This window comes from Panicum virgatum, chromosome 5K (assembly GCF_016808335.1).
Source record: "Panicum virgatum strain AP13 chromosome 5K, P.virgatum_v5, whole genome shotgun sequence".
NCBI lineage: Eukaryota > Viridiplantae > Streptophyta > Magnoliopsida > Poales > Poaceae > Panicum > Panicum virgatum.
In genome coordinates this window covers 21,775,334-21,847,049 of record NC_053140.1, presented here as the reverse complement: position 1 = coordinate 21,847,049, position 71,716 = coordinate 21,775,334, and the positions used below count along the sequence as shown (strand labels likewise).

The 71,716-nt window shown below is 46.3% G+C and overlaps 3 protein-coding genes and 1 long non-coding RNA gene across 5 annotated transcripts; 1 reads left to right on the top strand and 3 right to left on the bottom strand.

Annotated features, from left to right (window-relative positions):
* Window positions 1-11,377: 11,377 nt before the first annotated feature.
* LOC120706934 (protein SODIUM POTASSIUM ROOT DEFECTIVE 1-like) lies at window positions 11,378-13,013 on the bottom strand. Its single transcript, XM_039991695.1, has 2 exons — window positions 12,029-13,013; window positions 11,378-11,902 (listed from the first exon to the last, which is right to left on the bottom strand). Exons 1-2 carry the CDS (start codon window positions 12,845-12,847, stop codon window positions 11,657-11,659), a joined length of 1,065 nt encoding a protein of 354 aa, XP_039847629.1. The 5' UTR covers window positions 12,848-13,013; the 3' UTR covers window positions 11,378-11,656.
* A 10,875-nt stretch (window positions 13,014-23,888) lies between these two features.
* Window positions 23,889-25,180, top strand: LOC120706932 (glutathione S-transferase 4-like). 2 transcript variants are annotated; one of them, XM_039991693.1, is made up of 4 exons: window positions 23,889-24,091; window positions 24,188-24,322; window positions 24,446-24,494; window positions 24,582-25,180. In XM_039991693.1, exons 2-4 carry the CDS (start codon window positions 24,215-24,217, stop codon window positions 25,049-25,051), a joined length of 627 nt encoding a protein of 208 aa, XP_039847627.1. In that variant the 5' UTR covers window positions 23,889-24,091; window positions 24,188-24,214; the 3' UTR covers window positions 25,052-25,180. The 2 variants fall into 2 exon arrangements, with proteins under 2 accessions (XP_039847627.1, XP_039847626.1); XM_039991692.1 differs by having other exon boundaries at window positions 23,889-24,322.
* Window positions 25,153-26,200, bottom strand: LOC120706933 (protein SRC2-like). The gene has a single exon (XM_039991694.1). The coding sequence runs from the start codon at window positions 26,122-26,124 to the stop codon at window positions 25,261-25,263; it is 864 nt and encodes a 287-aa protein (XP_039847628.1). The 5' UTR covers window positions 26,125-26,200; the 3' UTR covers window positions 25,153-25,260.
* A 3,731-nt stretch (window positions 26,201-29,931) lies between these two features.
* On the bottom strand, window positions 29,932-31,954 carry LOC120706931. Its single transcript, XR_005688541.1, has 2 exons — window positions 31,325-31,954; window positions 29,932-31,228 (listed from the first exon to the last, which is right to left on the bottom strand). It is a non-coding gene; the product is annotated as an uncharacterized LOC120706931 (long non-coding RNA).
* Window positions 31,955-71,716: the final 39,762 nt, after the last annotated feature.

Sequence of the window (71,716 nt, the reverse complement as noted above, 5' to 3'; positions counted from 1 at the left end):
CCAACCTTATTCAACTAGCAAAGTGGTACTAAACATATGCACGCAACACTCATGGGCCACAACTGGCCGGGCCATATCTAAATTGGACCGGATGTCAGTCGTTCCAAGTTCCAACTCCACAAAAGGATTCTGGATCATCCAAGTCCAAGTTATAACGTAGAAAAGAAAGTTTTTTTTCTTTCATTGCAGTCTCTAGGCTTCGTTTGATTCATCATGTAGCAGGCTCGCTACATAGTTGCATGATGTAGGAGGCTCGCTCGCTCCATTCTTACGCTCACTGGCTGGTGAGGCAGAGACAGAGTTGGTATGGCACTGGCGTACTGCTAATGGTATCTCAGGATCTACTATCCTCTTGACCAGCTTGTTTTAATTGTTTTGTTTCAAAAACACTTCTAAACAAACCATATCTCTCTTTCCACGGCAACAATAACCATAATAGTAGTGGGGCAGTGGCAGTGGCAGTGGCAGTGGGGAGCTGGCCAAAAACTTTAACATTCGCAGGATATAGATCAACTTTGAATGGTACAAATACTATTGAATAGTGCTTGCCCAAAATCCACCTTGTCTAGTTCCTACGATTATTGCGGCTTTATTTGCTCACTGGCCATAGCAGTCATGTTGTTGTAGCTTTGGTCAGAGAAACATAAATGAGATTATTTCATCTTTAATTTTACCAACTGTCCTACAAGGTAAACTAGTTCAGTGACCCATTTACATTCGTGATGAGCACCATCGATGCATCACAATTCACAAAGATCATGGAAACACATGAATATATAATCCAATAAGCATTAAAGCATGTACTATAGTTCCATTAATTTGCTAGGATATAAGACCCTGACCTGCTCCAGTGAATGCCCTTGTGCCATATCTGAATGCTACAAGCAAAGCATACACTTCTGCAATGCCTCATGCACAGCTACACACGCTCATAGCAGAGCTACTGAAGTGTCACCTTGGGCCACACTACCTACCTAATGTCTAAATGGGCTACTATCGACATATCCATCCCTGGCCCATATCTATTCATCATCCTCTTCAATCAACCACAACGACGCCTGACGTCTAGTTGTCCAAACACCTGCCGCAAGCTTTGATTCGAGCCACCAGATCGCACTGGTAAGAGTGGGGTGGGTGTATTCGCACCGCGGTGTAGCTCGCGCAGCTACTCCACCCTTCTGTATGAGGAGCTCCATCTATAGGTAGTGGTGGGGATGCACTTAATTGTGAAAATGTTACTTGTGGGAGCAGGCTTTAATAAAGTGCCACTCTAAAATTGGGCTTCACAGAAATGCCACCCGCAACTCGAGGGGTTCGCTATTTTACCATTTTGGCCTGATTTTGCATTTTCTAATTATTTTTTCTTTTTCCTCCATCCGACCGGACCATTGTGCCCCTGTCCTCTGGCTGACCCAAGTCGTCCTCAGTTCTCATCCCTCCTTCGAAATGAAGAGGAGTGAGAGCTCATTAAGTTGCCGCTGACCAGAGCCGCGTGCGCATGGCCTGCAGGCAAAAGCCTAGGCCACGGGCGTGCGGGGGCCGACGGCCATGCCCAGCGGGAGCAGCAGCCGCGCCGGCATGCAGGAGCAGAGGCCGCGGCGGTCGCGCGGGGTTGGCTGGCGCGCCCGGCGGGACCGCCGCCGGTCGTCATGGGTGATTTTTTCTGTTGTTGTTTCAACAGCTATCACTGCAGGTTTTGAACCCATTTGTGATGGACCGAAACCGGCGGACCGCGGTGATGGGGTTTTAGAACCTACGGTGATAGCCCCTATTGGAGTAGTGCTTGTCCGTTTATTGCACTTATTATAGTATTGGTTTTTTTTGGATATGCTCCATTATAATTTTCAATCTTCTGAGATATGTCATTACTATTCACCTATTTTGAAATTTGCCATTACAATTCTTCACCTCTTTGAACTGTGCTATTTTATACACGTCTTCGATGCTCTTGGATACACTCGCAGACCCGCGTATTTTTATATGGCCCAAAATACCTCTGCGGCTTCTCTCCCTTCAACTCACTGATGTGTAGGGCCCACACGTCAGCTTCTCGTTCAACCTCCGGCCTCCTCCAACCTCCTCTCCACCATGCGCTCCTCCCCTCCCCCTCCCCCCCGGCCGACTGCTTGCTCCCTACCGGGCCAAGATCTCCTGCTGGTGCGGCGCCTCATGCTGACGCACCCAAAGGTGGAGTGGGTCTGGTGGGTGGACAACGATGCCATCTTCACCGACATGGCCTTCGAGCTCCCGCTCTCGGGCTATGAGGGCCGCAACCTTGTCATCCACGGCTACTCGGAGCTCCTGGAAAAGCACTACAGGATCTCCCTCAGTGCCGGCATCGTCCTGCTTCGCAACTGCCAGTGGTCTGGGTGCCCATGAGCCCAATGGGCCCCTCACGCGTGGAGGCCGACAAGCTGCTAACAGCGAGCCTGACGGGGCGGCCACCGTTCAAGGCCGACGACCAGTCAGCGCTCATCCACCTGCTGCTCATTGGCGGGGAACAGGTCGGGGAGGGGGGGGGCGGAGGTGAGCAGCATGTGGTGGAGAAGAGGTTGGAGGAGGCTGGAGGAGGTTGAAGGAGAAGCTGACATGTTGGCCCGACATGTCAGTGAGTTCGAGGGAGAGAAGCAGCAGGGGTATTTTGGACCATATGAAAATACGCGGGTCGGCGAGTGGGTCCAAGCAAGAGCATCGAAGACGTATAAAGTGGCACGGTTTAAAGAAGTAAAAAATTATAATGGCAAGTTTCAAAATTGTGGTAGCGTTTAGATCCAAAAAAAATTTACCGTGAAACCCATCACATCGAATGTTTAGACCCATGCATGAAGTATTAAATAAAATCTATTTACAAAAATTTTTCAACAGATGAGTTGTAAATCGCGAGACGAATCTAATGAGTCTACTTACACTACCACACAACTCTTAATTGAGGCAGTAAAAAACTATTAACTGAGGCGGATAACCCCAACCGTCTCGGAGTAAGGGTCACAGTAAATGCACTTTTTTCGAGGCGGTTTTGTTTCCCGCCTCGGTTAATCAAATAAAAAAATCATGGATAAGCCCAGTGAGCCCACTAGTGGGCCCGCCGGGCCCATCCATGGGCTGCCGCCGCCCTGCGCCCGAATCCGGGCACACCACCCCACGCCGCCGTTGAATTCGGCCTCGCCACTACTTGATCTGGCCTCGCCCAGCCGCGCTGCGCGACCACGGAGCTTGAGCGGATCCGGCCTCCACCGCCGCCATAGCACCGGATCTGCGGGGGAGAGAGGTGAGGGACGGATCTGAGAGAGACGAGAGAGTGAGGAACGGATCTGAGAGAGGAGGGTGGGGCATACCATGGTGAGGGTGACCACCACCATGCAAAACCATGCTTCCATCGCCACGCGCCGGAGGGAGGGAGGTAGGGGCAACCTGGAGGGAGGGAGGGGGTTACCGGCCATGAGGAGCGGTCCCCGCGCCGCGCTAAGCCACCACCAGAGGGGCTGCTCCGCCCGCACAGCATGGTGCAGCTACCGGCCATGAGGAGCGTCGGAGCGAGTAGACCGCGCCGCATCAACGCCGCCACCGGCCGTGAGGAGCACCGAAGGGAGGGGGCCGCGCCACCAGTGCTACCACCGACTGTGAGGAGCGCCGGAGGGGATTGTGCCCGCCGCACGGCGCCAAGCAACAAGGAGCAAGTCCCTGCGACCTAGTAAGAAGAAAATAAAGAAGCATCAGCACACGCATGAATATTAGCCCAGTGTCAACCCACCACTCGGGTGAACAAAATACTGAAAGAACTATAGGTAATAAAATAATGTACCCCGATGTTCCTCCAGTCTCGCTAATTACCATGTTGGCTGATTTCTTGCCTTTGCGATTCGTTCACTTAGCAGCAATGTGACCCGGATTGTCACACACAAAGCAAGATCCCTTCTTCTTCTTCTTGAACGTGGTTGTCTTCTCGGTTTTTGTTCGATTCTGCGGTGTTTCTTCTTGTTCTTATGGGAATTATTTTTCTGAACAAAGTTGGCATTGGAAACTCCAACAATTCCTTTTCCACATGTATATTTGCTCTAGCCTTCTCTTCAACATCAAGAGTCCCAATGAGTCCATCGATGGTGAACTCCTATCTCTTATGTTTAGTTGAAGTAGCAAAATCTCCCCAAGAAAATGGCAACTTAGAGATAATACCATCGGCCACAAACTTGTTGGGTAACACACATAGAGTCTCTTTGCTACAATTTTTGAGATCTTTTGCTAGCGTATGTATTTTATGAGCTTGTTCTACCACAGAACAGTCTTCATCCATCCTATAATCAAGGAACTATTCGATGATATACAACTCGCTGCTAGCAACAGTAACTCCATATTGAACCTCAAGAGTATCCCACATATCCTTGCCAGTTGTAAGTCGGATATATGTGTCCACAAGATTTTCAGCGAGAGTACTTATGAGGCAGCCTCGAGACAGGTTATCAGAAGCATCGAATGCACTCCCTTCCTCTAGAGTGAACTGTTTGAGCTTCCCCTCTATTACATCGCCATCAACCACAATATAATCCGCTCACGCCAACGTTTGTAGTTGGAACCATAAAAAGGAGGTGGTTTGGTTGTTGCAGCAAAGCTAGCTACCGAAAGCCTATTAACACGATCAGGTTTTTGGATTGTTAGAAAAATAGGTACATTTAAGTATATTTTAATTCCAAATATTATTAGCCATTTCATGACATAACTTAGTGATCCAGTGATAACAAAATATGTGCTGGTGTTCATGTTAATCTCACTAAAAAACATGAACAAGATAATAAACCACAAATGGGACTAGTGCTGGAGGCACTAGTTGTGTCGTTACCAGCTCGAATAGTCATACTATTTGACTAGTTTTGTTCGATATAGCCGTACGAAATTGATGAAGGAAGTGGTTCGCAGTGTAGTCCCACGAACGGTCACCAGAAAATAGATGAAGTAGTCGTTCACGCCACCAGGATGTAGACGACGTAGTTGTTCAGGCCGCTAGAATGTAGACGACGTAGTCGCTCAAGGAGCGAGCAGTGGCGTCAAGACGCTCCCCAAAAATCTGATTGCCCGCTATCCCGAGCGGGAACTTCAGCGTGTAGAGGTTCCGGTGGCATGCTCTCGCCAGAACTGTGTGCGTAGTGCTAGCGATGGGAATGCAGAAAACAACAGTGGGAGAAGGGAGAGGTCTCCTTAGCAGGAGTACCTGAAAAAGTGCTTGAGGTGTGTAAGAATGAGAGGGGTCGAGACGAATCTAATGAGTCTACTTACACTACCACACATCTCTTAATTGAGGCAGTAAAAAACTATTAACTGAGGCGGATAACCCCAACCGTCTCAGAGTAAGGGTCACAGTAAATGCACTTTTTTCGAGGCTGTTTTGTTTCCCGCCTCGGTTAATCAAATAAAAAAAAATCATGGATAAGCCTAGACCTGGGCATGGGCTGCCCGACCCGACGGACCTGACCCAACCCGCCCGAAAATAGCCCGACCCGACCCGACCCGAAGAGTTTGATGGGCGGGCTCGGGTCAAAATATTTGACCCGATATGACTGACGGGCCGGGCAAGGGCTAAAAATTTTGACCCGAAACCCGAAAAACCCGAAGGAACCCGACATTTTACATAGGCCCGGCCCGACCCGACCCGAACCCGACCCGACCCGACTTGCTGTCGGGTCGGGTGCGGGCTCAATTTTACGGCCCGGCCACCGGGTCGGGTCGGGCACGGGCCGCTAGAAAAAACACCGGGCTTTTTTTTGCCCGACCCGAACCCGACCCGGCCCGGAGGATGCCCAGGTCTAGATAAGCCCAGTGAGCCCACTAGTGGGCCCGCCGAGCCCATCCACGGGCTACCGCCGCCCCGCGCCCGAATCCGGGCACGCCACCCCACGCCGCCGTTGAATTCGGCCTCGCCACTACTTGATTTGGCCTCGCCCCGTCGCGCTGCGCGACCACGGAGCTTGAGCGGTCCACGACGCTGAATCCGGTCGCTCTCCGCCGGATCCGGCCTCCACCGCCGCCATAGCACCGGATCTGCGGGGGAGAGAGGTGAGGGACGGATCTGAGAGAGACGAGAGAGTGAGGAACGGATCTGAGAGAGGAGGGTGGGGCATACCATGGTGAGGGTGACCACCACCATGCAAAACCATGCTTCCATCGCCACGCGCCGGAGGGAGGGAGGTAGGGGCAACCTGGAGGGAGGGAGGGGGTTACCGGCCATGAGGAGCGGTCCCCGCGCCGCGCTAAGCCACCACCAGAGGGGCTGCTCCGCCCGCACCGCATGGTGCAGCTACCGGCCATGAGGAGCGTCGGAGCGAGTAGACCGCGCCGCATCAACGCCGCCACCGGCCGTGAGGAGCACCGAAGGGAGGGGGCCGCGCCACCAGTGCTACCACCGACTGTGAGGAGCGCCGGAGGGGATTGTGCCCGCCGCACGGCGCCAAGCAACAAGGAGCAAGTCCCTGCGACCTAGTAAGAAGAAAATAAAGAAGCATCAGCACACGCATGAATATTAGCCCAGTGTCAACCCACCACTCGGGTGAACAAAATACTGAAAGAACTATAGGTAATAAAATAATGTACCCCGATGTTCCTCCAGTCTCGCTAATTACCATTTTGGCTTATTTCTTGCCTTTGCGATTCGTTCACTTAGCAGCAATGTGATCCGGATTGTCACACACAAAGCAAGATCCCTTCTTCTTCTTCTTGAACGTGGTTGTCTTCTCGGTTTTTGTTCGATTCTGCGGTGTTTCTTCTTGTTCTTATGGGAATTATTTTTCTGAACAAAGTTGGCATTGGAAACTCCAACAATTCCTTTTCAACATGTATATTTGCTCTAGCCTTCTCTTCAACATCAAGAGTCCCAATGAGTCCATCGATGGTGAACTCCTATCTCTTCTGTTTAGTTGAAGTAGCAAAATCTCCCCAAGAAAATGGCAACTTAGAGATAATACCATCGGCCACAAACTTGTTGGGTAACACACATAGAGTCTCTTTACTACAATTTTTGAGATCTTTTGCTAGCGTATGTATTTTATGAGCTTGTTCTACCACAGAACAGTCTTCATCCATCCTATAGTCAAGGAACTATTCGATGATATACAACTCGCTGCTAGCAACAGTAACTCCATATTGAACCTCAAGAGTATCCCACATATCCTTACCAGTTGTAAGTCGGATATATGTGTCCACAAGATTTTCAGCGAGAGTACTTATGAGGTAGCCTCGAGACAGGTTATCAGAAGCATCGAATGCACTCCCTTCCTCTAGAGTGAACTGTTTGAGCTTCCCCTCTATTACATCGCCATCAACCACAATATAATCCGCTCACGCCAACGTTTGTAGTTGGAACCATAAAAAGGAGGTGGTTTGGTTGTTGCAGCAAAGCTAGCTACCGAAAGCCTATTAACACGATCAGGTTTTTGGATTGTTAGAAAAATAGGTACATTTAAGTATATTTTAATTCCAAATATTATTAGCCATTTCATGACATAACTTAGTGATCCGGTGATAACAAAATATGTGCTGGTGTTCATGTTAATCTCACTAAAAAACATGAACAAGATAATAAACCACAAATGGGACTAGTGCTGGAGGCACTAGTTGTGTCGTTACAAGCTCGAATAGTCATACTATTTGACTAGTTTTGTTCGATATAGCCGTACGAAATTGATGCAGGAAGTGGTTCGCAGTGTAGTCCCACGAACGGTCACCAGAAAATAGATGAAGTAGTCGTTCACGCCACCAGGATGTAAACGACGTAGTTGTTCAGGCCGCTAGAACGTAGACGACGTAGTCGCTCAAGGAGCGAGCAGTGGCGTCAAGACGCTCCCCAAAAATCTAATTGCCCGCTATCCCGAGCAGGAACTTCAGCGTGTAGAGGTTCCGGTGGCATGCTCTCGCCAGAACTGTGTGCGCAGTGCTAGCGATGGGAATGCAGAAAACAACAGGGGAGAAGGGAGAGGTCTCCTTAGCAGGAGTACCTGAAAAAGTGCTTGAGGTGTGTAAGAATGAGAGGGGTCTAGTCTCTTTATATAGTTGATTCTAAAGGAAGTGAGGATGAACCTAGACACCTCTAGGTATAGCAATGGCCATCAATCTGCACCATTAACTAGTCATCAATCCTCTTTTAATCACTAATTACAACCCAGCCATCACTCTCCTCTATTACGAATATTTATTCCCTCATGACTCCATAGTATTAGTAGTGGGCTTCAATTCTTTTCTATTAAAATATCGATAAATTCCAACAGTTAATCAATGATTAGTGATTAGTAATAGTGATGCTACAGTAACAATTCAGTAACTATGGATTAATTAACTTATAGATTCATCTCGCGATTTACAACCCATCCGTATAAATTTTTTTGTAAATAGACTTTATTTATTACTCCGAAATAATAAGATTTTTTTTTCGAAAAAATTACGCCAAAGAAACTAAACACGGCCTTGCACGTATAAAATAAAACCTACAGTATTTGCTCTACTAGCCGAGACTAAAAGTTAACCCCGGTGGACACACCTGGTGAAGGCTGGTTCGGGGGGACGTCAACTGATGGGTTGGCCTATCCCGACTGGCTGGTGTGATATGTTTTCTTGGAATTCTGCATGCAAGGTTCCCCAAGGCCGCGTCCCATTCGTCAAATTTTTTATTCCATTGACCGGCCGGCACGGACGCAGAAGGCTAACGGAACGGAAGTCAACACTGACACTTGTTTTAGGTGTACTATATGTGCACTAGTACAAACGAAGCCGCAAAATAAGATATGGAGCTCCGCCAGCAGCTTGCCGGCGCCGACCCGCTAGCACCAATATGTATCACCGGCCGGCTGGTCCCTAGCTTCCCTTGAAGACGCATACTGGGAGAAAACACACAACACAAGCTGTCAAGCTCAAGCAGATATGCACAACACTAGCTGTCAACAAGCAGATATGGAGCCGACCCCTGCTGCTCCTCCTCCTCTCCTGACACCGTACAAGATGGGCGCCTACAACCTGGCGCACAGGATGGTGCTGGCGCCGATGACGAGGTGCCGGGCGTACAGCAACGTGCCGCAGCCGGCGCACATGTCGCTCTACTACTGCCAGCGCGCGACGCCGGGCGGCCTCATCTCCGAGGCCTGCGCCGTGTCGGACTCTGCCTCGGTAGAGTCCGCACCCGACACGGCAAGAAGAAGGCCCTGACGGGCGGGGCCCGCGTGGCAGTGAGCGTGAGAGAGGGGAGGGAGGGGGCGTCAGGCTGGGCCGGTGGAAAGGAGAAAACGGGCCGGAGGCAGAGATATGGGCCGAGTGGAAAGAGGGAAGGGAGAGGTGGAACGGGCTGGGCCAGGAGAAAGTCAAACGGGCCGGCGGTGGGTGTCTTCTGGGCCGAGAAAAAGGAAAGGAGAGGGAGAAAGAGATGGCCTGCTGGGCTGAAAGGGATAGGAGATAAAGGGAAAGGTTTTGCATTTTTTTGAGAAGAAACAAACACATTCAATTCAAATTCGAATACAAGAATTTAAATTCAAACTGAACAACAAACAATAAAATAATGTAAAAGCAACATGAATGCAACACAAAAAGAACAAACTTATTTAATTTAGAAAAACAACCAATATATATTTTCTTTTACACTCAATTCCCTGTGAAGGAAAATAAATGTTGGCAAAATTTAAAAATTATGAGAAAATTGTTGTTTTATTTTTAATTTTAATCACATCCTGAAATCCAAAAATTTCAGGGTGTGACAGCTCTGGTGCATGTAATATTGAATATTATGACCTAACGTATTTTATCACAAATATTTAATTATCATACATTACATCATACATGATTCAAAAAAGAGATGCCATTATTTTAAAGAAAAGTTCTGATACTTTGACCCAGTAGCGATTTGCGTGTCCTTGCACGTCGGGCCAAGATCGGTGAAGGATGACGATGACTTCATAAAAGCTATTTAAAATGCAAGTAAAAACAAAAGCAATGAAATAAATTTCACAACGAGACCATGAAGAGGACTACAGCCTATATATCGCTTATGATGCGACAATGACAAGACATGGATTGCATATTTGCGCTCTACCACAACCAGTAAGTCTAATTTCAATCGTTTGATATAAAAAATACTTGCTCGGATACATGCCTAAAAATTGCATAAAATATTTTTGCAGAAATCACTGGATTGCTTTCCAGGTAAGCCAAAGCGTGATAGAGTCCTCGTATTGAACTCCTAGAATTGACCAAAGAGCAAATACAAAGAATTCACAAAAATCCTAGGATTGTGTATGAATTTCTTATGTTCCATTTGTACATCATGCTAATTTCTCCACAGAAGTATACATGTATAAATTAACTTCCCATTCTTTCTTAAAGAAGGGCTTACCAGTATTACATTTCGAGAGGAGCTTATCCTGCCGATAGAACAGAGGAAATGAATATGTGCACACAATTCTCGTGCCACAAGCAACCTTTCGGTTCCATGTACTGTTGGTACTACATGTGCGAGCATATAAGAGTGCGAGGGAGATATATAAGTGATCGTTAATGTGTAAGGTCCATTCTTTATTAGGGAAATATACATATGTGTATATTGTTTTTTACTGTAACTAATAATTGCTTATTTTTCTGTGGATTCAATAATTGCAGATTCATTCAGAAAAGCATCATGGCCATCTCCATGAGAAACACTAAATGTAGCTTACAGTTTGTGTCGTTCCATTTTGTATGAAGTGGTCAACACAAGGGGCAAATATATTTACGATGCACAAGAATTAGCAATGGACCCTAAATACATTGGCCTTGAGTGGGACAATCAAGAGCACAGTGCCGTCTCTACTCTCTAGTAGTGTTGATAGGGAATAGGGGAAAATATATATTCAATATGTACCTTAATGATGTACTCTAATGATGCTCTATAATGATATTTTATTTCCATATGATTTATGTTTGCCTCCATAAATATTTATATTTATCGAACATATTGGTGGTAATCCAAAATTTATAAAATAGCAGAAAATAGAATAAAAAATTTTAAATTTAAATTGGTGAATGTTTTGGCAGACTAAGAACACATTTCTAAGGATGGGTCATCCCCTCATCCGCCCATAAAATGCCCATTCAAACGCGGGCATAACCCCCCATTCCTAAAAATCGATTTGTAGGGGCGAGTGGGGGTGACCTCCCACTACAAATCATCTTTCAGGGACGGGTGAGGTTGTGACCCACTCTTCCCGCCTCTCAAAACAACATTTTTACCTACGAAACCTACCTATCCCTAAAAATGCGTTTTGACCCACCCCTATATTTTTTTTGTAGCAGTGATAAGCAGATTCATGTCAAGTGTATAAATGTTTAGACTTACTGTCATATATATAGGAGTACTTAACAATTTTGCAAACCTGTATTTTAGTAATGCAACAAGATTAAAATCTCTTATGAATTCTTCTCTTCAAGATACGTAGGACTGCAAACAGAAAAGTTACATCAGGCTGACTGGTTCCAAAATGCATTTATCATACTACATATCATAAGTTGATTGGATTTTACAAAATACTTTCCAATTCACAATATATGGACAACAATCCAAAAGACCGTGTCCTTGTCCCAGCTATCGAGTTCGTCAACCTGTGCAGCGAGTATGTATAGCTTCTTCTTTTTTCTGAAGAGGGGGAGTATGTAAAGCTCAGAAGGAGGCGGAGGCACGCGGCGGCGTGGACAGCGAGGACAAGGAGTGGTCTGGCCAGAACTGGGCGCTCTTGACCTTGGAGATGCTGTTGAGCACGCCCAGCGGCGTCACGTCTCCCACCACCGTCACCTTCTTCGTCGCGATATCGATGTCGAAAGAACTAACGCCTTCCATCTTGGAGATGTGCTTCCTCACCTTGCCAGCGCACCCCTTGCAGTGCAGAGACACCCTCAGCACCACCACCTGCATGAATGATTGCTGGATCGATTACTACATATTCTTGCGACTCGATGATCGGACAACGAATAATGTAAGCTTGTAGCAAGTTCGTCATGCATCGATCATCGACGCAGGAAGCATCGATCTCACCTGGTGCTGGCCAGTTCTCGTGGAGCAAGATCTCGTCATGGCAGTCTTTTCGCCGGCGGCGGCACGACGTCCTGTCTCTGACGACGACGAGGAAGAGGAGGAGGACGCCGCCGCACCCGCAGACGGCTCTGGGAATAATTCCACGCGCCGCGCCTCGAGCTGTGGCCATGCCGGAACAGAAGGCCGCGACGTGCGATCGCCGCGGTTGGGGAACATGTCGTCGTCGATGAACGCCGGCCGAGGGGATGGGAGCGGCGGCAAGGAGTCAGCGCCGGTGATGTCATCGTCGTCGTCGATGAACGAGGGGCGCCGCGGGGACGACGGGATCGGCGGCAGGGAGTCGACGACGGTGATGTCGTCGTCAGACTGCATCATCAGCCTGGACGAGTTGAGTAGGAACCTGGAGGAGCTCGCGGGGCTCACCAGCTGCAGCTGCGCGACCGCCTGCTTCTTCTTGTTCTTCTTGTGCTCCGACGGCGTGGACGAGCTGCCGCCACCACCAGCGGCCGCTCCTTCTGCGCTCTTCTTCTTCCTTTTGTCTTTGCCGTCGTCATGGTGGTGGTGAAGCTGCTTCTGCTGCTTCAGGGAGGAGGAGGAGGAATCTTTGCTAGTACTGGCAGGACTACCGTAATAAGGAGAGCCGGGTGGCCTGGGCACCGACGGCGGGAGGCGCCGGTGAGGGTCCCGGAGGCGCGGGGAGTGGCGGTCGATGGCGCGGCCGGAGGCGACGACGACGGAGGTGGAGGCCGAGGAGGAGCAGGAGAGGCCCTGCAGCTTCTCCTTCACGTACTTATCCTTCCACCGCAGCAAGGAAGCCATGCAGCCGGAACCAAGATCGAGAGTGTATCAAGCTGGAGGAGGGTGACTAATTACAGAGCTTGCAACTTGCTGATCGAGTCGAGTTTCTGGCTCTGCTATGCTCTGTTTGGTTGGGTTGCTGCTGCTGCCTTTGTGGTGGACTGGTGGGTAGTGGCGCATCTGATTCTTCTCACTCATTGTGCCTCATCATCTTATACTACTGTGTCTGATGGGCTGACTGAAGGGTGAAGACGACAGCAGCAGCAGGAGCAGCCGCCTGTGTGTCATTGGACGATCCAGATCACGGCAGCTAGATCTTGGTTCTTGAATCTTATAGAAAGCTTAATTTATGCTAATCTTCAGATAAGTTCAATCAGGCTTTGTACGAAGTACGAACGTGGTATACGCTGAACACACGATCAAGATGCCATCTCAATGGCAGGGGACTATTCTAGTTGCAGTTTGCAGAAAATTAAACGCATCTGTGGTGACCAACCGAGCCAAGTCAATTGCACAAGTAAGCAAGCGATTTTCTTCAGCAACTGGCAGTCCTTAGCTGCTAGGAGATGTGAAGTAAGACAAATCAGGCCGCCACTTCAGCGACTAGCTAGCGGTGAGGGATTTGATTTGGATTTGCACACTGGAGCAGTGCACAGTGGGACCCGGAGTCGCCATCCATCAGAGACGATATGGTCCAGATGGAGGAACGAAGAACAAAATGGAAAAAGCAGGCATCTCGACGAACAACCACCACCCATGCTTTTCTTTCTTCCTTTCTCAATCGAATCGAATCAATTTGTGCGTGCCCGCCTTTTCGCCACCATGTTCCTCAGTTTCAAGGAGAGGCCGGCTGGGGAGGGTTTTAATACTAACAAAGTGCATACCATTAGGTGAGAACTTTGTTGACAAATTTAAGGACGTGTGAACATGCATGCATGCTTCCCTTCCCTGGCCACTGGTAAATCCTATATATCAATTGCTAGTCATCAGCCCATGCAATTCACACGGTTTTATACATACATCTTTTCAGAATTGACAATTATTGAAGTACTAAATATATTCTGTTGAAACTTACAGAAACTTAACGATGAGCTAACATAATCTCTACCTTGAGACGATACATAAAACTAAATCAACTTTTAAGAACACTACCGTAATAAATAATGATACTATTTCAAATGTTTAATTAGACTTATCGTCTGAGCCTATCCTTATTTGGACTGCGAAAATATATATTTCCGCAAACAAAACAAGAGATTTCTGCGAATATATATAAATAATTTATTATTTTGATTTTTTGAGATTATACAGTATAACTCAGACACTCACAACATACACACACCTCTCCTATAAAACGTACACAAATCCTACCCCTAGAAATAATTTATGTTCTTATTGAACGGCCGTTTAGTTCAATATAATAGCCTTTTAGCACATAGTTTCCAGGATTGTTTCCAATGTTCAAGCAATGATTTAAGTCTTTGTAACTTGGTCCCCCAGATGATCGCCGGGATATTTCCCTTTTTATTGATTAACAATGTGTGATTTGCTCGCAGTGGCTAAAGATGGATGCGTATTTGGTCCGACTACTTGATGATTTGTTTATGATTATCCTAGTTCCTAAGTGCATCATGATGATTACGGTATATGATGATCACGGCCACGTTTGGTACATTGGCTTGGCTTGGGTTGGTGCTCCGTTCTTGTCATCATAGCCTGCCGCTTGTTGAAATGTGAGCCTAAGGATGAAGGGATGGAAGGAGGCTTCCCTTTCCCTTCCCGTCCCCGTCCTAGCACCTACCTGCTGGTCAATTTGTTTGGTCAAAAACAAACTCCCCGATGCTTTGCAGAGCTTGCTTACAGACTGACACTAAAAAAAGAATTCTTGATCTTAAAAACCTACTCTTAGCTTGTAAAATGCCAAAATGGTTAGTGAACAGGACAGAACGTATACAACAAGAGAGTAAATATACACAATACACTACACTACTAGTGCACATATATTCTAATCTGCACAATAAGGTGGCGGTAAATCCCATAAAAATCTAGTAGCAGAAAACATGGCAAATTGCTAGGGCTGTGTCTGTTCCATGTTGCTTAAACTTTCATTAATACTCTAGCACTAAGCACTAAAGGCTACTGGATTGCAGGAACTGATCGAGGCAGGCAGCGGCGGAAGACGGCTCGATCGAATTGAATACTACTCCCTCCTTCCCCGTTTATAAGGCATGGTGGAACATGACACGGTCTTCTAAACAACACTTTGACCATTTATTTATCATATATTATATCACTTTTGATTATAAACTTATAATCATTGTAAAATATATTTGATTATGAATCCAATCATATGAAATTTGCATTATAAAAATAAAAATTTAATAGTCAAATTATTGGTCAAAGATGACAAGGTTTGAATCTTGATATACGTGTATGCCTTATAAACAGGGAAGGAGGGAGTACACTGGAGTTCAGTAATTCAGTGGAAAGGTGGGCGCAGTTGCTGCCGCCCCGCCATTGTTAGCAGTTCTCGATACAGTGGCAAAGCTCACATGCTCTGCACCATGCACATTATTTTTTTTATGAGAACCATGCACATTATTTTTTTTCTTTTGAGAAACATTGTCTGTTTGGAGTGACAAATGGCAGGAACATTGCATTACTAGAAAACACGCCAAAGATCCACCCCAAAAGTACTAATATAAAGATGAATGGTTCATCTTCATACCGGTACCTATTATAGACATCCCTGTTATGTGGTTGGTTGTTCAGTCTTTGCAGCTGCAAGAATGTGAACTGCCAGCAACAGGCTTAAACCCCTCCGGATCCGTCATGGGATGTTGGAAAAATAACCTGATTATATATGAAGGGACCATAGAATCGAACCTACATCCCCGGCCCTGTGTTAAAGATTTGTATGCACAAGCCAGTTTCAGTTACTGAAGGAAGCATCAGTGACAGTCAAAGCAAACCAGGATGATTGGAGTTATTATGAGAAGCATCTGTAGAAGATTTTGAAAAGCTTTTGCATCGAGTAACTAAAGTAGCCTTTGCATCTAGGATTTAATTATGCAACTTTTTTGTTCTGGTGTGGTGAAGTTCCATCGGTGCATGCATCTGATCTTTTAGATAAAATCAGCTCAACTTTTCAAACATACAGGTTATGAATATTTTGTGGAATACCTTGATCAACGACATGGAACGCACATGTAGTTTTTTCTGGAAATGTACGTACTTTTACAATACAACGAATTTAATACTTCCTCCGTCCCAAAAAGAATGTAAATCTCGCTTTCCGAGGAGTCAAACCATTTTAATTTTGACCAAATTTATTCAAAAATTTACTAACATTTGTGACTTCGAATAGATGTAGTATAGAAATATATTACATGATTAATCTAAAGATACATATGTTGTAATATAAATGGTTTGACTCCTCGAGAAGTGATATTTATATTTTTTTGGGATGGAGGGAGTAGATTTTATTATAAATACAACGTAACAACGATCAAAGGCATGCATCGGAGATTGTGCCATCTTTGTCTCATCCGTAAAATCCGCAATGAAACCACCGACGCCAGTTTATGGAGGCAAATGTCTTTATCTGGTACCCACTCGATCGTATGGTGATGACTTTCTAGTTTCAATCTCAGTTAATTTACTCCACCAAACGATCGAGCAGTTTCTCCAATCATCGGAGTGCTGTCGGATTCCCGTAGACTAGATAATCAACTCATTTTACAAAAAAAATACTAGGTAATTGTTAAAATGAGTGTAGTTTTTAGAAGAAAAAAAAAGAAAAGCCTCAAACCTATATCAAAATAAATACTTGCAGCTTCACCATTCTAGATTGACTGATGTGTGAGCCACCAGAAAAGCAGAGAGCACCTGAAACACGCTAATTGCTCATGTACTAGGAGTATTTCATAGTATGACCGGCCCGACACGCGTGCTTGTATTGTAGATTTGTAGCACAGGAATTCAACATATTTTTTCTAATGTTGAAAAGCTACTGTTTTCGCCCTGATTTCTTTGTGCTGCCTTGGTTTGATCTTCGTGATCGCTTCCTCTGAGTGGAGACGGATCAGCTCCTTTTTCGTTTCCTCTCTCTCTCTCTCTCTCTCTCTCTCTCTCTCTCTCTCTCTCTGCTTCTTTTTTTCTAGTCTTTGGCTCTGGTTGACAACGTGACATCTCAGACGCCAATTTCTCTGAACGCCTATATTTTTTTGTTTTTTATGTGGCCAGGCAGCAATTGATAAGGCAACAAAATTGGAAATGGCCGGGGGTCTATCTACCTTCTCACCGACGATAAGAATCGAATCTGATGCGCTTCTGCTCTGCGTGGGACTCTTGACTGTTCCGCGTGCGTGCATCTTTGTTTGGAAAATTGCAATTGTGGTGGTCCTCTGTTGTCTTGCCCAAAACATTTTGGCAGTGACAAGATTCCCAAGTAGGTACCTTTTCTTTGTTCCATCGAAAAACTGCTAAATGCTCAGCAACTAATTGCTGAATATCACTCAAAAAATTACGAAGCAATTGATCAGCCTCTGCCGTTACAAACACCCATGTACTACCAAGAGCTACCTTATTATAATCCCTATCTCTAAAACATAACATGGGTTTTCGGGTGACATCCCAGTCCAAAATGAATTAAAGCCCAAAATGATCCATATGTGAGGGGGTGTGGGTGATAGTTACATCTTATTAGTTTTAAGTGAGGTTTACTAATATATAAATACAAGTGCCAAATGCATTCTAACTCCGGATTAAACCATTTACGCAAAACCATAACCAAATCGTTAGTAGGATTGGTGCAAGTACGTATTTTACTCGACGTGCAAGTAGAAATAAACTATATTTATAATAGAAGTGTTACATTCTGCTTGTCTCCACTCCAACAAACTTCAAATGACCGGAAGATGGCATATATATAGGCCGCTAAGTCGATAGAGTCGTTGCTAGCCATTATGCCTTTTTCTGTGTAGGCATCAGTTAAACCGGTGGGTACCGTCGGTTTAACTAGTCACACATATGCCAAAACTAGCCGTTGAATCCTCTGACATGCTCCGCTGCTGACTCAGCTGTCATCGGTTAAATCAATACATTGCACCGACACCCTGTCAGTTCAACCGGTGATGAAGATTTAGCTCTTGGCCTCTTCACATGCTCTCTAAGTAATGGTACAGTGAATGCACCGATGCTCTTCTGTGCACCGTCGGTTTAACCGGAGCTGAAGACCTAGCTTCTCGCAGCTTGACATGCTCTCTGAGTAATAGTACGGTGAATGCACCAATGCCCTTCTGCGCGCCATCGGTTTAACCGGTGCTAATGTATTCTCCAGTTGATCTCCAAAGCGCGTTGTCCAATGTACCGATGCCCCATCGTCAGTTTACCTGGTGACCATCAGTTAGACTGATGCCTGTGCATCGGTTGAACCAGTGCAACTAATTCTGCTGACACTTCTCCAATGTGTCGCAGTGGTCAATTGGATCTCTGGTTTTTCACTATGACTTGGCATCTCTACGGCAAATTGGACATATCTCGACGGCGGATTGTAGACATCAAATTACATTCATGGAACCTAAAAATTTTACAAATATGATCTCACAAACTTGTTAGTTCCAATAATTATATTGTCACATAATTACTAAAATCACAAACAATAGTCTACTAAGATCATGTTCTTTACACGGTGGCGGTGGGCTGAAGTGAACGGCGGTTCAATTTGGAGCCACTGAAAAAAATTAACACCAAATTTTGGTTGTTGATTTGCTTGATTCCTGAAAGCCAAAACGAACCAACCCAAAAACCGAATGCTTGGTCCTAGATTTATCATGATTTTGACCTCGCATATGTTACCAAATGAGTCAATCTATAGCCCAACAAGGATAGCCACAAGTCTCCTCTCCATCATGATAAGATTTCGCATAGCCGGGAGCAACCCAAAAGGTTATGCTGGGGCTCTAAATTAAACCTGGTCATCAATACGCACCCAGTGGGCTGTATCGGACAGAACTGAATCACGGAGAAAGCAAGCAATGGCCTACTCTGAATATGTTATCTATATACCATAAAAGTTGAATTATTTGAAACTCATTCTTACCAAAATTAGAACTACCATACTTCTCATGGAGACTCCATTTGCATATCCAAAAATTTGACGAAAGAGGATGAAGACTATTTTTAATAGAAGAAAAATATTTCCACTAAAATTATAATTTACACCAACAAGCCACACCAGCCTTTGGATCTGGCATCGCCTCCCATGGGTAGGGGTGTCTGTGGGCACGCCGCCGCCAGCCTAGCAGTAGCTACCAGTACTAAAGGCCTATTTTCTGGCTATGATATAAACTTTTTTTTTTTTGGGTAATGGCTATGATATAAACTTATTCACTTCTATTACTCTGCATTGGAGGGAAATTAAAATGATAAACCTCAGTTCCTACCAGGACGTATGGATCGAGAGGATTAGTATGTATTCTAGCAAAGCCTATTGGCATCGGCCAAACACGCTCTAGAAAGAGTGATTAATAAACAATTATGTAGTGCACTATTCTTATTCATTCATGATCTTTGTTCTCCTTATCATCGTTACTCTTACAGTACTATTGATAATACAAATGGATTGATATCTCTCGAGATTGGAGTACCTGCAAAATACCCCATCCATAGTCACAAAGTTCCTGGGTCGACCGGGTCGAGGAACGGGGTCGAGGGTCGAGGGTCTCACTTTATAAAATTATGGTACGAAGGGGGTATACATCTATGGAACGATAAATTATTATGTGGGACGCAACCCTGATTCATCGGGGTCGATATCTTCTGATCGATAAAGACAAAAACTATATATATGCTACTAATGAAGAAACTAATCTGCACAAGCATATAAGAAACATATAAAAGAGTACATTTAGACCATGCTACACGTACTCAGCTTATTGTCTAACAAAAACCACACCAATCCACTGTACTTAACCTCCTTATCGCAATTAAATCTGCTAGCAATGGGGCTGCGACCCCTTTCAAACCGGGACACGATCCAACCTTAAATGGGACACTGACCCTCTTCGACCCCGACCCTCGAATCGGAACGACGTTCCTGGGTGGAGGGACGAGGCATCGACCCCGAATCCTGTGACTATGACCCCATCATGAACATATTAATTCAGCTCGGCTCCTAGCACTTCAGGGAGCTCCACCTCCGATACTTTTCCACTCCGTGCGGTTTCAGGTGCAGGCATGCCGTCCTGCTCGTTGATCCCATGCGCGGGCGACGGATTTCTCTGCAGGTGGTGGCGAGGCGGCGTCCTGGGCGGTGGCGGCATCGGATCCGTCGGAATAATGGGTGGAAGTGGAAAGAAGCGTGCCAGTCCGCCGCCGTTGCTCATCTTCCGAGTTAGCGAGGCTTCTGCGCCCCCGCTGATCATCATCACGGTGATCAGCACCATGGCCGCCGCCGCTACTGCGACGACAAATGGAGGCCGGCGGCCGAATCTCAGCTCGAACATCGTCGCCATCTTATGTTTTGTACCCTGGAGTATGGGTTAGCACTACTAGTATATATTGCACCACTGCTATAAATAATTGACAAATGGAACTGTAAAGTATTTGCTGCATCTTTTGGAGAGTAACTAATATTTGCCAACTATAGTATGTCATCGTGTAGCAAGAATTAATTTCAATGTTTAAATGGAGCGGGGGAGCAAATTAATTACTGCTTTGCTATAGATCCATACCACTTCGTTTAAGATAATTTGAGGACTTGCCACTTTGAAAAAGAATACTTGGATTTGTGTGGACAAAAGATATTTGCAGCCGCTCCTAACTATCAATGATTCAATACTCTAATATTACTACTAGAAAACAAGGCACCTCAAAAGTACTAGCATAAAGAATACCAGGTACCTATACATACTGATACTTCTGGGGTGGATGAAAGCCTATAGTTTTAATACCAATTGGTAACATCACCTGGTGCCTATGGATAGCCTTAGGTACCAGTTGTGTTCATTCATGGATTACTTTAAAAAGAAAATATCTCTCTTTCCATCACAAATGATGTGTAAGTGAAATGATAAGAAAGATACATACGAGGCAAAAGATCCCAATTTTGAATCCCAGCCACCGCATGCGCATGTATTTCGCGTGAAAAATCGTGCGCGGGCTCTCTCTCCCTCTCCGGATTTAATTTTTTTTTGGCCAAAACTGCAATGCTTCCAGTTGGAATCTTCACCGGGTAGACCTGCAGGAGGGTCCTATGATCCATGGCTCAAGCCTTTGGTCGTAGGATGCACCGACGTTAGGATTACTAGCTAGGATTACTTGGACTTGTGTTTGTCTGCATGTTAGTGAAGTTTGGTCATGAAATTCCATGGTGCCGGGCAGGGATTTCTTCGACATCGGCCAAAATTTGTACACGGAGTGCTTGAATTCGTACACTCAACAAAACTTGTGGAATTTATCCGTGTAAATAATTTAGCAAGATTATAACTTTAAAAGCATAAAATCCATATAAATCTTGGTGATAAAAATCATCGAAATCGATCGCCAACAGCGGGCGTGGAGGCGATGGCGCTGTCAGCAGCCCTCTGCTGGCTACACTGCGCAGGCGAGGATCGGAGGTGCCGGGGTGGGCCGGCGGACCCCTGCGGGCTCCGCCGCCTCGACATACTGCAGGGCTGGCTGCACCGACAGGATGAGGATGAAGAAGCGATGGTGACGAGAAAGACGTATTTTGGCCACGACGTAGCTGCACATACTATATTATTTATGTGAGACCATAGTACACCCTATTTAGAATTTTAGATGGACCGTACTCCCTCCATTCCAGTTTAAGTACACTTCCATGCTTTAAAATTTGTCCCAAAATGATAGGGACATATAGGTCTGACTGTTGCAGAGGCAGCGCATCACTGACTGGAATCTTGGACGTGGAGCAATGCACCACTATTTTTTTTTCATTTTGTTTCTCTGTTAACAGATGAGTCCAATCATGATATATGCTATATCAAAAATAATTGGAAACTTTTCTCACCCATATTGGATTAACCGTACCCCTCATGCCGGATCCACCTGTCAGGGCCGAGGAAGGTGGGAGGGGTGGAGACTCATAAAAACTGCGAGTTAGGAGATGTTTCTACCAAAAGCTCTTTACTTTTTTTTCACCGCGACCTGCTGCGTACCCGCGATCGTACCCATATCTCCTCTCCGAAACGCTTCCTTCTCCCATCCTTTTCCTTTTCTGTCGTGCCTCTCCCCTCCCGAGCGATTTGTTTTGATGCCGCGATGAGTGGCCCGTTGACACATCGGACTGTGGATGGAATCGGAGCAGCAGTGGCTAGCTGGCTACGCCGTGGCTGCGGCTGCCGACATCGACCTGCATGTCTCTCCATTGGGCGCCGCCATGATTGATAGCCCCAACTCTATGAGTTGCGGAGGGAAGTACCCTCCCATAATACCGTCATATTGTTTTTGTTCAATCGAAAGATTTGTGGTCGTTGTTTGCGAGCAAGATTGATACTCTGCGGTCCTGCTTGTGCTCTCTGTGGTGGAGGCTCCTGGAGGGGAGCTCGCTCCCCTCGCACCCTGCTGCGCCTGATATGATGGCTCTACTGCAACAGGGTGCTCACCTCATCGCTTTCCATGTTGTGTTTTTTAGTTATAGTATATAGAGATTATAAATGAACCGTTGCATTTGTTTGCTCCAAAGATGCTTAATGTAAAGCAGCTTTTGGATCCAATAAATTTCCCCTTTGTGGATTGACTATTTCCTGTCAGAATTATTTGATATTTCCTCAATGTACATAGTGGCACATTTTAGATGGACTTGACCGGTTGTTTCTCCTAGATGCAGATAGATATTTTAAGTAGATAGAAGTTGTTGTATTAATTGTACATGGAGAAACTTGTGTTACTTTTACATGGAGCCTTCGGAGTACAATCAGACAATTTATTTTAGTCGTCAAGTTGAGTGCTAAATTTTGAATTAAATTACTATCATGTAGAAGTTTAAGAGATTAAAAGTATCAGTGTCAAACTGTAGTTTCACACCGATAAACATGATAAAAAATGGCAAATGTTATGAGATAGTAGTGACGTTAATCATGATACACGTTTTTGGAATTCATTTTAAATATTAATTTAATATACTTTTGAATTAAAATCTAATTAGATTTTTTAAATCACATGCGTGTCGCACGTGCGTCTATGCTAGTATATTAAAAAAACCAACGAGGCTACCCCAAAGGCTCTCGTCCGTTTACCGCAAATGATAGAAGGGGCAGTATGGTAATTTTACAGGTATGTTAATTGCTCCCTTCTATCCCAGACGTGCAGTTAAATTGGAACGGAGGGAGTACATCATTATAAATGAAAACTCGAAGCCGGTTCAAATCTCGAGATATCCCCTCCATCAACATCGGACAACGTGCGCCGTTGGTATACCAGCGAACCCGACACCAGAGACTACTTTTAATTTCCAGCAGCGGACGGCCACAAAACCATAGTGGCATGACAAAGCGCTTATTACGGGTGGGGGTGCAATGTGCGCCTGCAGTGATCGTTGGACAGCGGATAATTGCTGTTTTGGAGGCTAGTGTTAGAGCAATGGCGGGTAGTCGGTAGATTGTGCATTTTAATCGCACGGCACACCAAATTAGTTTTTTTTATAGTAGAGAAGAAATAGAGATAGAAATATTCATAAAATATTGCAAAAAATTAGAGAAGGTAGGAAGGAATGTATTAAAATACGAATTACAAATCCTGTAAAGTGGCCAAATTGGCCCATCAGCGTCACCAAAACTTCTCTGACCTCATCAGTCAGTGGAGACATGGAGGCTGGAGCCCGGCCTGGAACCCGCATCATGTCCATCTCCCGTTCCTGCAGACGCTGACATCTCCTCTGCGAGCACAAGCAATGACGACGACACAGATGACACCTCCTCCACCTGGGGTTTGCCTGGTAAGCCGCCTTGCTTTGTCCTCTCCTAATAACAAACTGGTGGGAGCTAGGAAAGCCGCCTCCGTCACCTAACCCACTATTGGAATAATTTACAGCAAGTGGCGGAGCCAGGGGTTGCAGGGGTGCTCAAGCCCCCCTACCACTTTGGCTTCCATGGAAGCCCCCCTACAAATTTTGTGGAGGAAGAAGAAGGAAGGAGAAAATTTTGAGGAGAAAAAAGAAGGAATGAGGAGGAGGAAGAAGGAAAGGAGAGCCCCCTAGCTTTGGATCCTAGCTCCGCTGCTGTTTACAGCACTGGATAAAAGGTAAGACAGATCAATGACCTGTATAAATCCATATGCAGATGCGCACACAGAATTCATCACAAAGCTAAGAACACACCAATAATGGCGCCGATGAAGATCTACGGGTGGGCCGTGTCGCCGTGGATGGCGCGCGCTCTGGTGTGCCTGGAGGAGGCCGGCGCCGAGTACGAGATCGTCCCCATGAGCAGGTGCGGCGGCGACCACCGCCGCCCCGAGCACCTCGCCAGAAACGTACGCATCCCCCCCCACCCCCCCCCCCCCCCCCCCCCCCCCGCCATCGTTAGAATTTTGCACCTAGCTTGTCGACGACAAAGGAACAAAGTTTAGCAGCTTTCGGTGTTTCCCGTTCTGCAGCCGTTCGGTGAAATCCCAGTTCTGGAGGATGGTGATCTAACGCTCTACCGTAAGTCAGCTTCACTTGTTGCAAATTAAGTGTCGATCGCAGTCGCAGCAATTAATCGGAGCTGTTTAATTTTCTCGTTACTTCCAGAATCACGCGCCATCTCGAGGTACGTCCTCCGCAAGTACAGGCCCGAGCTTCTCAAGGAAGGGGACCTGGAGGGATCAGCAATGGTGGACGTGTGGCTGAAGGTGGAGGCCCACCACGAGGAGCCGACCCTGTGGCCCATCATCCGGAACTGCATCATCAGCCCCTACGTCGGCTTCGAGCGCGACCAGGCCGCCGTCGACGAGAGCCTCGGGAAGCTGAGGGCGCTGCTCCCGGTGTACGAGGCGCACCTGTCGGCGTGCAGGTACCTCGCCGGGGACGACGTCACCGCCGCCGACCTCTGCCACTTCGGATTCATGCGCTACTTCATGGCCACCGAGTACGCCGGCGTCGTGGACGCGTACCCGCACGTCAAGGCCTGGTGGGACGCGCTGCTGGCGAGGACGTCGGTCAAGAAGGTGATCGCCGGCATGCCGCCGGACTTCGGCTACGCCAGCGGCAACATACCGTAGTTCGGTAGTTGTATATTGATCAACTTCCATGTTTTACATTTCACAAATGAAGATAAATCGTCAGACATTTGGTGTTGGCAAATGCGAAGTCCGCTCCCGTTGCAAGGAAGAGGAGCGGAACTTGCAAAGTCATTCTATTTCTTCAATTTTCGATGTACGAATTAGGGATTTACAAAGGGCGACAAGAGCGATCTCCACGGCAACAAGATCTAAAATTCCAACGCGTCGTTGAACCCGGCGTCGTAGGCGGCGTCGGCCTCGTGGTCGCCGACCATCTCCCCGATCATCATCCCCCCGACGGCGCCGCCTAGGAGCCCGAGGCCGAGCCCCATCCCCATACCCCCACCATGCCTCGCCGGCGCCGGCGCGTAGCCGTACCCGTACATCGCCGGTTGATGGTGGGGAGCAGCACTGTACCCGTACGGTGCCGGAGCAGCAGCGTACGCGTAAGGCTGCTGCGCGTACGCCGCGTACGGAGAGCCATACCCGTACTGCGCCGGCGGGTACACGGACGGCATGGCCTGCGGCGGCGGGTACGCGGTGGGCGGCGGCGACATCGTCCTGTCCGCTGCTTTCTCGGAGTCCTGCACGTACTTGGCGTACTGGCCTTGTTTGGCTTCGGCCGGCTCCGGCTCCGGGAGGCCGGCGGCCGGGACGTCGGTGAACTTGTAGCAGAAGTAGAGCACGCCGTGGGCGCGGCCGGAGTACGGCCTGCGGACCTGGTAGCTCACGGGCCTCGGCACCCCGCCCTTGTCGGCGCCGGCCAGGAGGTCGTCGAGGGGCACGAACAGCTCGCCGACGTCGCGGTCGCCGAAGTAGGCACGCTCGGCGCGGAGCCTCACGTGGAGCGCGAGGCCGCGGGTGTCCGCGGCCGCCGGGATGGGGAAGTGGATCGTCGCGTTCCAGGCGGGGTTGCACCCGTTGGCGTGGTCGGTGAGGGTGCTGTGGGTGGGTATGCGGGGATCGCCACCGGAGATGGAGGCGACGGCATAGACGCGCAACCGGGAGAAGTGCGTCACCTTCTTGAGGTCGTTCGCGGAGACTAGGGTGACCTCCAGTACCCGGTACGCCATTGCCAAGCGCGCCGCGGGCGAGGTGTTTGCCAGCCGTGGGAAGAAAAGGTAGGCTGCCGGTGGTGGAGGGACAAAGGCTGTGTAGGACGTTCGAATCCCTCAACAATGGAAAGAGCCCCAACGCGCAAGTTAAAAGGCTTGTAGGCAACGGTTGTGTTCGGGTGATTGCCGTTCTAGTTTTGCGCCAAAAATAGCTTCAGTGGGCGTTTCTTGGATTTTGCGCAACTTTTTCTGTGGTCCGCATTTTCTTTCGGACTCATTTGTTAACCTCAAATGCTATGTATGGCATGGCTTTGCAGTGTAGCCGTGTAGGTAGGCTTGTCCGTGATTTATAGCCTTCCCAATGTAATCAAACTTTGGTACAAAATAATCAAATTTAATTTGCAGATTGTACATGCATCAAATATATAGCCAAAATATTGGTGGGTAATATGTAACTAATAGCTGTAAATTTAACTCTGCTGTCGCCTCAACCCCATCTTTAAATGTCGCCTTCTCAAATAAAGCAAATTCCCTCAATGCAATAAAAAATTTAACTCATCCCCTCAATGCCATTGGACCCATGTGTCATAGACACAGAAATCATCCCCTCGATGCCATCTTATGGCATTCAGGGGATGAGTTAAATTTTTCAATGGCATTCATTTATTCATAATACAATGATGGTCAATACTCAATGATGAACAAAATTGTGAACATTATCTTTACCATTAAATAAAGCATGTACACTGTAATATGCTTTGACATGATTTATAAAGGAGAGAGATTATTGTTAGCTTATCTATGAATGTTGATCGCTAGTACAATGCAAGTCAGTGCTCAAATAGCATCCACCACCACCAGCCCCTCTACGTATTTTTTTTAACGAAGTATGCATAATTGCATAAACCAGAATTTGAACCGCTTACCTCAAACCTTGTGCATACCTTTCTCTCCATCATACTACACAGTCACTTTGTGACTCATTGAGATATGATATTCTTTTATATTAACACTAAAATCAATTTATTGGGGCGGTTAAAGCCATCACCCGCCCCTAGAATCTATTTCATGGGGCGGGTGACACCACCTAAAACTATTTTTTTATTTTATTCTAAAAATTCATTTAAATCTTTAAATATAGAAGAACAAATAAAAAGGTGAAACTACTGCACAATGGTTATTGTGAACTATAGATACAAAAAATATATGCCAAATATATTTTAGTGTATATAAAGGTTAATATTATTGAAACTTGAAAATATAACTTGAGTTGTATGAGATACAATATGGTCATAGCCATATGTAGGCACAACTGGTATATGATCTTGTGATCCTAAACGGTCTTTATGAATAATATATAAACTTTAAAATTTGAGATCTTACCACTACAATACATCCGAAGTTGTTTTTGAAAACAAATCAAGACTTGTAGAACTTATAATAATTTTTTGTAGTACTAAATGACCTTAAATGATAAAGTTATAAACTACAAAATCAATCTCAGATCTGGTCAAGTTCTACAATTTTAGTATAAAGTAAATCTTCATCTAAGATTGTATGAAAAAATTATGAGGCCATCATTAAGGGACCCTTAATAGACCCAAAAATTTGATCATCAAAATCTAATAATTTAGAGTAAATATTTTGCAATTAAAAAACATCAAACCAAAAAGGTTTTAATTACAAAGTTTTGCATCATGGTGAGCTCTATAATTACAACTAAATTTGGCACCTAAAATAATATCAAATTAAAGGTTTTAAACTATACAATTCTAGATCATGGCGGCCTATAAATGTTGATATGGAGTTTATCTTCATCCCACTTCATATCTAAAAGATGTTATAAATTTACTTGAGAGATAACTATTTCTAGGGTCAGTCCTCTAAAAGCATCTCCAAGAGTTCCTAATACTTTCTCCTCAAAACTTGTTTGCCAACTCCTCAAATAAGTATTGGGGGGGGGGCAAAAAAAAGTCTATCTCCAATACTTCCCTATTTTTACTCCCCAAAAATGAGAAGTTGTGGCCCCACAAGGATAATTCCACGGGAAACTCCATGGCTGGCGGACATGGCTGGCAGATAGGTGCTTCTTGCAAGTCAGATTGCCGATGATTTAGGGCACGAGAGGGCTTAAAATTTGGGGAAAAAGAAAGAGGACGACGAGGGGGTTCCATTTTATCTCTTACTTGCGCTGGTGATGCATTGTGACGGCCGGAATCGGTGCGGGAAGAAGTGGCGGCGGGCACAGGCCATGCACAGTCCATGGCAAACTGGGCAACGACGGTGGAAGCAGCCGCAGAAACTAAACCCTAAATCCTAAAACGCAGAAAAAAAACAAAAGAATGGATTGGATCCATGGCGCGAAGGAGGGGCAGTGCGGGGAAGAAGCACGCACCAAAAAACTCCGCAGGGGACGAGGGGCGATCGGGAGCCTCGAAGGGATGCGTATTTTTACGCACAAAGGAGGTCAATTTCCCAATTGTTATGAGATGGTGAACTAAGAAAGAGAACTATTGGAGAGTTTTTTTTCTTTTTTAAAAAACAAGGATGTGGAAGAGAAATAGGAAACTTTTGGAGATGCTCTAAAGCGTCAGCCCTTGGAAATCAATTTGTATTTTCTGGAAGCGATTGCCATAAGAAACTAGCCCTCTAAGTGCCTCTATTATGCATACCACCTTGAATTAAAGGTCTACGGCCGTATGGACCATCCTTCAAATGCCAATTTCTTATGGCATTCTCTAATGCAAACCACCCTCGAAAACATTCCTAGGATTGGTTCTTTTATGTCGATCATTTGTGTAAATTCATTTATAGAGACTAGTTGCGGATATGAGTCCACCTTTACAACAACAGGAATCTCCAGAGTAAAACTACTTTAGGGGAAAATCTTCCACATCTAAAATTCATTTTGTAGTTACATAATCTGAAAATATGAATAGTTGCTTGTCATCTCTGTTGGTTCAGTAACCAGCAAAAACTATCAATATATACATTAGTCATGAAGAGTTAGAGACCGGCTGGTCGGCCTAGTCTTGGCTCCTCTCGTCCCTCCGTTGCACCGACTCGTTGATCAATAAGTACATGTAGTCTAGGAAAGCGATTTTGAGCCTGAAGATCAGGGTAGATGCTGCACGTGGGTCCATTGGTCCATGGCTTAGGCCTTTCGACCATAGGATGCACCACCGTGTGGATTGCGGGTCAGCATCATTTGGACTTGTGTTTGTCTGCATGTTTGTGAAAATTGGGCTTGAGAAGCCACCGTGCCATGGCTGGCCAGCCTGAATTTCTCCCAAATCAGTCAGTGAGTTCTTGAAATCAATAAGCATAAAAACTTGTGAAACTCATTAGTGTAAATAATGTCATGATTATGACCTTAAATGTATGAATTCCGGAGAAAGGTTGGCAGTAAAAATTATTGAAATTGACCACCAACATACCCCCACACCTAGACTTTGCTCGTCCCGAGCAAGGGGTAGATTTAGATCAAGAGGATCAAGCAAAGCCTAAGGTCATAAAATCGAAAATATGCATAAGAGATATTTCTCAGATTTCCCTCATACCTTGGATTCCAAGTGGCTAACACCTTCTCCTTCACTCATTGATCCCCAGAACAAATCAATGGAGAGCACGATTTCTCCCTTTTCTTAGTACTAGTAAGGATGCCCGTGCTAACGCTACGGCCTATGGGTGCATTTCAAAAGTACTAAAACAACACATGATCCATAGTCCAAAATAAAAAATATATGTTTCACACAAAGATGTAGAGTTACATGATTAACGCTACGGTAACAATTCATAATGCCAATCAAAACAAAAGATAATACATGTTTTAGTAACAACCCAATCAATGAATCAATCGAAACTTCAAAAAAATGAAGCAATCCAAACCAAAAGACATGTTATGGTATCTCCCAAATAAACTTCCAAGAACAGCATGACCACAATGATATCATCAAAACTTGAATTCTAGTAATGAGCCAGCAAATGACCACCCAAAAAACCTATCAAAGATGGACACCGAAAAAGTATTACAATGCATTTTTTGATTAAATTTTTGACATTGCTTCCGAGAATGCTCGACAGTGGCCCTATCTATCATCAAGGAAGACATCCCGAGGTGGCCTTGTCTCACAAGCTGATCCTGAATGAAGTGATGAAAACTGTATAGAAGACCACATTTATTCTTATGAGAAAAGAATAAAGTTCAAATCACCACAATTTTGGGTTATAATAAAAAAGAGTTAACAAATAATAAACTTTGAATAGTACAACGATTTTTGAAAGCTACTTGTAAATCCAAGCTTCCTAGCCCTGCAGTTCTACCATGGCATGGCATGCACTTCTACGGGTATTTCCAAAGAACCTGATAATTCACCGGTAATACACTCGGGAGTCGGGACACACGTGACAGCACCTGACACGCACAAGACATAACATCCAGCAACAGCAGGCAAAGGTACTAATAGTTCTACAAAATTACTCCAGGAAAATTCCAACTAAATCTCAGTCCTACAACAAACTTAATAGCCTAGAAACCAGCAATTTCCTTCAACTAATCTTAAATATTTACCATGATTAATTATGAGGCTCATTGTGGCAAGGGTAATCTGGAAAATCTTATCTATCAACATAATCCACTGATATACATTGGATGCAGAAAAGAAGATGTTAAGGTAGGCATATTCACCTATACTTTGCTAAGGTCATCAATGCCTCATCTGCATTAGTCAACCCAGCTCACAAACATAGTGGCAAGCAAACTTCAAAAACCAGAAAGATTAACGAACTATATTCAGATTCAAAATGCAATTATAGGTTGTTATTTTGCTACGCAAGGAGAAGGGCATCATTTCAGTTAAGCCTTAATATACACTATGAGAAATCATGCAGGCTTATGGACAAACTAATCAGATTCAAAAGTGCAACGAAAAGGATATTGTGTTGCTCTGCAATGAGCAAGAGGATCATTTTAGCAAAGCTTAAATATACTTTATGAGAAATCATGTAGGACCTCTCCTGCGGTTATTTGTGGGCAGATTGGAAGTTCCCCATTTACATTACACGACATGTTACACCTGAGCTCCAGGATGGAGGTGTCGTATCCACTATGGTTGGACTAACACTGCAACAACGGCAAGAGAACATTGCAAATGAAGAGTCAACAAACTACAAAACCGGACACACATGTCCACAACCACACAGGCAATACATCGAATACCTTGCGTACGGCGCGATTGCCACACCTGCAGCGCCACTGCGGACACACCGGCCGTGTGGACACGGCGGCGTTCGAGGACTTCCCACCAGATGATGCCATGAATGATGTCGCGCCGCTGTCGCTGCCGCCTAACGCGGAAGGGCCTCTGGCCTCGGGCACGAGGCACCCGCCTCCTGGCCATCTTGCTGCCGGCGGGTCGACGGGCCGTGGGTTGTGGGGGCGACGTCGACGGGGGCGGGTGTGGGCGTTCTTCGGCGGGCGGACGGGCCTTCTTCGGCAGCGTCTCCGGGCGGTCTCTGGCGGCGGCCAGTGCGAGCGGAGCGTGCGAAGCGGCCGAGCAGAGCCCGCTGAGCAGTCGGCGGATGAGGCTGCGCGCCGCGGCCGCGCGCCGCCTCGGACTCACGCATCCTCGCGTCGCGCTGTAGTTGCGGACCCGTGCCGCCGCACGCTGACCCGCCCGACTACCCGAGCGCTGCAGCTAGCTGTCGCCGGCAAGGAGGAGCCGCCGTATCTGGGGGAGGAAAAAGAGAGAAGAGAGGGGCTTAAAAAAGAGAGGAGAGGGATTCGAACCGTGGGTGACGGAGGGCGACGCAGCGCACGGCAGGGAGGCGAGGGAGCGGAGTGCGTGGAAGCCTGGAGTGGGGCACGTTGAAGACTTGCGCTGTGGATCGTCACATTTGACAGAGCTATAATCTGCATCGTTCGTTTTGATGTGTGGGATTTTATGGGTATTTTTTTGGTAGACATAGCTTGGTTCTCTCAGCGGGGGACAAATTGAAGGGTGACCATAAAAAAATTTGCATTGGTGCTTTAGTAGATGGACTTGGAGATTTTTTTTTCAAGATTTTCAAAATAGGAGGCATACTCTTATTTCCTCGAGCCACTCAATCTCTCAAAGTGTTTGATCCTCACATACACTACTACAAAAAATAATTGTAGCAATGCCACATTTTTTCCGGAGGCAATTCAAAAAGTAACCCACTCCTACAAAGGCAACAAAGTTACTGTAGCATTTGATCCACCGTATTTTCAGGGGCGGGTGACGCCATCACCGGTCCCTAAAAATGAACCATAAAAATCTAGGTGCCACCTTCTTTTTGAACTTTTTTATGTGTTTTGCTATTTTTTGAACTAAATAAACTACCAAAATAAAAAAAGATCATTTATAGGGGTGGGTGGAGGGCTCACCCGCCCCAACAAATATATTTTTAGGGGTAGGTGAGACCCCCACTCGCCTCTGAAAATGATTTTCAAATTTATCTTGGAAATTCATTTAAGTAAAAAAGAATAGCAAATCGCATTAGAAAAAAGTGAAATTTCTACCATAAGCCAGAATTAAAAAAATATTTTTTTTGACAAGTAATATGATTGATTAACAGCAAGAAGCTGTTAGGACCATTACAGAGTTAATGGTTACAAGTTGGAGTACCGTATGAAGGGGGCACTCATGCACGTGAGGCTCATAAGCACAAGCAACATTACAGTGATTATGATCATACTGCCTATCTATAAAAGCCTGTCTGGCTAAGAGATCCGCAATTTGATTCTGGCGACGCCCGAGTCTTCTCATCACTGTAGAGGATTCCTGTAAAGCATTGGCAGCCATATGGGTTAAAGGCTTAATCCTCCAATCAGGCGGATTGTCCAGATTTGGGCCGTTCATGAAATGAACCAATTGCTGATTATCTGAGAGGATGGTAGTGTGCTGCAAATGCAGGTGCTTGGAAATTTGTGCAGCAAGCGCCAGAGCTGCTGCCTCTGCCATTAGAACAGAGGAACATTGTTGCAAGGCCGCTCTGATGAAGATGCTGTGTGGAGGCTGAACCTGCATATTTACCAGGAAAATACCAAGACCAGCTCGACAAGGAACATAGTTTATATTGCCAGGTTGTGTGGAAGCATCTATGTAGCATCGGTATCCTTGTAAAATGGTAGGGGAAGGAATCAAGAACCTATCAGAAAGAACAACAATAGTGGCCTCTCTGTGTGCTTCTCCTCGTCTGGTACCTGTAGTAGAGTTGGACATACCTGAATTGTTGGTGGAGAGGGCTGTCAGGTTAACATCATCTCCAGGGAGGTGGATAACTGCCAGAGTTTCTTTTTCTTGAAGTGCTTCAAGATGTGTGTGCATATGTGCTTTTGCTGCTTGATGAATCTGGAGTGAGGTCCAAGTTCTTCTGTTGAATATGTTATCATTGCGAGCTTTCCAAATGTACCAGAGAATGAATAAGGTTTTGAACAAAAGATCATCAGGGGGATTAGGAATAATCATTAGTGAAAGAGACATCTGGATGCCATCAATTTCAGGAGGAAAGTTGTTAGGTTGTACAGGAGGATCAGCAGATGACCAAACCTCAATTGACAAGGCACATTTAAAGAAGAGATGTTGGTCATCTTCTATAGCCCCACAATAGGAATAGTGCTTGTCGATATGGTTAGAATATCTACCCGCTCTTTCACCCATGGCAATAGCACGTATAATGAGCCTCCAAGCGAAAGCTTTGAGGAGGGGAGGAATTGACTTACTTTTCCAGACCCTGTGAAGGATGTTGGCAGCATCCTGACTTAAGCTTCTGGAACCTTGGTCAGGAAGTTGATGTACCTGCTGATTAGCTAGATGAGTATAAACTAATTTAGTAGTGCATTGACCATTCTTGGCTGGTGTCCATCTGAGAATGTCATCACAATCAGAGGTTACCACTGGAGTAGTTTGAATAATATTCACAGCCTCTTCCGAGAAAGTGGTGGTGAGAAGTTGGTGATTCCAGTTGTGGGTACCCGGATTCCAGAGGTCACAAACCTTATCAGGGAGAGGGGAAGTAACTACTGGCATGAGAAGGTGGTCATGAATATGATCCCACACAGGGGTCCAAGGCACTGACCATATGGAGGAATTGCCCGCGTGAAGCTGATATTTGGAGTTAGCCGCAAGCTGATCCTTAACCTGCATAACAGAGGACCAGTAGACTGATCTGGAGCCATTTACAAGGGCTGTCCAGAAGGAATTATTAGGGTAATATTTGGCCTTAAGAATAGCAGTCATAAAAGGGTTTTTATTAGTTGCCACATTCCAAGCAGAGTGAATAATAAGGCTTTTGTTCACCATTTCCATATCTCTTATTCCGAGACCACCTTGCTCTTTGGATTTGCAGATGTCATCCCAATAATGATAGGCAATGAGACTGGTGTCCTGTTCTTCCTGAACTCCTGCCCACCAAAACCTCTTAAGAATTGTGTTAATTTTTTCAATGAAAGTTTTGGAAAAAAGAATAGTAGACATGTAATAAATAGGAATGGAAGCAAACACAGATTTGATATACTGCAACCTGCCAGCATGGTTAAGTTTATTAGCCTTGAGAGTACCAAATTTAGCAAGGAATTTGTTATGAATGAAGTTTTAAGATTTGTTTTTGTCTCTATGACTGAAGATCATTGAGTGACCTAAGTGCATGGTGTTGGGCTGAAGATTGGGAACAAGAAAGATGCGTTTGATTTTATTTTTGATGTGGTTAGGAGCATTCCTGCTAAAATAAATGGAGGATTTTTGAAGGTTAGGCGTCTGCCCAGATTGTTGACAGAACTTATAGAGAATAATCTTGATGGCCTGAGCTTCATCCAAGGTGTCCTTGCCGCATAGAATGAGATCATCTGCAAATAAAAGTGAGTGAACAGGAGGAGCACACATTCCCAGCGAGATGCCAGAGAGGTTGTTGTTGTGAAGGGCTTCTTGCAATCTGATAGAGAGCTCAATAATAGCAATTACAAAGAGGTAAGGAGTGAGGGGGCAACCCTGTCTCAATCCTCTTTGTGGGTTAAAATGATCAGAAGGCTCATCATTAACCATAACAGCTAAGGCAGGAGTAGAGATGCAAGCATGTATGAGATTGATAAAATTGGTATTAAGACCAAGTCTATGAAGGGCATGCAAAATGAAACTCCATTCAAGTCTATCAAATGCTTTAGCTATATCAATTTTAAGCATGAAAGCATTAGTATTCCAATTTTTAAGGTTAAAAGAATGGATGATCTCTTGAGTGATAATAATATTAGAAGAAATGTGCCTATGAGCAATGAAAACAGATTGTGCTTGGCTAACACAATTGGGGAGGTGATTTTTAATTCTGTTAGCCAAAGATTTAGCTATTATTTTATAGATGACATTAAACAAGCCAATAGGTCAATAATCTTGGGGAATAGTAGGGTTATTCTTTTTAGGAATGAGAGTGATAAAAGTTTGATTCAGATCAGCAGGTAAACGAGCATGAGTATAGAAATCTTTTACCACTTGATAAATGTCATCCTTTGCCCAATGCCAGGCAGATTTGTAGAAGGCTGCATTGAGGCCATCAGGACCTGGAGCTGCGTTGCTCCTCATAGTCCTGATAATATCATGGATTTCATTGAGGTCAGGAGTAGAATAAGTATACCTGAGCATGTCATTGTTTTGAACGGCCTCCTCTTCCTCAATGTTTCTGCTGACCCGGTTACCATCAGTACTAGGTTGAGTGGAAGAGTGACTATAGGAGGTGGAGCTTAGGTGAGTAGGGTTGCTTGTGGAGAAAATTTCTGTAAAGTAATTAATCAGTGTAGCAGCAAGCTAGTCTGGAGTGGTGGAATGGGTGCCATCTGGGTTGACTAGGTGGGAGATCCTGGTCTTCCTGCTCCTTTTGATAATTGCATGGTGGAAGAAAGATGAATTTCTGTCACCTTCAACTGCCCATCTCTTCTTGACACGCTGGATGTGGTAGGCCTCGTCTTTGGCCATCAGATTGTGGTGCTTGTCATGGAGTTGTTGCTGCAAGGTGTGGTTTTGAAGAGAAGGGTGTAGGCTTTGCTGATCAAGAATTTGGCTTTCGATCTGAGCAAGGAGATCATTGTTTTTTGGTTTCTTCCTTCTCCATTTTCTAAGATCTGCAGCAAGAAACTTGGTTTTTTGAGAGAAATCACGAGCAGAGGAGCGTAGCCAACTTTGTTTGGCAATTTCATGATATTCCTGTTCCATTAACCACCAATTTTCAAAACGAAAAGGTTTATTAGTACGAGGGCGATTAGAGTTCAGAACCGCAAGAATGGGAGCGTGATCGCTGTACATCATAGGGAGATGGTAGATGGTAGTGGAGGGAAATGCCAAGCACCAATCTGCATTTCCTAAACAGCGATCAAGTCTTTCATAAGTTGGAACAGAAGAAAATCTCTTATTAGTCCAAGTGTAAGCCAGACCATTATAGCCAAGATCAATAAAACCACATTGCTTAACATACACACAAAAAGCACTTATACGATTGACATCAGCACAACTGGGTCCAAGCTTTTCATTAGCATGCATAAGTTCATTAAGATCTCCCATACATAACATAGGAATACTGCTATTAAGAGTGACAAAGTTTAGAACTTGATCCCAGATTACATTAGTGGAATGATGATGAGGATCGCCATAGACACAAACTAAACCATACTGCTGCTGGTTTGATTTATTTGTACACAACACAAAGATGTAGTGCTGACTATGGTCAAAGATAGAAACCTCGACCTCATCAGTCCACATCAGCCAGAGGCCTCCTGATTGGCCTTGAGAGGGAATAACAAAAGCATCATTAAGTTTAAAGTGATTCTTAATAGAAGTTTTAGAAATAGTAGAATTACGAGTTTCTGAAATAAAACATACTTGTGCTCTAGTCGATGCGAGGAGGCGGGAAAGGTGCACTATTGTTGAATTGCGAAGGCTCCCGCCTAAGCCTCTGCAGTTCCAAGCTAGGTGTGTCATGGCTCCGGGGGCGCCATATCGGCCGGCGCCTGAGCCTAAACGTGAGTCCTTCCAAGTTGTCAAGGAGCAAAGACACCAGCAAGAAGCTGCCCTTGATGGCCATTACAACCTGGATTCTGATTAGCAGTATGGGCTTGGAGGTTAGGGAGCACAGCGTGTAACCCAGGATCCATGCCAATCTGGTCGATGTCGTGCTGAGCAGCACCATTTGCTTGAACAGGTGCCAGCATCTGGTGAGCAGTGAGGCCACCGGGTAGGAAGTACATGTTGGCGGCATTGTAAGGTGTCTGTTCAGGAACCATCTGCGACATACCTATGCCCAACGCCTCTCCCAGAGGGTCGCCAGGTGAGAGGCAAGGAGAAGTGCACCGGAGGTCAGGACAGGGTTGTTGAGGAAGTCTTGTGCCTGCATCTTGTTGCCTAGATGTAATCCCAGGGGTGGAGCTGAGAACTGCACCGCGCGAGCATGGTCACGTGCTCCAGGGGATCTTGATATGTCACGATAGCCGTGTCCGGAGACAGCTGAGTCGGCATCATTGCCATCTCCCGACCGGCCAAGTTGATGACGGTGTGGCTCGGAGTGGATCGGTTGGGGAGGTTCCCCCAGATCATCGGCGGCGGCATGAGGACCATGGAACTCTGGTTCAGGGGTACCAAGATGGGTTCTAGATGAGACCCGGCCCTGGCCTCTAGTGGTAGACATTTCAGTAGCGCCCGTGTTGCCATGGCGGGCTTCCTGCCGTTCGCGTCGTCGTCGATGTGGGAACGGATCAACCTCTGGCGGAGGGAGTCGGGGGCGGATATCGATCCGTCCACCAGCGTTGGATCTACAACACTGCCAGGGAGGCAAATCAGCTTCGTCGGCTCTGATTTGAAGGAGGGAGTCGGCTGGGGGCTCCCACGATCCAGTGATGGAGTGCGTCGGAGAGGGAGGTGGGGAGGGGCGCGGGGGAGGCCCGCGGAGGGTGGATCGAGAAATCCTGCCTCGGGGGCAGGGGTGGAAAGGAGGAAGCTCAGATGAGGCACGGCGCGGGGCGCCCCTGGGAGAGGATTTGTCCTCTCGTCCATTGTCACCGGAGGTGGGAGGAGGGAGCTGGTGAGTATGGGGAGGAGTAGGGGACTGAGTGAGGTGCGGCAGCAGAGGGAAGCTAGACAGCGGGTGAGCATTGGTGTGCGGCAGCAGCTGGCCGGGGTAGAGGTGAGCTTGCTGGATTTCAAGCATCTCCATGAGAGAGTCAACATTAGTAGCAGGAATTGTGGAGGTGACATTGAGACCCAATCTAGCAAGAATGGCATGCGCTCTGAGCTGGGAGGGGAATAGATTGGTGTTCGAGGTTGGTGAACCGGATGCGGGAGTCTGATTAATACCTAGGGAGGGGAAAGGCAGGAAAAAGTTGGAGGTGCCTTCATCAATGACCACTTTGCCCTTGGCCTCCTTCGTGTGCTTGAGTGACGGATGCCTATCCTGGTGCTGGCGCTGGTGGATGTGGTCTGCTGCATTAGGTTGGATTTGCCTTCTTGGATCCGTCCGTCCTGCTATTTGAATCTCTGACTGATACTGTCTCTGAACTGTGGTGCCCCCTTGGATTGGCATTGCTTGCTGCTGAGGGGTGGGGAGCGGGATCGGAGATGTGTCTGCCTGAGTGGAAACTTGCACTTGGACTTGCATCTGCTGATTGTTGAGCTGAGTGAATTGGAGCATGTGCTAAGTGGAGGCCTGCTGATCTGAAACTGGCTGGATGAGTGGTTCAGAGTTCGTAATCAGCCCCTGAGTGTTTGCATTTTGAGTTCCTTGCTGTTGCTGAGTATCAGTAGGAGCAGCTTGAACAACTGTGTGAGCAACATTACTAGTAACCGGCATAATTTCCTTTATGTTATTATTTGGTTGGGTGTTGTGCTGATCCAGCATCATTGCATCTTGATTATCTGCTCCCTGAGTAGGTTGAGTGTCTTGTGCAATGTTGGTAGGAGGGAGATTGCCTCCAGGAATAATAACGCCCGAAGTTCTGATAGCTCTGGTGCTCTGAACCGAACTCCCTCCCATTCTGATGCCAGCAAACACTTGTCTGAGAGTGTTGAGTGCCTGAGAAGGCAGAATAGAAAGACCTTGAAATGAAGTGATCTGGTTCTCAACCAGGTGCATGGGTATCCGGCTCCACTGCGCCATCCAATTGCCATAACGATCAAAACCCTAACTCCCACCAGCAACCATGATCCTTCTAACTCTTTCTGGGCAGTGTTCAGCATTGTGGAAGTATCTTGCACAATAAGTACAGATTCTTTTGACCTTTTCATAGTGCAGCCAAATTATCATGTTGCCCATGTTAGGAATAGAATGAAAAATCTTGTCTTTTGCAGGCTTGGTGACATCAAGCTTAATTCTAACTGGAACATAAAATGGGTCATGGTTAAAACTCCTGGGGTTCAATCTATGCCAGTTAGAAGCATGACCAATATGCTGAATTATTTCTTTGATTCTACCTTCAGTTCTAAGTTCTCTAGGTATGCCATACAGTTTAACAGAAGCATCCAGATGTTGGAAAGCATAGCCATCTCTATCTCTATCAGGCACATACATTTCAATAAGCAGATTATGGCTGCGCAATGTCCAAGGCTGGCCTCTTATAATTGACATCTTATCCCCCTCTGTATCAAACCCAGCAAGGAACAAATTTGTAGTTACCTCATCTATGTTTTTGACTCTGCCTCTCCAGAGGTTTGTGAGGTCTGATCTTGCTACATCTTCTGTAATGGGTGCAGCATTACCAACGGGATCTGCCACCATCGGCAGGAGATTGAAAGGATCTGGTTCACGGCTGCTGCTAGGAGCGGCATGGCTGCTGCTTGGAGTGGCACATGCAGCCATCACCTGAAGGGCTTCAAGTGACCTGATGAGATCATGGTTATCTGTTTGGGGCTCACGTGATGGGGAAGCATGAGTACCCTGATGAGGTGTAGGTGGAACAACGGAGATGGGGTTTGTGGTGATGACGGGTGGAGTGGGTGTCGACGATCCAAGAGGATCAGGGGGGCCGAGAGGGCAAGGTGGATCGGGTGGAACATGCTCCATTGTCGGGGGGACCAGAGCATTGGGGTCATCGTCGTTCATGGCGTGGAGTAGCAGGAGGAATCATAGAACTGGGGGGAGAAAGGTGAAAGTGGTGGTCGGTTGTAGTTGATAAAGCATGGTGAAAGAAACAGGAGTCACCGGATTGGGGCGGCGGAGACAAGGTGATCCTGGGTGGTGGCGCGTGGCGACGAAGAGCAGTGGAGCAGAAGGGCAGGTGTCACCGCCGTCGTTGAGGAAGGTGTCGACGCCTCAGTAGACCGATTCCGAGTGGAACCCACCACATAATCGGACCAAAACTAAGAAGATTGGAAAGATCGGAGAAGGAAAAGCAAGCCAAGCAGAGATCGAGATGAGCAAACTAGATTAACCATGGTGGTGGATCTAGGAATCCTAGGGGTGGGGAGGAAGGAAGGTGGCGTACGGCATTTCGCCCAGTACTACTCAGAGCGTTTCCGGCATGTGAACTAAGGTACGAGTGATTATGAGTGTGGAAACTACAATGTGAGCTATGAGTTGTATGGGATAGTAGTGTGGGGTGAGCTTTACAATATAGTTTCACTCTCTTAATTATTATATATGCTGAAATATGATTTTGATATTTTTTAAGTTTTATAGGTCACAATAGTCTTACCATACGAGTTTCACTTCCTTAATTGTGGTTTGCTATTTTTTGAATTAAATGAACTTTTTGAATAAATGTGAAAATCGATTTGTAGGGTCGTGTGACGCCCCCACCCATCCCTACAAATGATTCCTATATATATATATATATATATATATATTGCAGTCCTCCAACACTTAGCAAAATTTTCGTGTTCGCACCAAGGATTTCTTTGGGCTGCAAAATTTTTTTGGCTCTTCCTCCTCCCTGCGCCTTCGGCCTGGCTGTTGGTACTTTGTAACGTCACGAATAAAATCCGCAAGCGCACGGATACCGCTGTAGCTTTCACCCAGGAGTATTCCAGGGTATCGTATCCATTGAGGAACGTGAGTACACTATCTACGGGTTCAGGCTCATCCAAGGACACACACTCTGGTGTAGAAGGGATAGAATAGAGAGGACTTCCTAAGATTTAGAACCTATGTTTAGAAGAAGAGATTCCTCGCCTTGTACTTCAAACTACTGGTTTCAACTGGCTTATACAAGCCAGTAGCTCCTGTAATGATGTTCTATCCAATATCCGAACATGGAGGGTTACTCAGGCTCGAACAGGGCTGTCACCACCTGCCGGCTACCTCTCAATCCGTGGGCGTATCAGATAACTAAGTGGTAAAGTCTAGCCTAGACACCACGTCTACTCTCTACCGTACTGATCCTAACCCTGGCCAAGATTATCCGTCTCTATCCGGAGTCTTAAGCTAGGATCATATGCTACTCTAAGCATACACTCAATTCAATAAAAGGCAGAAGAAGTAACTTGCAACTAAACCCTATTTCTAAATAAGAAAGACTCGAATACTTACAACCAAATAAGCATCCGTCGAGGTACAAGCGGAGAAGAGTGCCGACAAACCCGGCACTTCCCCTGACTCCTCCTCACTCTCCTCCTATTCTTCTACACCCCTAGACTGCCTAAAGCATCTAGGATGAAGATCTCCAAGCTCCAAGAGAAGGAAGGTGAAGTGGTGTGTGTTGTGTGTGTGTTGTTCATTTCTTCACCCCCTCCCTTCTATTTATAGGAGGGAGCCACGGCCAAGGGGAGCTCCATCTGCAGCTGAGCCTCGATGAACCGACCTCTACATCCAATGACAAGCCTCCACGTGGAGGAGTTAAGGCGGTGGTGTCCACTGGGCCGTCGGCCGACCAAGGTGGTCGGCCGACTGGCCCATGGGGCCAACCGACCTTCCCTTTCTTCTGTTGGGCTGCTCTCTAGGCCAATGGTATGTGTCTTGATCTCTGTTATGTCGATTCCTTGCTCTGGTGGGCCCTTTTATCCTTGTGTTGACATGTGTCGTGCTCTAATTTGTCGGAACGTCGTGTCTCGGATCACGCCACACCGCTTTTGCTGCAAATTTAGCTAAAAAACACCTGCACACATTCTCAAATACCATCTGTGGAATTCATTAATAAATAATCCTATCCTAGCATTTATTCTACAATATGGTTGAATTTTGTGCAGGAGTTGACGGTCAAAAAGGGTCGTTAGTGACCGTCAACAAGATCCCCCACACTTGGCCCTTTGCTCGTCCCAAGTAAAGGTCAGGACTAAGGTGCCTTGGCATCTTGATAAAATATTCTGCACAAAAGTTATTCCATACCTTGCCTTTGCTTGTGAACTTGGGTGTGTCTGCCATGAGGTTTGTAACTGTTGAAGAACATAATGATCTTGGCCTGAAGTGTCATCCTGCCATGTTACCAAATTTGGGGATTTTTTGCAAAGATTTTCACAAAGAAATTGTTCATGGTCCCATCCTTCTTTATAGGTTTCTCAAGATCGCTCATGTGTAATCTCTTACCTGGGCTTGCCTCTACTTTACCTTATTGATATGGCTGATATATGTGGAGTTCGGAAGGAGAGTAGAGGAGCATCTGCTTGACTCAAATCTATTGCAAAATCAAAGATTGGATCCATGTGACATCCCAGTTTTTAAAATACTAAGCAAGAAATATTAAGCACATAATCATGCTTAATAAGCAAGAGAAATTCAAGTTAAACTTTTCTTTTGGGAAATAATATAAGTGTGTTTTTGTGTATATGAAATTTCACACATGAAATGACAAGTCTTTTGAATCATGGTTTTTAAAGATTTAAACTACATTTCAAATTTCGAACCCATCTGCTTTGATAATAATTTCTAAAAATATAGTTCAAACGAATTTTTTGCCCAAAACCAAAGTTATAGGTTTTCAAAAGACGAACAACTTTTGTGTTCAAAGTTTTTCGAGTTATCACACAACAATGGGAGAAAATTTTGAATTCCGAAGTATATAGTACCTTTTCACATGCACTCAAGTTTTAAATTTTATTTTTGAAACGAAGCCTCAAATGAACTTTTGCCTAAAACGAAAGTTGTAGATCTCGAAATTTTGAACAACTTTGGTATTCAAAAGTTTTTCGTTTGAGGCCATGAAGAAGGAGAAAAACTGGTTTTACAAACTGGACTTTGGAAATTCGAGCTAATTACAGAAATGCCATCGCCTCCACCTCCTGCTCTGCTCGTGCCGCCGCAGCTTCTCGACGTCGGTGCCAACACGCGTCGCCATGCCTTTGCCTCGCTGCCGTTCCAGTCATCTCACGAAGCAAAGTCCAATTTCCCCTCAGCCTCTTCCTCGCGCTAGAGCCGAGCTCGCCCAGAACCGCACCATGGGCGCCGCCGCCTCTGCTCCCGCGGAGCTCACCCCTCCGGCCTCCCTCCGCCCCAAATGACCCCCAGCTAGCTCCCCGTCGCCGCTCTAAAGCTCCTGCACCCGGCCTCGCCTTGCTTCTTCCACCAGAACGCCGCCACCACGAAGCAGGGCCGCCGCCGCCGCCCCTAGGCCACTGTCGAGCTCCCACCTCCGCCCTCCCACGGCTCCGATTCACCTTGGGAACGGCTTCACCTCGCCCCAACGAAGCTCCCAAGCCCAGCCACCTCCATCCATGGTCGCTGGAACGCCGCCGCCGCGGCACAGTTCCGCTATTATCCGCCGGCGCATGTGGAGCCGCCGCCTCGGACCTCCTCCCCGCGAACCAAGGACACCCAGAGGTGCGGCTCAGTCCCCTCTCTCTTTTCCCCAACTTTCCCCTCACCTCCGGTGCCTCTCCTCATTGGAAACGGCGCTGTCCGACCCTCCTCTGTTCTCCAATGTCCGCCAGGGACCTCTAGTTAGAAGAAACAGAAGTTCAGGGGCCTCTGCGCAAAAAGAGATACTTTTTCCTTTTTCTTTTCCAAAGCAGTGAACTTCGAAAATTCGTATAAAATCGTAGAAAATTCAGAAAAATACAAACTAAAATGTTTTGGAATCCTTAGATCAATACCTACAACTTTTGTTACAGTGACATGTTCATTTTATGCTTCTATTTTAATCTGGGAAAAAGATTAGATTAATGAGACTTTAATTGTTCTAGGAATTTTGCTCAGTATCTTTGTGTGATTTTTGATAAGTAGCTACTTATTGGAATTCTTAGCTTGGTGTAAAAATTTGAGCACCAGATAAGACTTGTAACTAGATGAAACCCTTTTCTTTGTTGGATCTAGCATAATACTTTGCATTTTTGTTATTGATGTTATAATGAATAGTTATAGATGAAACTTTTTCTGTACACTTAATATCCTGAAATAACAGTCCAGTAAAAGTTTGAAAGCCATCACATGTCTCTAGATATGGTTTGATTTAATCCATGTGTAATAGTGCTAACTCATGATAAATAGTTCTAGTGATTAGAAAAATCTGAAATTTATACCATTATTTAGTTTTGGGTATATGAACCTGCATGCCAAGTTTGAGGGTCAAATGTGGAGTAGAACCTGAGATGTTAATTACTCTTGATATCACCTTGCTTAGTTTGTCATTTTTGCTCTGGTCTTTATGCTACATATTTATATATGAATTTTGCAGAGAATGACATTCTAGATAAATAGTTGCTGTACAAAAAGTTTGAACATGTCTACTTAACAGAAACTAGCTGGGTTATTTATGCATGTTGTCACATAAGTAAATGCATTACTGAAGTTGTAAATGGTTTTAAATGCTGAATTTACTATTGTGTGTGTGTTGAGTTGTTATTTATTTAGCAAACCATGATTTACTTGCTTTCGGAAACAACTACCACTTGTTTATGACGTTAGTGAGCTTCTTTTGTGCCGTTGATCATGATGCCTTGTGTAGTTAGAAATGTTAAATACTACTCTGTAAACGATTGCCCAGTAAAATATGAATAGACGTGTTTCACTCTTTAACTTCGGATTTTGTTTGAATTACAACTTTATAGTAAAGCAAGTTATAAGTTGTTATCATCATACACTCATGCATGTGCATTTCATATAGACACGACTACTCTCGCCGACGGTACGTATGAGCTGGTGCCTGAAGCGGAAGAAGGTCCCGGAGAAGCTCAAGTGAACTTCGCCGACGCTGTTGAGAATCCGATCCCGACTCCAGCAGCCTCTAACTATCACCGACCTAGTGTTATTCTCAGGCAAGCCCCGGAGCATGTTCCTCTATTTTAATTTTATGCAACTTATTATTGTTCCTATCTACTTGTGCATTAAGTTACAGGAGTTAATTGGAACCTTAGATGCATGATCCTAGGTACCTATGTTTGATCACTAGTATGTGTAGGTCACTAGTTGGCTATGCTAATTGTTCGGTAGAAGTCGAGTGATTTCCTGTCACTCGCGAGAATTATAGGAGTTGGTTGTTTAATACCTGCTGCAACTATAAGGCCTACGGGCGGGGCTGTGGTACTTGTGATGCCCCGTCTGTTTAGTGAAATTTAATAAGGCCGCAGTGTGTGGTAGTGGTGGTTAAGCGTTTGAACGTACTAGACACATGCCGAGAATATGGTAATCGGTAAGCTTAAGTACCTGATTGGACCGGCGAGTGGACTTCTCCCTCACCTTCTTTGAACGTCGTTTCTCATGCGCGCACATGCGGGTGCAGAGTCGTCGTACTCTGTAGTCGAGGACGGTGACCCTGATCCACAACCCGGAAAGAAAGGGGAAATGTTGCACATGTGACTCTATGAGTAACCACGTGACGTGTGTTTAGGTCTGCCTGGCCAGGTTAACAAATTCGATTCGAATCGTCCGTTTCTCACGGTTTGGGACTGCTTAACCCTTTTGCCACATAGAGTAAGAAGTGAAAGATGATGATGATGAATTTGGCTGGTTGGTTGATGAAAGATAATTGTTTCCACCATGTGTGATATTGGATAGATGCTCACTTAGAGTGGTAATTGAACTAGAATCTGGAAGCTAAAACCTGAATTTAAGGATCTACTCTTTACTGCTTTTCGGCAAACAAACCCCTCAAGCCAAAAGCCTTGCATGTCTAGATAAAGGGCTTAATATACCCTTAGTCGGGTAAGCCATGCTGAGTATTAGTATACTCACCCTTGCTTGTGGCTTTGTTTTTCAGGTGGTATATCTGAGGGTGTGGCTGACGTCATGTACGGGCTTCATCATGACGTCTTGATTCGTCGGTAGAATATCGTTCATTTCTCCGCCGCACTTAATCTCTGTTGTCTTTTATGAATTCAAATTTGGTTTGTAATATTAATTCAATTTCATACTCTGTGCTGTAAAATTGTGGAATGTTGCATTCTCTGGACTGCTTTGTCGATCCTGTTCAAGTGGTTTAATCGGGATTTTACCCGACAGCACTGCCGGATTACTCCGTTTTAAGTGCGTGTTAACTCTGATTGTCGTTTTGATGATGGTTATTGCACTTAAGCCGGATTAATTTAGGCGGAACTGCCACAGCTGGTATCAGAGCTGCAAAGCATAGTTCCGAGAGTGTGACAAACCTTAAAATCCTATTTTCTTAAAACTTGATCACAAAAATCGCAATTGTAAATATGTTGGTTCGTTAAGGATTGTGCATAGTTCGTAAAGCCCTAGGGGAATTATGGGAGTTTTTTTAGGTGGCTATCTATTTATGGTTTATTTATATCTGACTTCTAGCACTTATTATTTATGTCAAACCTTACTTTTGTGCACAATCAACCCTTAAATTCTGTAACGACGTACCTACGCTAAGGTAAGAAGGTAAGGATCCTCAGTCAGCTGAGAGAGTCTGACCTTCCCGTCGGTGATGCGAGCCGAACGCTGCCCTCAAGCAGTGGCTTACTTGAGGTACTGCCAATATACCAACTATCGGTTGACTATATTGGGAATAAAGTATACTCAGTCAGCTGAGGGAGTCTGACCTTCCCGTCGGTGATGCGAACCGAACGCTGTGCTCAAGCAGTGGCCTACTTGAGCTGCTGCCAATATACCAACCTCGGTCGATTATACTGGGAGTAAAGGAACTTGTGAATACGCCACTGAGTAGCGTATGTTAACGTTGGCTATACGGCGGAAATTGTATGACTGCCATTTCTATAGCAAACGGTAATGTATGGGTGAATATGTGGGCAACTGCATATGCGTTACCCATGTGGCGTAGGACACATGGGGGCCGTTCGTGAGTGCTGGCACGAAGGGTCCAGTCGTGAATAATTATATATATTTATGCTGTTCATTTCCTGCAGGTACGCTAACCCCGATTCCGATAGGTTAAGAACGAATAGAATTCGGTTAAATATATATAGGGAGAGACGTAATTTGTGCCAAGCCACTGGCGCTAACCCCGCAAGTCCAAAGCTATTTGGTAGTTGTTTTGTTTTGTGAGGACGTATAGGACGTGCATGCATCATGGCATATCTGGGTTTGGTTGATTGTCGTGCTTATTGCGTCGTTCTTTTAAAATGTGGTGCTGTTACCTAAATGTCCAACTAGATTTTAGTGTACTTTGTAGTGGACTTATGCAATCTGCTAGGCTAATCTTGGTTGAGAAGATCTTCTTCAATAGTTTGGATCTTGTGTGAACCTTATGTTTCCTCTTAGCTTATCATTCAAATCCAACCCTTGATCAATGCCTTGAGCATGTTCCAGCAAAACCATTGGTGCCTTTTCCTATATTGGCTAAGCTTTGATGTTTGTTAGCAAAACCCTTCAATCCTTGGCTCAATGAATATTCTATTTTATCTCGAAGTCGGGTATTCTATTGTGGGGCATTTCATTTCCAACATCTGGAAACTTGTACCCTCGTTCTTGCTCGGTTAAAAATGAGTAAATTAAATAGGTTCATGACCATAATAACCTTTTTGAATACAATCATTGCTACAATAGTTATGCACCATGTCATTTCACGTCATCGTTCAATGCATGGTGTCTCATCATCATCGGTAATCCGTAGACTGACTAACGGGTATGCGTTCGAGTGTAACATCGTGGGTTATCTTCAGTTCCCTCTAACCTATCTTGCCGTTGCTGGCACTGTTGGGTTGCTACTCTTGATTTCTCTTGTGGTGGTGTTTAGTCACGTGACCTTGATGCCGCGACGGAACCTAGACTCTCGTGTGCGCTGCAGCCACATGATTGAGCTATTAGGAGCGCGTTGGTGTTTAGGTATGTGTGACGTAACTCACTGCAATCCCTTTCTATGCAACCTTACTAGTGTCCTAACCTTTGGTCCTTACTCAAGCATATAGGGCTAACGAGTTTTAGTCGCGGGAAAATGGGTATGGTATGCGCATTGCACTGTCTGCATCATTGGTCCAGCATCATGGCAAATGCATCATGACTTTGAACATTTGCATAGTGACATTTTATGGGCATAAAAATCATATTTTGTGACTAGCTAAATCTTGAGCAAGGATGTTCCAAACAATCCTCTTGACCAATCTTCAGTATTATCCTTCCTTGATATCCATAAATCTTGTAATAACTCTCATCGACATCTGCAAATGATCCACGCCGAAGGATATTCTTATCTCGGCCCAGCGAGAGCTTGACCACCTTGCCTCATCGTCGCTGATTGTCCTTTCACACTTTCCTTCTGAACTTGAAAATCTTGTATGGCGAGTTTGTACCATTTAGTTGAAGGGCCGTGCAAGAGTCCAAAATGGATGTTTTCTTGAACATGTCGTCGTCATAAAGAGGTGGTAGACTTGTTGAAAATGTCGTGGTGATCAAAGCTACCTATGCTGTTTGAACGAGAGAGCATACAATACCTGAAGTCAGACCTGTTACCTTTTGGACAACAATCAAGAAAGATGTGTATTTCTCAATCAGCCACCCTATTTTCTTAATCCTTTGTGAAGTGTTCAACTCTTATCTGCATGGGAACATACCGTTAAGATCAACCTTCTCTAGTGTAACCTTTCCCTTCTGGCTTTGATGGGTATTAGGTTCCTCTTCCCTTGAAAGTCTTTCGTTCGGAATCTCGGGACGAGATTCTTTTTAAGGGGGGTAGGCTGTGACATCCCAGTTTTTAAAATACTAAGCAAGAAATATTAAGCACATAATCATGCTTAATAAGCAAGAGAAATTCAAGTTAAACTTTTCTTTTGGGAAATAATATAAGTGTGTTTTGTGTATATGAAATTTCACACATGAAATGACAAGTCTTTTGAATCATGGTTTTTAAAGATTTAAACTACATTTCAAATTTCGAACCCATCTGCTTTGATAATAATTTCTAAAAATATAGTTCAAACGAATTTTTTGCCCAAAACCAAAGTTATAGGTTTTCAAAAGACGGACAACTTTTGTGTTCAAAGTTTTTCGAGTTATCACACAACAATGGGAGAAAATTTTGAATTCCGAAGTATATAGTACCTTTTCACATGCACTCAAGTTTTAAATTTTATTTTTCAAACAGAGCCTCAAATGAACTTTTGCCTAAAACGAAAGTTGTAGATCTCGAAATTTTGAACAACTTTGGTATTCAAAAGTTTTTCGTTTGAGGCCATGAAGAAGGAGAAAAACTGGTTTTACAAACTGGACTTTGGACATTCGAGCTAATTACAGAAATGCCATCGCCTCCACCTCCTGCTCTGCTCGTGCCGCCGCAGCTTCTCGATGTCGGTGCCAACACGCGTCGCCATGCCTTTGCCTCGCTGACGTTCCAGTCGTCTCACGAAGCGAAGTCCAATTTCCCCTCAGCCTCTTCCTCGCGCTAGAGCCGAGCTCGCCCAGAACCGCACCATGGGCACCGCCGCCTCTGCTCCCGCGGAGCTCACCCCTCCGGCCTCCCTCCGCCCCAAATGACCCCCAGCTAGCTCCCCGTCGCCGCTCTAAAGCTCCTGCACCCGGCCTCGCCTTGCTTCTTCCACCAGAACGCCGCCACCACGAAGCAGGGCCGCCGCCGCCGCCCCTAGGCCACCGTCGAGCTCCCACCTCCGCCCTCCCACGGCTCCGATTCACCTTGGGAACGGCTTCACCTCGCCCCAACGGAGCTCCCAAGCCCAGCCACCTCCATCCATGGTCGCCGGAACGCCGCCGCCGCGGCACAGCTCCGCTATTATCCGCCGGCGCATGTGGAGCCGCCGCCTCGGACCTCCTCCCCGCGAACCAAGGACACCCAGAGGTGCGGCTCAGTCCCCTCTCTCTTTTCCCCAACTTTCCCCTCACCTCCGGTGCCTCTCCTCGCTGGAAATGGCGCCGTACGACCCTCCTCTGTTCTCTAATGTCCGCCAGGGACCTCTAGTTAGAAGAAACAGAAGTTCAGGGGCCTCTGCGCAAAAAGAGATACTTTTTCCTTTTTCTTTTCCAAAGCAGTGAACTTTGAAAATTCGTATAAAATTGTAGAAAATTCAGAAAAATACAAACTAAAATGTTTTGGAATACTTAGATCAATACCTACAACTTTTGTTACAGTCACATGTTCATTTTATGCTTCTATTTTAATCTGGGAAAAAGATTAGATTAATGGGACTTTAATTGTTCTAGGAATTTTGCTCAGTATCTTTGTGTGATTTTTTATAAGTAGCTACTTATTGGAATTCTTAGCTTGGTGTAAAAATTTGAGCACCAGATAAGACTTGTAACTAGATGAAACCCTTTTCTTTGTTGGATCTAGCATAATACTTTGCATTTTTGTTATTGATGTTATAATGAATAGTTATAGATGAAACTTTTTCTGTACACTTAATATCCTGAAATAACAGTCCAGTAAAAGTTTGAAAGCCATCACATGTCTCTAGATATGGTTTGATTTAATCCATGTGTAATAGTGCTAACTCATGATAAATAGTTCTAGTGATTAGAAAAATCTGAAATTTATACCATTATTTAGTTTTGGGTATATGAACCTGCATGCCAAGTTTGAGGGTCAAATGTGGAGTAGAACCTGAGATGTTAATTACTCTTGATATCACCTTGCTTAGTTTGTCATTTTTGCTCTGGTCTTTATGCTACATATTTATATATGAATTTTGCAGAGAATGACATTCTAGATAAATAGTTGCTGTACAAAAAGTTTGAACATGTCTACTTAACAAAAACTAGCTGGGTTATTTATGCATGTTGTCACATAAGTAAATGCATTACTGAAGTTGTAAATGGTTTTAAATGCTGAATTTACTATTGTGTGTGTGTTGAGTTGTTATTTATTTAGCAAACCATGATTTACTTGCTTTCGGAAACAACTACCACTTGTTTATGACGTTAGTGAGCTTCTTTTGTGCCGTTGATCATGATGCCTTGTGTAGTTAGAAATGTTAAATACTACTCTGTAAACGATTGCCCAGTAAAATATGAATAGACGTGTTTCACTCTTTAACTTCGGATTTTGTTTGAATTACAACTTTATAGTAAAGCAAGTTATAAGTTGTTATCATCATACACTCATGCATGTGCATTTCATATAGACACGACTACTCTCGCCGACGGTACGTATGAGCTGGTGCCTGAAGCGGAAGAAGGTCCCGGAGAAGCTCAAGTGAACTTCGCCGACGCTGTTGAGAATCCGATCCCGACTCCAGCAGCCTCTAACTATCACCGACCTAGTGTTATTCTCAGGCAAGCCCCGGAGCATGTTCCTCTATTTTAATTTTATGCAACTTATTATTGTTCCTATCTACTTGTGCATTAAGTTACAGGAGTTAATTGGAACCTTAGATGCATGATCCTAGGTACCTATGTTTGATCACTAGTATGTGTAGGTCACTAGTTGGCTATGCTAATTGTTCGGTAGAAGTCGAGTGATTTCCTGTCACTCGCGAGAATTATAGGAGTTGGTTGTTTAATACCTGCTGCAACTATAAGGCCTACGGGCGGGGCTGTGGTACTTGTGATGCCCCGTCTGTTTAGTGAAATTTAATAAGGCCGCAGTGTGTGGTAGTGGTGGTTAAGCGTTTGAACGTACTAGACACATGCCGAGAATATGGTAATCGGTAAGCTTAAGTACCTGATTGGACCGGCGAGTGGACTTCTCCCTCACCTTCTTTGAACGTCGTTTCTCATGCGCGCACATGCGGGTGCAGAGTCGTCGTACTCTGTAGTCGAGGACGGTGACCCTGATCCACAACCCGGAAAGAAAGGGGAAATGTTGCACATGTGACTCTATGAGTAACCACGTGACGTGTGTTTAGGTCTGCCTGGCCAGGTTAACAAATTCGATTCGAATCGTCCGCTTCTCACGGTTTGGGACTGCTTAACCCTTTTGCCACATAGAGTAAGAAGTGAAAGATGATGATGATGAATTTGGCTGGTTGGTTGATGAAAGATAATTGTTTCCACCATGTGTGATATTGGATAGATGCTCACTTAGAGTGGTAATTGAACTAGAATCTGGAAGCTAAAACCTGAATTTAAGGATCTACTCTTTACTGCTTTTCGGCAAACAAACCCCTCAAGCCAAAAGCCTTGCATGTCTAGATAAAGGGCTTAATATACCCTTAGTCGGGTAAGCCATGCTGAGTATTAGTATACTCACCCTTGCTTGTGGCTTTGTTTTTCAGGTGGTATATCTGAGGGTGTGGCTGACGTCATGTACGGGCTTCATCATGACGTCTTGATTCGTCGGTAGAATATCGTTCATTTCTCCGCCGCACTTAATCTCTGTTGTCTTTTATGAATTCAAATTTGGTTTGTAATATTAATTCAATTTCATACTCTGTGCTGTAAAATTGTGGAATGTTGCATTCTCTGGACTGCTTTGTCGATCCTGTTCAAGTGGTTTAATCGGAATTTTACCCGACAGCACTACCGGATTACTCCGTTTTAAGTGCGTGTTAACCCTGATTGTCGTTTTGATGATGGTTAGCGCACTTAAGCCGGATTAATTTAGGCGGAACTGCCACAATCCATAGGCATCATACTTATATTTGCGAACTAATTAGGTTAGTGCACAGAGAATTATATACTCCTTTTTATGACTGACTTTATTTTATTCGGTCATGCTTCTCTGGCATGCCATCTTTTTTTTCTCTCTCTCTCTCTGGGTCATGCTTCTTTGGCATGCCTTTTTTTCTCTCTTTTTTTTAATACTACTGTCAGACAATATTTATGGAGTATTTGTTTCAACTGTGCATATAACCTTTAATCAGAAGCGCAAATAAAGTATAACCATGATGGGTCACAAAATTTGATAAGCTCAATATGCAGTCAAGAGACATATGCAAAAGATGTTTATGTGGAAATTGTTATATGGCTCTGGTAGGAAAAAGGCACACGGAGGTGACGATCATGAACTTAATTTTCATGTTTCATAAATAAGTTTCCCCAAGCTCGTTAACATGTATGGAATAAAAAATTGGAGCCAGAACATATCACGTTAGTCAACACATACATAATCATGGGTTCCCTACAAAGTTTTAGTTCACAAACTTGAGCGTAGTCGGAACAACAATTATGCATTCATTCATCAAGAACCCCTTTTAGCATGTTTTAAACAGTTCTTTAAATATTTCAGATATTATACTCATGTTTTAACAATGCTATAGGGAGGAAACAAGTGAGGTGATAGAAACTCAGTAGTCGGAGCGGGATGGTGCGTGACGTGTGAGAATGATAGTGATGTGTACGCCCAACATCACGAGATCCCCCCCCCACACTTGTTTTCGACCTACCCATCGATCATAGATAAAACAAAACAAAATAGATAATGGGGCTCTACCGGCATTAACACCGGGGACCCAAAGTTTTCAAATAAACCAAATTATTCCCGAGGCGCTTACTAAACCGAATTAAACCTAAACGAATTAACCTAAACTAGCGCCCAACTTATCCTATGATAATGACCTTCCTAAGAAGCGAATCCTAGTAAAGGTCCTTGTGACCTGTAGCCTCGTACAAGCGCTTCATCTTAGCGCTCAACCCTCGACGTAGGATCTGGAGATCGTCACGAAGCTCTTCCACCTCGATCTTCCTGTCCGCAAGCTGGTCCTCCAGGCGCCTGTTCTCCAGACACAACTGCTGAACCATTGCGGTGAGGTTGGAAATGGTGGGTCCTTCTCTAACAGTGTCGCCCTTTGGCTTTGGTGGCGACGACTTGGACCTTGGCTTCCTAGAGGATGGGCTGCCAGTTGCACTTTTCTACTGCGCGTCCGGGGTCTGAATTGGGGTTGCCCCCTTCCCAGACACCGGGTCATTCTTCTGTGGTGCAAGGCTAGCCGGTATCTCCTGGGGTGGCACCGAAGACCCCGTCGCCACATCCTTATTGAAGAGTTGCTTGGCGATCGGTTTCCAAGAAGGTGGAATCTCCTTGGGCGGTCTCTTGTAAGGGCTCTGAGCGCGAGCCCCTGATCTCCCCCTTTTGATGGGCGATGGCGACCTCGCAGCGGAGCGGGGCCGCTGGGTGTCACGCCCCCTGATCGGCTGACCGGGGTGGTCGGCCGACCAGTGGGTAGCATCCACCAGTGTCCCGCTGTTCCCAGTGGTAGGGACCATCGCCAGAGGTTGAACAAAGATCGCCTCGTCCTCCATCATTGTGTCGGCGGCAGGGTTTGGTGTGTTGGAGGGCGAGGGGATTGCGGGACAAGCCGCGGTTGGTGTGATGGCAACAGGTTTCGGGATTCCCTCGCCAGCCATGGCTAAGTGATGGTGGGATGCTGCTGGATTTGATGAGGGATTTGGAGTAGATGGAAATAAGGTGGAGAAGGAGTTTTAGGTTTTCTAGAAGAAGGGCGCGGAAACTCTCCTTTTCTCCTTGCGAATGCCGTCGTGGTTGACAGATTCGGACTGAAAATGGGTCAAAGGGGCCGAGCACCGAGGATGGGCTACATTGGGGCCAGCCCATGCTCGGTCGACCATGGCTGGGCCCTAGTGGGCCCCAGCTTCCTTTGCTCGACAGGTGGGGCTAAGTATGTTATAGTGGTAGTGGGCCCACCTGCCCTTTTGGCCTATATGGCTCTTATTTAGATATATAGGCGCGATCAACTAAGTGGATCATGTCTATTTCTTCATCAAGAGCTTTGTTGTGGTTTAGGAAAAGCTTGAGACGTTGACCGTTTACCTTATAGGTGTTACCGTCGTCATCTTATATCCTGATAGCTCCATGGGGTGCAGTATCACGGTCCTAGCCATTTGCTTTGTAGTTTTCCATGATCAAACAATTTGACCTTGGAATTTAAAAGTAAGACCTTGTCTCCTGGGTTGAAGGTCTTGGGCTTCAACCGCTTATCATGCCATGTATTGGTTCTTTCCTTATAGATTGAGGCACTGTGATAAGCTTTATCTCTCCATTCCTCAAGTTCCGAGATCTGGCGCTTGCGGTGCTCTCTGGCTTGTTTAAGGTCCATGTTCCATTTCCGGATAGCCCAATGCGCTCTGTGCTCCAGCTCTACAGGTAAGTGGCAAGTCTTCCCGTAGACGATCTGGTAGGGTAACATTCCAATGGGTGTCTTGTATGCTGTGCGGTATGCCCATAGAGCATCCGGTAGCTTCAGCTTCCATCCCTTCCCCATTTCATTTACAGTCTTTTGCAGAATATTTTTGATTTGTTTGTTAGATGTTTCTGCTTGACCGCTGGTCTGGGGGTGATATGGGGTCGCGATGTTGTGCCTTGTCCCTAGTTCCTCGAGAAAGTGTCGGTAGGACGAGTCAATGAAGTGTGACCCTCTGTCACTGATTACCATCCTTGGTGTGCCAAACCTTGGGAAGATAATCTCGTGAAATATCTTATAGGTGTGCTTTGCATCTGCGGCCCTGCATGGCATGGCTTCGATCCATTTGGAGACATAGTCTACGGCAACTAAGATATACTCACAACCTTGGGATCTGACGAAAGGTCCCATATAATTGATTCCCCACACGCCGAATAGTTCGACTTGAAGGTTATAAGTTAAGGGCATCGCATTGCGAGCTGTGATTCCTCCATGCTTCTGGCAATTTTGGCATCTTCGGATGAAGTTTCGGGTATCTTGATACATAGATGGCCAATAGAATCCACTTTGCCAGATTTTCGCCTGAGTGCGAAATACACCATAGTGACCTCCATATGGTGATGCATGGCATCTTTCTATGATCTTGTGTCCTTCTGCTGTAGGCACACAATGTCTGAGTAACCCATCTCCACATACTTGGTACAGATATGGTGCATCCCATAAGTGGCGTCTGCTCTCATAGTTCAGCTTCTTTCTGCTCTCCCCCGGGAGTACATACCTGTAACACCCGGTTTATAAAAGGACATAAACCGAGCAATCATATACATGCCAGGATCAAGTCACACGTATATACAACATAATGAACAGTATATCACAGCACATATCACGAATAAGACATAATAAATCGAAATACGAATGTTATTTATTACAATAATGACAAAAATGTCTGATACAGCGGAAGCGAAGTACAAAATATGATAAAGACTCTCCGAAGCTGAAGCAGGGCGCCACAGGGACGTCGACTGGGAGACGAACACCTAGAAGTCCTCGTAGTCCTGGTAGCGCTGGACGAACTCCCTCGTGTCGGCAGGAACTGAGCAGCAGTAGCGTAGCCAAGAGGAAAAAAGTAGAGGAGAGGCAAGAGTGAGTACACAACTTGTACTCAGCAAGTATAACACAAACTATGAGGCTCTAAGGTTGGCTGACTCAACTGCATTAGCTTTTAAGTGTTGGCAAGATTTTATTTAAGCTATTTACTACGAGTTGATGAATTACCATTAACCCAGTTACATAGTAATTAGTCAAATTTAATCATGATACTACTGAGAACCAAACCAAAACCAAGCCACCAAGGTAACCCCGAGAGGCACCTCCCTCGTCGGAAGGAGACAACCCCACTAATCAAAAGGAGGATCTGGGCCGCTCATAACCGTGAGCACGGCTAGTATACCAGTTTTACACTCTGCAGAGGTTGCACATCTTTACCCACAAGTCGTGAGCTATGCCAGTTGTTCATCACACTTAGGTGAGATGACTAGCGACTCACTACGAGGCCTTTACAAAGAATCTTGTTGGTAGGGAGTATCCGCGAGGGTGGATCGGCGACTATGGAGCAGGTCTAGTGGGCGTCAAGACACGAAGCATAGACGAGGTCACTCAGCACGAGGGCCATAGAAGCTTACCGCCCCTGCCCCGCAGGTAAGTTACTCCACACCAAAAAGATCTAATTATTACGCCAAGTCTATCCCATTCTAGCCTTGTGGTAGCGCTGTTGTCCCAGGTTGTCGCTCTATGAACCGGTCCTTATGGCGAGTGGCCAACCAAGCACTAAGCACCGTGCTGGCCCCCTAAACCATATTTCTACAAAAACCATATTTTAACGAGACGTGAGCCACCCAAGCACGAAGCACAGAGGGCCACTCTCAGAATTAAGTTCAAGTAAACCATTAATCAAATTAATTAAAAATGACCAGAGTGTGTTATAACGCAGCAACCTAGCACAACTAACCAAAATGCAACCCAAAGGTATATATAAAGGATATAAAGTGGCTAGGAAAGTCCTTATAGGCATACAGTATTAAAAATGCAGTATGAAAAGGTATTTAAAAGTGATAGGTTGTTCATGTTATACTTGCCTTCCTCGTACTGCTCCTGCTGCTGCTCAAAGTGCTCGGAAGACGGCTGCTCCGGGTACTGGTACTGGGGCTCCTCCGGTAACTCAGCGTCTACTCACGAACACATGGCCAAAACAATGCACAATAATAAGCATACAAGCAAACACTAACAAAAACTAAGAAGCAATACATCAATACATAAAAACAGCACATTAAACTAGTCTAAAACTATTCTACACGTTACAACGATCGCGTGGACATAAAGAACGCTTAAAACGGAGCTAAAACGCATAAACTAGAGCTAAAACAAGATTTAGGGGCCTATTTGTAATAAAAACAGGGTTCCAGGGACTTTTCTGCTAAAACAGAGGGACCTAAATGCAATTAAAGGTTAGATACAAGGGCCAGCGTGCAAAAAGGCAAAAGCTGGACGGCGGGTTTGATATTTACAAAGCTCAAGGTGTTAAGTGCTAAAAACTGGACCCTAACGTAATTACTTTTTCACTGGTTAGGATGGCGGGTTGAATTCTATAAAGCGCAGGGGTTCTTTAGCAAAAAGGTCAGGCCGAACCGTTATGGGTGGCTTGAGGGTGTTGGATCTAGATCTGAGGGCCAGGATTAGACTGGTCCTAGATCTAATCCGGATCGTCCACGCAAGATCGGACGTCTAGGGGTGAGCTGGACCACGGGCGGCGGCGCTGGGTCGCCGGAGCGTGGCCCCGCGGCGGTGAGCTCGCCGGGGAAAGCCAATCCGGCGCTCCCGGGGTCTGCTCGGGGTTTGCTGTGGCCGTGGAGCTCCGCCGTGGCGTGCGTAACGCACTGGAGGCCACAGGGAGGCGGCTCGGGGCTGGGAACGGGCCCCTCGACGGTGAGGGCGGCTCGGCGGCCACGGAGCTCGCCGGAGCGCGGTGCCTGGGCGCCTAGAGCGCGCCAGGGTCTACGAGATCTAGCGCAAAGGGATCAAGGGGCCTGAGCGGTGCTCACCGTGCTCTAGTTTGGAAGGAGACGCGGCGCAGAAGGGTCGACGGCGAGCTCGGCGGCGATGGCGTGGGTGGCGTTCGCAGAGGAGTCGACACAGCAATGCTTCGGGCTCTGGATCTCCCCGAATCAATGCGGGGTTGCGCTGCGAACAAGAACCTGGGGTCAGGACGGGTCAGGGACCACCGGCGGCGAGAAATCGAGCGGGCGGAGCTTCTCACCGGCGACGAGGTCTTGGCGAAAATCCGGCGCGATGGTGGTGGAGATCGGGGCAGCAACCTCGGGGAAAACTCCTAGCAGCCCGGCGGAGCTCCTGCGGTGCTCGGCGAGGGTGGGGAGGTGGTGAAGCGGCGTGGCCGCGGCGGCGCGGTGCTCTGCGCTGCAGAGCAAGGTGAGCGGCGGCGGCTAGGGTTGGGCGGTGATGGATGACGGGGTACGGGGAAGGCCAGGGCCTACTTATAGGGCGGCGGCCTACCTAGGCGTGCGCGCCCGGTTTTGGAAGGCCGACGTGGTCTTCGCCGGAGATCGCGGGCGGGTAGTTGCGCGGGGGGAGACGAAGCTGGCGGGTGGGCCAGGGATGTCAGCGGGAGCGGGCACTTGCGGAGGCTGCGGAGGCAGGCGCCGACGTGTGGGCCCGCGGTGCCAGCGGAGAGGAGGCGAGCGCGCGGGAACGGGCCGTGCGGGGAGGGGGAGGTGAAGCGGGCCTGCGCTGGTGGGCGCTGGGCGCTGGCAGGCCGAGCAGGGGGGGTGGCGAGTTGGGCCGGGCGGGGAGAGCCAGTTGGGCCACGGAAAAGGAAGGAGGTGGGTTGGGCTGGGTGGCTGGGTTTGGGCTGGGTTAAGGGTTTACTTGGAGTTTGGATTTGGGCCTTTTCCACTCCTTTCTAAATTCTATTTCTACTTCAAACAAAGTTTGAATTCAAATTAAAATTTGAATTCAAACCACACTCAAAATAATTAAAACTATGCACCAGCATGAATGCAACAACAAAATTTAAACCTATGATAAATTTTAATTACTTATAGAACAAAAAAATTTAGATTAAATGCCAACTAAGCACAATAAACCTTAGAAATTTGAATAAAGCCATTTAAATTTATTGATAAATGCTGGAATTTAAATTAGGGTGTAACAGACCCTACCCCCTTAAAGAAATCTCGTCCCCGAGATTTAGCTGGGCTGGCTAGCAAAGAGATCTGGATATGTCTTCCTTAGCTCATCTTCTCGCTCCCATGTAGCCTCAGCTTCACTGTGATGACTCCACTGAACTCTGCACATCTTGATGCGCTTGTTCCGAGTAACCCTCTCTGATGTCTCTAGAATCTTCACCGGATGCTCAGTATAAGTCAGATCTTCCTGCACATCTACTCCATCCAGTGGTGCCTGCTCCTCGGGTACTCGCAAACACCTCTTCAGCTGAGATATATGGAAGACATCATGAACTCCCGAGAGACTGAGAGGTAACTCCAGGCGATAAGCAACTTCGCCTTTCCGCTCTAGCACCTTGAATGGACCCACATACCGAGGTGCTAACTTCCCCTTGACATTAAACCTGCGGATTCCTCTCATCGGAGACACCTTCAGGTACACATAATCACCAACACTGAAAGTCAGGTCTCTCCGTTTGCCATCTGCATAGCTCTTTTGCCTGCTCTGTGCAATCCTCAGATTTTCTCGCACAGCCTGAACCATCTGCTCTGCATCATCTATGATCTCAGGGCCAAAGAGCTGCTTCTCACCGATCTGATCCCAATAGAGAGGAGTCCTGCACTTTCTGCCATACAATGCCTCAAAGGGGGACTTTTTCAGACTGGCCTGATAGCTGTTGTTATATGAGAACTCAGCATAAGATAGGCACTTATCCCAACTAGTACCGTACTGAATGGCACAAGCTCTCAGCATGTCCTCCAACACTTGGTTGGTTCTCTCTGTCTGCCCATCTGTCTGAGGGTGATAAGCTGTACTGAAACGCAGCTTCGTATCCAACGAATCATGGAGCTGCTCCCAAAACCGAGAAGTAAACTGAGACCCTCTGTCAGATATAATCTTCTTGGGCACACCATGCAAGCAGACAATCCGAGAGATGTACAACTCTACAAGTCTAGCACCGGAGTAAGTAGCGTTCACTGGAATGAAGTGAGCAACCTTCGTCAATCGATCCACTACTACCCAAATGAAGTTGTACCCTTTCTGAGTACGAGGCAATCCAACAATGAAGTCCATAGTGATTTCCTCCCATTTCCACTCTGGAATCTTCAAAGGCTGTAACAGACCTGCTGGCCTCTGATGCTCAGCCTTGACACGCTGACAGGTGTCACAAATAGCCACGTACTCTGCCACTGAACGCTTCATCCCATACCACCAGAAACGTTCCTTGAGATCATAATACATCTTCGTGCTGCCCGGATGAATAGAATATGCTGTATCATGGGCCTCACTCAGAATCAACTTTCGGAGATCCTTCACATCTGGCACACAGATCCGGTTCTTGTACCACAAAGTACCCTGATCATCCTCTCTGAAATGTGGGGCATTGCCCTTCTTGAGCAATTCACGGATCTCCTGCAGCTTCTCATCTTCTTTCTGATGCTTCCTGATCTCTGACTCTAGAGTCGGTACTGCCTCAAATGTTGCACTGGAAGTATGATGCAAGAAGCCCAGACTCAACTGCTCGAACTCCTCGCATAACTCTGGAGGCATATGGAAAGCCACGGCCATGTTGACATAACTTCTTCTGCTCAGAGCATCTGCTACAACATTGGCCTTGCCCGGATGATAGTGAATCTCCAGGTCATAGTCCTTGACCAACTCTAGCCATCTTCTCTGCCGCATGTTCAGCTCATTCTGCGTGAAAATGTACTTGAGGCTCTTGTGATCAGTGTAGATATCACACCGCTGCCCATACAAGTAATGCCTCCAAATCTTCAGAGCATGCACAACTGCGGCTAACTCAAGATCATGAGTGGGATAATTCAGCTCATGCCGGCGTAGCTGCCGTGAAGCATAAGCAATCACTCTGCCCTCCTGCATCAGAACACACCCAAGACCATCCTTCGAAGCATCACAATATACCGTGAACCCCTTCGTCTGGCCTGGCAGAGTCAGGACTGGCGCCGTAGTCAACCTCTTCTTCAGCTCATCAAAGGCCCTCTGACGCTCATCAGTCCATATGAATGCCACATTCTTCTCTAGCAAAGAAGTCAAAGGCTTCGCGATCTTGGAGAAATTCTCAATGAACCTCCGATAATATCTAGCTAAGCCCAAGAATGACCTGACTTCCTTTACTGTCTGCGGTGTCTCCCACTCTAGCACATCCTTCACCTTGCTAGGATCAACAGCAATGCCTCCCTGAGAGATAACATGACCAAGGAATGGAACCTCGTCAATCCAGAACTCGCACTTACTAAACTTGGCATACAACTGATGCTCTCTCAGCCTCTGCAATACGAGTCTCAAATGCTCCTCATGCTCTTCTTCTGTCTTGGAGAAGATCAGAATATCATCAATGAAAATCACCACAAAGACATCCAGATAATCCATGAAGACCATGTTCATCAGATGCATGAAGAAAGCTGGGGCATTAGTCAAGCCGAAGGACATGACTGTGTACTCATATAGCCCGTACTTGCAGGTGAATGCCGTCTTCGGAATATCCCCAGGACGGATCCTCAGCTGAAAATAGCCCGAGCGAAGATCAATCTTCGAGAATATACGAGCACCTCGAAGCAGATCGAAGAGATCCTCAATACGGGGCAGTGGATGCTTGTTCTTGATAGTGACTGCATTCAGCTCCCGATAATCAACACACATTCTCTTCGAGCCATCCTTCTTATCTACCAGCAACAATGGAAAAGCCCAAGGAGAGAAGCTGCGACGGATATAGCCCTTGGCTAGCAACTCATCAATAGTTTTCTTGACTTCTTCATGCTCTATAGGTGCCATACGGTAGGGCCGCTTTGCAATAGGAGCTGTGCCAGGCAAGAGATCAATACAAAACTCAATGGCGCGTTCAGGCGGCATACCTGGCAAATCATCCGGAAAGACATCCGGGAATTCAGACACCACGCGAATACCATCCGTGGGTCTAGCCTCCATCTGATGAAGAAACCCAGAAGGCTCTGAAGCACTGACTGTCACCTCTTGGCCATCAGATGCTGACAAGTGAACTGTCCGCTGAGCACAATCAATACGGACTCCCCATCTGGTAAGTGTCTCCATGCCCAAAATCACATCTATCCCCGAGGAGTCAATAACTATCAAGCCAGTGCGAAATTCTACCCCCTTTATGACAATACTAACTCTGGAGCATATAGAACATGTACGTATCTGACCCCCAGGTGAGGTAACTACCATAGCTGTCCTCATACAAGAAACTGGTATACCATGCTGCTCGGCAAATGACTTGGAAATGAAAGAATGGGTAGCACCGGTATCGAAAAGCATTGTAGCGGGGTGAGAGTTGACCATGAACGTACCAATAACCACGTTAGGAGCCTCGGCCGCTGACTCGGCCGTCACGTGGTTCACCCGACCCTGTGCTGGCGCCCTGGGCTGAGCTGGGCGCCCCTGCTGTCCCGCCTGCGCCTTCCGGGGGCAAGTGTTGGCGTAGTGCCCCGTCTGGCCGCAGTGATAGCAGACGCGTGCAAGTGTCGAAGCCTGCTGTCCGGTAGGAGCTGCCGGAAGTGGAGCCTGCGGTGCTGGCGGAGCTGGTGGAGCAGCACGAGCCGGAGGTGCCGGTAACCTCGGGCCCTGACCTGCCTGCTGCTTCTGTCGAGGCGGGTACTGCTGCGGCCTCTGCTGGTACGGCTGGGGAGGCCGGTACTGCTGCTGCTGGTACGGCTGGGGTTGCTGGAGGCGAGGACGAGTGTTGCTGCCGGAAGCAACGGGGACAATCTTCCTCTTCTTGTCCTCCATCTCCAGGTGCTTGCACTCAGTGTTGAGCGTGCTGTCAACCAGATGGTTGAAGTCGTCGAAGCGGAGGTTGAGCAGCGCGTACTGGAGGTAGTCCTCAAGGCCCTCCATGAAGTGCTCCTGCTTCTTGCGGTCATCCACAACATCGGCAGGGGCGTAGCGAGCAAGCTGCAGAAAGCAATCACGATACTCCGTGACCGTCATAGCCCCCTGAAGTGATAAAGACAGATAGATATCGAAAGATTAACTCAAGATTCATAAGGATAGAACAAGGGGCAATAGCTCAAAATGAACCGCTGAATGATTATATTTAAGATTACCTGCTTCAGTGCAAGGAACTCCTTCTGCTTCATCTTCATAACGCCCGCGGGGACGTTGTGGCTGCGGAAACGCTACCTGAACTGGAGCCAAGTGAGAGCCTCGCGGTCATGAACTGGGTGGGACTCCCACCAGTCCAAAGCTACCCCTCGCAGCTGTCCTGCTGCGTACAAGACGCGCTCACGATCATCGCACTGGGCGATGTCCAGCTGGCGCTCCACTGCACGGAGCCAGTCGTCAGCCTGAAGGGGGTCGGACGTGTGAGAAAACGTGGGCGGGTGACCCCTCAGGAACTCAGCACGCCTGTCGCGAGGCTGCGGCGGTGGAGGAGGCGGAGGCTGAGTGTGAGCCTGCTGAAGAGCCTGAACAGTGTTGTTCAGGGTAGCCATCATCTGCATCTGGAGCTGGAAGTACTGCTCCGGAGTCAAAGGTGGCGGCATCGAGATCTCGGTCCCCTGGGTGTTCTGACCCTGGTTGTTCTACCCCTGCTGGCCAGAACCATGCCTGGTGTTCACCATCTAATTTTGGACAAAAGATTTCACGAGTAAGGATATTGCAGGAATAAATTCGGATGGATATGATAACTCTTTGCGGAAAAAGACTCAGCCATGATAAAGTAGACATGATAGAGTTGACTGTTTACCCCCAACGATCTAACTCATTTTATTAATTAGTTAGCTTTAACATCAGAGTGATTTTCTCTAAACAAATTTAAACTACTAAGCTATGCAATCATTCAAAAATCCAAATCAAACATGTAGCATAATAACAAGCAGACAATTTTCACAACTTAGCCGAGTTTAACATACGACTCGACTATCACAATGCGTCGCAGAATGTGCTATCGTATTATTATAGAAGGGTCACCTAGCTAATACTCATGGTGGTCAGATGACTAATTCGGGCCAAAATCTACGAAAACTATTCTTCAAAGAGAAAAAATCAAGGCAAGAAGGGTAAAAGTTATAGAAGTCAAGGGGTATAATAGTAAAATAGTTTCAGTAGACAAGGATTGGAGAGAAGAAGTCCTAAAACTCGACCAGTTCTATCTAGGCTTCGTCCTACAGTCGATACGGCTCTGATACCACTCTGTAACACCCGGTTTATAAAAGGACATAAACCGAGCAATCATATACGTGCCAGGATCAAGTCACACGTATATACAACAGAATGAACAGTATATCACAGCACATATCACGAATAAGACATAATAAATCGAAATACGAATGTTATTTATTACAATAATGACAAAAATGTCTGATACAGCGGAAGCGAAGTACAAAATACAATAAAGACTCTCCGAAGCTGAAGCAGGGCGCCACAGGGACGTCGACTGGGAGACGAACACCTAGAAGTCCTCGTAGTCCTGGTAGCGCTGGACGAACTCCCTCATGTCGGCAGGAATTGAGCAGCAGTAGCATAGCCAAGAGGAAAAAAGTAGAGGAGAGGCAAGAGTGAGTACACAACTTATACTCAGCAAGTATAACACAAACTATGAGGCTCTAAGGTTGGCTGACTCAACTGCATTAGCTTTTAAGTGTTGGCAAGATTTTATTTAAGCTATTTACTACGAGTTGATGAATTACCATTAACCCAGTTACATAGTAATTAGTCAAATTTAATCATGATACTACTGAGAACCAAACCAAAACCAAGCCACCAAGGTAACCCCGAGAGGCACCTCCCTCGTCGGAAGGATACAACCCCACTAATCAAAAGGAGGATCTGGGCCGCTCATAACCGTGATCACGGCTAGTATACCAGTTTTACACTCTGCAGAGGTTGCACATCTTTACCCACAAGTCGTGAGCTACGCCAGTTGTTCATCACACTTCCTTAGGTGAGATGACTAGCGACTCACTACGAGGCCTTTACAAAGAATCTCGTTGGTAGGGAGTAACCGCGAGGGTGGATCGGCGACTATGGAGCAGGTCTAGTGGGCATCAAGACACGAAGCACAGACGAGGCCACTCAGCACGAGGGCCATAGAAGCTTACTGCCCCTGCCCCGCAGGTAAGTTACTCCACACCAAAAAGATCTAATTATTACGCCAAGTCTATCCCATTCTAGCCTTGTGGTAGCGCTGTTGTCCCAGATTGTCGCTCTATGAACCGGTCCTTATGGAGAGTGGCCAACCAAGCACTAAGCACCGTGCTGGCCCCCTAAACCATGTTTCTACAAAAACCATATTTTAACGAGACGTGAGCCACCCAAGCACGAAGCACAGAGGGCCACTCTCAGAATTAAGTTCAAGTAAACCATTAATCAAATTAATTAAAAATGACCAGAGTGTGTTATAGCGCAGCAACCTAGCACAACTAACCAAAATGCAACCCAAAGGTATATATAAAGGATATAAAGTGGCTAGGAAAGTCCTTATAGGCATACAGTATTAAAAATGCAGTATGAAAAGGTATTTAAAAGTGATAGGTTGTTCATGTTATACTTGCCTTCCTCGTACTGCTCCTGCTGCTGCTCAAAGTGCTCGGAAGACGGCTGCTCCGGGTACTGGTACTGGGGCTCCTCCGGTAACTCAGCGTCTACTCACGAACACATGGCCAAAACAATGCACAATAATAAGCATACAAGCAAACACTAACAAAAACTAAGAAGCAATACATCAATACATAAAAACAGCACATTAAACTAGTCTAAAACTATTCTACGCGTTACAACGATCGCGTGGACATAAAGAACGCTTAAAACGGAGCTAAAACGCATAAACTAGAGCTAAAACAAGATTTAGGGGCCTATTTGTAATAAAAACAGGGTTCCAGGGACTTTTCTACTAAAACAGAGGGACCTAAACGCAATTAAAGGTTAGATACAAGGGCCAGCATGCAAAAAGGCAAAAGCTGGACGGCGGGTTTGATATTTACAAAGCTCAGGGTGTTAAGTGCTAAAAACTGGACCCTAACGTAATTACTTTTTCACTGGTTAGGATGGCGGGTTGAATTCTATAAAGCGTAGGGGTTCTTTAGCAAAAAGGTCAGGCCGAACCGTTATGGGTGGCTTGAGGCTGTTGGATCTAGATCTGAGGGCCAGGATTAGACTGGTCCTAGATCTAATCCGGATCGTCCACGCAAGATCGGACGTCTAGGGGTGAGCTGGACCGCGGGCGGCTGCGCTGGGTCGCCGGAGCGTGGCCCCGCGGCAGTGAGCTCGCCGGGGAAAGCCAATCCGGCGCTCCCGGGGTCCGCTCGGGGTTTGCTGTGGCCGTGGAGCTCCGCCGTGGCGTGCGTAACGCACTGGAGGCCACAGGGAGGCGGCTCGGGGCTGGGAACGGGCCCCTCGACGGCGAGGGCGGCTCGGCGGCCACGGAGCTCGCCGGAGCGCGGTGCCTGGGCGCCTAGAGCGCGCCAGGGTCTACGAGATCTAGCGCAAAGGGATCAAGGGGCCCGAGCGGTGCTCACCGTGCTCTAGTTTGGAAGGAGACGCGGCGCAGAAGGGTCGACGGCGAGCTCAGCGGCGATGGCGTGGGTGGCGTTCGCGGAGGAGTCGACACAGCGATGCTTCGGGCTCCGGATCTCCCCGAATCAATGCGGGGTTGCGCTGCGAACAAGAACCTGGGGTCAGGACGGGTCAGGGACCACCGGCGGTGAGAAATCGAGCGGGCGGAGCTTCTCACCAGCGACGAGGTCTTGGCGAAAATCCGGCGCGATGGTGGTGGAGATCGGGGCAGCAACCTCGGGGAAAACTCCTAGCAGCCCGGCGGAGCTCCTGCGGTGCTCGGCGAGGGCGGGGAGGTGGTGAAGCGGCGTGGCCGCGGCGGCGCGGTGCTCTGCGCTGCAGAGCAAGGTGAGCGGCGGCGGCTAGGGTTGGGCGGTGATGGATGACAGGGTACGGGGAAGGCCAAGGCCTACTTATAGGGCGGCGGCCAACCTAGGCGTGCGCGCCCGGTTTTGGAAGGCCGACGTGGTCTTCGCCGGAGATCGCAGGCGGGCAGTTGCGCGGGGGGAGACGAAGCTGGTGGGTGGGCCAGGGATGTCAGCGGGAGCGGGCGCTTGCGGAGGCTGCGGAGGCAGGCGCCGACGTGTGGGCCCGCGGTGCCAGCGGAGAGGAGGCGAGTGCGCGGGAACGGGCCGTGCGGGGAGGGGGAGGCGAAGCGGGCCTGCGCTGGTTGGTGCTGGGCGCTGGCAGGCCGAGCAGGGGGGTGGCGAGTTGGGCCGGGCGGGGAGAGCCAGCTGGGCCACGGAAAAGGAAGGAGGTGGGTTGGGCTGGGTGGCTGGGTTAAGGGTTTACTTGGAGTTTGGATTTGGGCCTTTTCCACTCCTTTCTAAATTCTATTTCTACTTCAAACAAAGTTTGAATTCAAATTAAAATTTGAATTCAAACCACACTCAAAATTTAAACCTATGATAAATTTTAATTACTTATAGAACAAAAAAAATTTAGATTAAATGCCAACTAAACACAATAAACCTTAGAAATTTGAATAAAGCTATTTAAATTTATTGATAAATGCTGGAATTTAAATTAGGGTGTTACAATACCCTGAGACCATAAAGTTCACAATATTTGCAAACCAGGGGTGCGAAGCTGTTACTTTGAGGAGCATATCATCTCGTAGGAAGTCATTTATCGGTGGTTCTTGAGTGCTGGTAATGGTCATGCGCGATAAATGATCCGCCACTGAATTCTCTACTCCTTTCTAATCCTTAATTTCTAGATCAAATTCTTGGAGTAAGAGAATCCATCTGATAAGCCTAGGTTTAGCACCCTTCTTAGTGAGGAGGTATTTGAGTGCTGCATGGTTGGTGTACACTATGACCTTTGCTCTTAGTGAGGAGGTATTTGAGTGCTGCATGGTTGGTGTACACTATGACCTTTGCTCCCACTAAATAGGATCTAAACTTGTCTATAGCAAAGACAAATGCTAGGAGCTCCTTTTCTGTTATGGCATAATTGAGCTGGGCTCCTATGAGTGTCTTGCTAGAGTACGCGATCGAGTGATGCTTCTTATCCTTGGTTTGACTAAACACGGCCCCCACCGCGTAATCACTAGCATCACACATGATCTCGAACGGGAGCTTCCAATCTGGGGGTTGTATGTTTGGAGCTGAGACGAGTGCCTTTTTGAGAGTTTCAAAGGCTTTGTGGCACTCGTCTGTTAATTGGAAAGGAACGTCCTTAGATAAAAGGCTTGTGAGGGGTCTAGCGATCTGAGAGAAGTTCGAGATGAATCGTCGGTAGAATCCCACATGGCCTAGGAAGCTTCTAATTCCTTTCACATTGGTGGGAGGCGGAAGTCACTCGATGACTTCGATTTTTGCCTTATCCACCTCTATCCCTCTTTCAGACACCAAGTGTCCTAATACGATGCCTTCACGGACCATGAAGTGACATTTCTCCTAGTTGAGGATCAGGTCCTTTTCTTGGCATCTTTACAAGACTTTATCCAAGTTTTCTAGACAACAATCGAAGGTTGTCCCATAGACTAAGAAATCATCCTTGAAGACTTCCATAATTTCCTCAATCATGTCCGAGAAAATGGACATCATGCACCTTTGGAATGATGCAGGTGCATTGCATAGCCCAAACGACATCCGTCGATAGGCATACGTTCCATATGGGCATGTGAATGTAGTCTTGCTTTGGTCTTCAGGATGGATGGGTATTTGATGGTGAGTGGAGTGTATAGTGAAGTGTTGCCGAAATCTTCAAAGAGATCGTCCTCGATACTTCGGAGAAACTCCGGAGGTAGAGAATCCTCTTCCTCTGGTGTTTCGGGTTTAAGTTCAGGAGAGGGTTCAGGGGTCGAACCTACGGGTTGGCTTTCTAAAGGTTCTAGTTCGATCTCTGAAGGTTCCTCTTGATGCATCTTGGGTTCTGTTGGAACTAGCTCGTGGATACAAACGAAAGAGGTTCTATCCAAAATTTTGTTAAGGGCTTCCCTGCCTTCGGATGGGGTAAGATGAGCAAAAGATCCTCCAGAGGTAAGATCGAGATGGAGTGCAGACTCCTTGTCAAGACCAGCATAAAAATGCTGGAGCAATAAATGCTCGGGTAATGACAAGTCAGGGCCTGATTGAACCAATAAGGTAAATCGAGCGCATGCTACACCGATCAATTCCTTATCATTCTGATGGAAATTTAAAATTCCCGCTCGTAAGGAACATGTTCGTGAAAGTGGGAAGAATATAGAACAGAATCTGTTCCGAAGTTCAACCCAACTTCCATTTACACATCCTACGACACGAATGTACCATTGCTTTGCTTCTTCCGAAAGGGAGAAAGGAAACAATTTCCATTTGAGATTTTCATGTGTCAAGCCTAAAATTTTCAAGCATGAACACACTTGCTCAAATTCGCACAGATGATGGTAGGAATTTTCACAATCCCGTCCTGAAAAGGAATGTTCCTGAACTAGGGCTATATAGCTTGAGCTGAGTTCATAGCTGGTGGAAAGATTTGGGTCAGCGGAAGACGCTGGCTCATAGAACTCGCTATTGGGTGAAGAGAGCTGTAAAAGGGATAGCTTCTCCGTGGATAGCGGGGGTTGAGGTAGAAGTAAAGAAAAAAGAAAAAGATACGAGGACGACCGAGTCCGATGATGATGTAGCTACCGTTACCCGGCAACGGCGCCAGAAAGCTTGTTGTTATTTTGTAACGTCACGAATAAAATCCGCAAGCACATGGATACCGTTGTAGCTTTCACCCAGGAGTATTCTAGGGTATCGTATCCGCTGAGGAACGTGAGTACACTACCTATGGGTTCAGGCTCATCCAAGGACACACACTCTGGTGTAGAAGGGATAGAATAGAGAGGACTTCCTAAAATTTAGAACCTATGTGCATTCCACCCTAAGCTTCCAATAGAAGTTCATTTGATAAGAAGGGTGAACATAACTTCTATTGGGCATCAATCAAAATCAAGGAACAAGATGTGAGTTTTGGATCACTTGGTTTGATTGGCATTGATCGATAATCGAGGATTTGAATGTGAATTTATTTCACTCGATTCGATCAGTATGGCATGAAGGTGAATCTCGTAGCTTGATGACGAACTAAGTCCAGAGAGGATGGCTCTGGAGACTCACCCTAAAGGGACGGAAGGTGTGTACGAGGATAACCTTCCAGGGGTAGCGGGGGTGAAGGTAGAGATAAAGAAAACCAAAAGATACGAAGTTGAAGGTGGTAGCGGGGGTGAAGGTAGAGATAAGAAAATAAACAAAGGCTAAGAGATTTTTGTTTTGTTTTTTTAAAAGAAAAAAGAAAAAGATACGAGGACCAACTAGGTTCGAAGTTAGAACAGCAACCGTTCCCCGGCAATGGCACCAGAAAGCTTGTTAGGTATTTAAACGATGCGAATAAATCCGCAAGCGCACTGATACCGTCGTAGTTTTCACCCGTGAGTATTCAAGGGTATCGTATCCACAGGGAACGTGTGTGCACTAACTCCTAACTAAGTCGGTCCAAGCACACACCAAGATAGAGTGGCAAGGCTGGAGAGGATTCCTGCGGTAGCACTAGAGAAGAGTTAAAGGTCGATCTCTCGGGTAAGAATACTCTCTTCGGGCACCGGCTTACCCCTGAAATGGTCAGGAGACTCCGGCCAACGGCTCTACGCTATATCTGAACGTGGAGGACTACAAGGGACCAACAGGGCTGTCACTACCTGCGGCCTACCTCTACAGACCATGGGATACAAGGCAAATGAAGGTAACCGTTAGCACAGACACCACGTCTGCGCTACTGATTACTACTGCAGCCTGACTACGCTTGTATACCCGTAGCAACCTACAACACCCCGTATAAATACGGAGCGATGAACCCGCGAGTAAGAGAACTTATCTCACTCAAGCAAAAGTATTATACAATGCAAGAATCATAAATACTAACTTACTCATACCAGAGGAAACCAGCATCCGTAGAGGTACAAGACCAGAAAAGACCGCCGACAGGCCCAGCGCTTCCCTGAACTACTCCTCACCCTCCTCCTA

Excerpts from the sequence above, each read along its gene's own strand:
- LOC120706934 (XM_039991695.1), bottom strand. The coding sequence starts at position 12,847 with ATGGCTTCCTTGCTGCGGTGGAAGGATAAGTACGTGAAGGAGAAGCTG. Across the intron at positions 11,903-12,028 it reads CGAGAACTGGCCAGCACCAG|GTGGTGGTGCTGAGGGTGTC; the intron begins GTGAGATCGATG and ends TCATTCATGCAG.
- LOC120706932 (XM_039991692.1), top strand. The coding sequence starts at position 24,173 with ATGGCGCCGATGAAGATCTACGGGTGGGCCGTGTCGCCGTGGATGGCG. Across the intron at positions 24,323-24,445 it reads CCGAGCACCTCGCCAGAAAC|CCGTTCGGTGAAATCCCAGT; the intron begins GTACGCATCCCC and ends CCCGTTCTGCAG. Across the intron at positions 24,495-24,581 it reads TGGTGATCTAACGCTCTACC|AATCACGCGCCATCTCGAGG; the intron begins GTAAGTCAGCTT and ends CGTTACTTCCAG.
- LOC120706933 (XM_039991694.1), bottom strand. The coding sequence starts at position 26,124 with ATGGCGTACCGGGTACTGGAGGTCACCCTAGTCTCCGCGAACGACCTC.